Source organism: Pristiophorus japonicus, chromosome 17, assembly GCF_044704955.1.
Source record: "Pristiophorus japonicus isolate sPriJap1 chromosome 17, sPriJap1.hap1, whole genome shotgun sequence".
In the NCBI taxonomy this organism is placed as follows: domain Eukaryota; kingdom Metazoa; phylum Chordata; class Chondrichthyes; family Pristiophoridae; genus Pristiophorus; species Pristiophorus japonicus.
Genome location: NC_091993.1, coordinates 56776313 through 56848401, shown reverse-complemented (window position 1 = coordinate 56848401; position 72089 = coordinate 56776313). Strand labels below are relative to the sequence as shown.

Below are 72089 nucleotides of genomic sequence, written 5' to 3'. Positions count from 1 at the left end.
TTATAGACCGGTCAGCCTGACATCGGTAGTTGGTAAAATGATGGAATCAATTATTAAGGATGTCATAGCAGTGCATTTGGAAAGAGGTAATATGATAGGTCCAAGTCAGCATGGATTTGTGAAAGGGAAATCATGCTTGACAAATCTTCTGGAATTTTTTGAGGATGTTTCCAGTAGAGTGGACAAGGGAGAACCAGTTGATGTGGTATATTTGGACTTTCAGAAGGCTTTCGACAAGGTCCCACACAAGAGATTAATGTGCAAAGTTAAAGCACATGGGATTGGAGGTAGTGTGCTGACATGGATTGAGAACTGGTTGTCAGACAGGAAGCAAAGAGTAGGAGTTAATGGGGACTTTTCAGAATGGCAGGCAGTGACTAGTGGGGTGCCGCAAGGTTCTGTGCTGGGGCCCCAGCTGTTTACACTGTACATTAATGATTTAGACGAGGGGATTAAATGTAGTATCTCCAAATTTGCGGGTGACACTAAGTTGGGTGGCAGTGTGAGCTGCGAGGAGGATGCTATGAGGCTGCAGAGCGACTTGGATAGGTTAGGTGAGTGGGCAAATGCATGGCAGATGAAGTATAATGTGGATAAATGTGAGGTTATCCACTTTGGTGGTAAAAACAGAGAGACAGACTATTATCTGAATAGTGACAGATTAGGAAAAGGGGAGGTGCAAAGAGACCTGGGTGTCATGGTACATCAGTCATTGAAGGTTGGCATGCAGGTACAGCAGGCGGTTAAGAAAGCAAGTGGCATGTTGGCCTTCATAGCGAGGGGATTTGAGTACAGGGGCAGGGAGGTGTTGCTACAATTGTACAGGGCCTTGGTGAGGCCACACCTGGAGTATTGTGTACAGTTTTGGTCTCCTAACCTGAGGAAGGACATTCTTGCTATTGAGGGAGTGCAGTGAAGGTTCACCAGACTGATTCCCGGGATGGCGGGACTGACCTATCAAGAAAGACTGGATCAACTGGGCTTGTATTCACTGGAGTTCAGAAGAATGAGAGGGGACCTCATAGAAACGTTTAAAATTCTGACGGGGTTAGACAGGTTAGATGCAGGAAGAATGTTCCCAATGTTGGGGAAGTCCAGAACCAGGGGACACAGTCTAAGGATAAGGGGGAAGCCATTTAGGACTGAGATGAGGAGGAATTTCTTCACCCAGAGAGTGGTGAACCTGTGGAATTCTCTGCCACAGAAAGTTGTTGAGGCCAATTCACTAAATATATTCAAAAAGGAGTTAGATGAAGTCCTTACTACTCGGGGAATCAAGTGGTATGGTGAGAAAGCAGGAATGGGGTACTGAAGTTGCATGTTCAGCCATGAACTCATTGAATGGCAGTGCAGGCTAGAAGGGCCGAATGGCCTACTCCTGCACCTATTTTCTATGCGGTCTCTAAATGTCTGCCATTGCTCATCCACAGTCAACCCCTTAAGTATCATTCGCCAATCTATCCTAGCCAATTCACGCCTCATACCTTCAAAGTTACCCTTCTTTAAGTTCTGGACCATGGTCTCTGAATTAACTGTTTCATTCTCCATCCTAATGCAGAATTCCACCATATTATGGTCACTCTTCCCCAAGGGGCCTCGCACAACGAGATTGCTAATTAATCCTCTCTCATTACACAACACCCAGTCTAAGATGGCCTCCCCCCCGAGTTGGTTCCTCGACATATTGGTCTAGAAAACCATCCCTTATGCACTCCAGGAAATCCTCCTCCACCGTATTGCTTCCAGTTTGGCTAGCCCAATCTATGTGCATATTAAAGTCACCCATTATAACTACTGCACCTTTATTGCATGCACCCCTAATTTCCTGTTTGATGCCCTCCCCAACATCACTACTACTGTTTGGAGGTCTGTACACGACTCCCACTAATGTTTTTTGCCCTTTGGTGTTCTGCAGCTCTACCCATATAGATTCCACATCATCCAAGCTAATGTCTCTCCTAACTATTGCATTAATCTCCTCTTTAACTAGCAATGCTACCCCACCTCTTTTTCCTTTTATTCTATCCTTCCTGAATATTGAATACCCCTGGATGTTGAGTTCCCAGCCCTGATCATCCTGGAGCCACATCTCCGTAATCCCAATCACATCATATTTGTTAACATCTATTTGCACAGTTAATTCATTCATCTTATTGCGGATACTCCTTGCATTAAGACACAAAGCCTTCAGGCTTGTGTTTTTAACACCCTTTGTCCTTTTAGAATTTTGCTGTACAGTGGCTCTTTTTGTTCTTTGCCTTGGGTTTCTCTGCCCTCCACTTTTCCTCATCTCCTTTCTGTCTTTTTCTTTTGCCTCCTTTTTGTTTCCCTCTGTCTCCCTGCATTGGTTCCCATCCCCCTGCCATATTAGTTTAACTCCTCCCCAACAGCACTAGCAAACACTCCCCCTAGGACATTGGTTCCGGTCCTGCCCAGGTGCAGACCGTCCGGTTTGTACTGGTCCCACCTCCCCCAGAACCGGTTCCAATGCCCCAGGAATTTGAATCCCTCCCTGCTGCACCACTGCTCAAGCCACATATTCATCTGCGCTATCCTGCGATTTCTACTCTGACTATCACGTGGTACTGGTAGCAATCCCGAGATTACTACTTTTGAGGTCCTACTTTTTAATTTAGCTCCTAGCTCCTTAAATTCGTTTCATAGGACCTCATCCCTTTTTTTACCTATGTCGTTGGTACCAATGTGCACCACGACAACTGGCTGTTCTCCCTCCCTTTTTAGAATGTCCTGCACCCGCTCCGAGACATCCTTGACCCTTGCACCAGGGAGGCAACATACCATCCTGGAGTCTTGGTTGCGGCCGCAGAAACGCCTATCTATTCCCCTCACAATTGAATCCCCTCTAACTATCGCTCTCCCACTCTTTTTCCTGCCCTCCTGTGCAACAGAGCCAGCCACGGTGCCATGAACTTGGCTGCTGCTGCCCTCCCCTGATGAGTCATCCCCCACAACAGCACTCAGAGCAGTATATCTGTTTTGCAGGGGGATGACCACAGGGGACCCCTGCACTACCTTCCTTGCACTACTCTTCCTGCTGGTCTTCCATTCCCTATCTGGCTGTGGACCCTTCTGCGGTAAGACCAACTCGCTACATGTGCTACTCACATCATTCTCAGCATCGTGGATGCTCCAGAGTGAATCCACCCTCAGCTCCAATTACGCAACGCGGTCCATCAGGAGCTGGAGGCGGATACACTTCCCGCACATGTAGTCGTCAGGGACACCGGAAGTGTCCCTGAGTTCCCACATGGTACAGGAGGAGCATAACACCCGACCGAGCTCTCCTGCCATGACTTAACCCTTAGATACACTTAAATTGGCAACAACAATGTTAAAAGTTACTGACTGATATAAAAAAGAAAAAGAAAAGCTACTCACCAATCACCAGCCAATCACTTACCCCCTAGGCTGTGACGTCACCTTTCTGTTTCTTTCTACTTCTTTTTTGCCTTCTCCCTGTAGCTGCACCGGCAGGGCCTTTTATAGGCCTCTGCTGATCCCCGGACTCACGCCTCAGCCACCACGAACTCCCACTGCCTCTCCCGGCCTTTTATAGGCCTCTGCTGATCCCCGAACTCACGCCTCAGCGACCATGAACTCCCATTGCCTCTAGCGGCCTTTTATAGGCCTCTGCTGATCCCCGGACTCACGCCTCAGTGACCACGAACTCCCACTGCCTCTCGCGGCCTTTTATAGGCCTCTGCTGATCCCCGGACTCACGCCTCAGCGACCACGAACTCCCGCTGCCTCTCGCGGCCTTTTATAGGCCTCTGCTGATCCCCGGACTCACGCCTCAGCGACCACGAACTCCCGCTGCCTCTCGCGGCCTATTATAGGCCTCTGCTGATCCCCGGACTCACGCCTCAACGACTACAAACTCCCGCTGCCTCTCGCGGCCTTTTATAGGCCTCTGCTGATCCCCGGACTCACGCCTCAGCGACCACATAAGCGTCCCTTTTTTTCTTAATCCTCCCCTGTAAATCCCTAGACATCCAGGGGGCTCTAGAATTATTTTTCTCTGCCTTTTTCTTTAAATAGAGACATCGAGTACAAAAGCCAGGAAGCTATGATGAACCTATATAAAACACTAGTTCGGCCTCAGCTGGACACCACACTTTAGGAAGGATGTGAAGCCTTTGAAAAAAGATACTGAAGAGATTTACGAGAATGGTTCCAGGGATGAGGGATTACAGTTACATGGATAGATTGGAGAAGCTGGGGTTGTTCTGCTTAGAGCAGAGACAGCTAAGAGGAGATTTGATAGAGCTATTTAAAATCATCAAGGGTTTAGATAAAGTAAATAAAGAGAAACCGTTTCCAATGGCTGAAGGATGGATAACGAGAGGGCACAGATTTAAGGTGATTAGCAAAAGAACCAGAGGCGAGATGGGGAAAAGCTTATTTACGCAATGAGTGGTTAGGAATTGGAATGCACGGCCTGATAGGGTGGTGGATACAGATTCATAATAGCCTTCAAAAGGGAATTGGATAAATAGTTGAAGGAGAAAAAATTGAAGGGATATGGGGAAAGAGCAGGTGAGTGGGACTAACTGAATTGCTCTTTGAAAGAGCTGTGTTGACGCGATGGGCCGAATGGCCTCATTCGACATAAGAACATAAGAAATAGGAACAGGAGTAGGCCATATTGCCCCTTGAGCCTGCTCCGAAATTCAATAAGATCATGGCTGATCTGATCATGGACTCAGCTCCATTTCCCTGCCCGCTCCCCATTACTCCTTATCCCCTTATCATTTAATGTCCTAGCTTCCACAACTCTCTGAGGCAGTGAATTCCACAGATCCACAACTCTCTGAGAGAAGAAATTCCTCCTCATCTCAGTTTTAAATGAGTGGCCCCTTATTCTAAGATTATGCCCTCCAGTTCTAGTCTTCCCCATCAGTGGAAACATCCTCTCTGCAGATCACCTTGTCAAGCCCCCTCATAATCATCCACGTTTTGATAAGATCACCTCTCATTCTTCTGAATTCCAATGAGTAGAGGCCCAACCTACTCAACCGTTCCTCATAAGTCAACCTCCTCATCTCCAGAATCAACCTTGTGAACCTTCTCTGAACTGTCTCTGAACTGTCTCCAAAGCAAGTATATCCTTTTGTAAATATGGAAACCAAAACTGCACGCAGTATTCCAGGTGTGGCCTCACCAATACCCTGTACAACTGTAGCAAGAAACTTCCCTGCTTCTATACTCCATCCCCTTTGCAATAAAGGCCAAGATTCCATTGGCCTTCCTGATCACTTGCTGTACCTGCATACTAACCTTTTGTGTTTCATGCACAAATACCCCCAGGTCCCGCTGTACTGCAGCATTTTGCAATCTTTCTCCATTTAAATAATAACTTGCTCTGTGATTTTTTTTTCTGCCAAAATGCATGACCTCACACTTTCCAACATTATACTTCATCTGCCAAATTTTTGCCCACTCACTTAGCCTGTTTATGTCCTTTTGCAGATTTTTTGTGTCCTCCTCACACATTGCTTTTCCTCCCATCTTTGTATCATCAGCAAACTTGGCTACGTTACACTCGGTTCCTTCCTCCAAGTCGTTCATAGAGATTGTAAATAGTTGGGGTCCCAGCACTGATCCCTGCGGCACCCCGCTATTTACTGGTTGCCAACCAGAGAATGAACCATTTATCCCTACTCTCTGTTTTCTGTTCGTTAGCCAATCCTCTATCCATGCTAATATATTACCCCCAACCCCGTGAACTTTTATCTTGTGCAGTAACCTTTAATGTGGCACCTTGTCAAATGCCTTCTAGAAGTCCAAATACACCAAATCCACTGGTTCCCCTTTATCCACCCTGTTCATTACATCCTCAAAGAATTCCAGCAAATTTGTCAAACATGACTTCCCCTTCATAAATCCATGCTGACTCTGCCTGACCAAATTTTGCTTTTCCAAATGTCCTGCTCCTGCTTCTTTAATAATGGCCTCCAACTTTTTCCCAACCACAGATGGCTAGCTGGTCTATAGTTTCCTGCTTTTGTCTGCTTCCTTTTTTAAATAGGGGCGTAACATTTGCAGTTTTCCAATCTGTTGGGACCTCCCCAGAATCCAGGGAATTTTGGTAAATTACAACCAATGCATCCACTATCCCTGCCGCTACTTCTCTTAAGACCCTAGGATGCAAGCCATCAGGTGCAGGGGATTTATCTGCCTTTAGTCCCAGTATCTTACTGAGTACCACCTCCTTAGTGATTGTAATTGTGTTAAGTTCCTCCACCGCTATAGCCCCTTGACTATCCACTGTTGGGATAGTGTTACTGTCCTCTACCATAAAGACTGATACAAAATATTTGTTCAGAGTTTCTGCCAGCTCCATGTTCCCCATTACTAATTCCCCAGTCTCGTCCTCTAAGGGACCAACATTTACTTTAGACAATCTTTTCCTTTTTGTATACTCTGTGAATCACTGTAGTCTCAGTCCTCCTGAAGCAAGAGAGCATCATATGTGAAATGCATTCAAACTGACGTGAACATGTGACATGGGACTATATCCTGGATTATCTTTTGGGATCAGGATGAAATTACAAAGATTTACTTTCTTTTAAGATTTATCTGTAGTTGCTAACTGGATTAGGAGGACATCCATAACATTATGGGCTACAAGTGGTCAGTCTGATGGAAAGAATTATAGAGTGAGTGAGAATCAGAGAAGAGGTAGAGAGAAACATACATTTTTAAATGTCTGTGAGCGATACCAGGGGACTGCCCAAACTCAGTGCACTCAAGCGGCCTGATCTGGACTCGGGTTCCAGAGGTGAAAGGCAAGTGTCTAACCCATTGCACCATCCAGCTGCACTAATTGTAAAGTACTTCTACTTTTTATAATCTTCATTACCATTTAACAGGGGATGGGCTTGGGGATTATACACACAATATTGTTTTTTGTGTAAACTTCAAACTTGCTAAATTTAACACTCATTCTTTCAAAATTAAAAAAACTTTCCCTGTTTTTCTGAAAGCTGTCTGCATTACAGTTTAATGAGACATTGCACAGCTTCTGAAAATAAGGCAACCGGGTTGGGCGTTTCTCAAAGACGCACATTACTGTGAGGAAGCTTCCCTTCCATCACTCTGTAATTATAGAAAATTGTTTATTTTGTCCGTAGTCCAATCTAGGGCAAGTATTCTAACATTTCATTGCCTTGTTCTCTGTCATTAAGGATAAACCAAGAAGTGGTGGCAGAAGGGATGAAGAGGCTGATGGGATGTGAGTGACTTTTAGGGGAATGTAGTTCATGACAGCTGAATTCCTCCTTACCTGTTCATTTCCACGTTGACTGTCCCATTATGTGGTAAGGCTGGAATCCTGCTCTCATCCAGACTTTACTAATGCATGCCATCCTTTGTCTCAGGCAGTTCTTAAGTTGATAACAGATTTAACCAAAGCCGAACACTTGGGAGATATCAGGTCACCATTACTGAGAAGAATATTCAGCCTATCATTTGCAAGACCAACAAGCGTAGGGCTCCTGGACGGGGTGTCAGAGTGGAAATTATCACTGGAACATCGGACACACAATAGAGCTGCAAGGAATCCACATCGTAACATTAATATCCACTTGGCACATCCAGATGGCATCTACAGAATATCTGCCAGTGGCTTGCACCCATCACAAAGCATACACGCAACCGTGCCCTGGGTAGTTTATTCTCCAAAACCCACTGGATCTTACAAGTACATTCTGTTTAAATAGCATCTATTATATATTAAATTTGGATCAAAAAGGTCATGTTGCATTAAAAATACCTGCAATATCTTACTGTGATACTGTGAGAAGCCTTTTCATGCTATCAAACTTGGTTCAGTGGGTAGCACTCTCACCTCTGAGTCAGAAGGTTGTGGGTTCAAGTCCCACTCCAGAGACTTAAGCAGAATTTCCAGGCTGACACTCCAGTGCAGTACTAGGAGAATGCTGCACTGTCGGAGGTGCCATCTTTTGGATGAGACATTAAACCGAGGCCCCGTCTGCAATCGCGGGTGAACGTAAAAGATCCCGTGGCACTATTCGAAGAAGAGCAGGGGAGCTCACCCAGTGTGTGACCAACACTTGTCTCTCAACTGACATCACTAAAACAGATTATCTGGTAATTTATCTCATTGCTCTTTGTGGGAGCTTGCTGTGCGCAAATTGGCTGCTGTGTTTCCCTACATTACAACAGTGACTATACTTCAAAAGCATTTTTTTGGCTGTAAAGTGCTTTGGGACGTCCTGAGGTCATGAAAGGTGCTATAGAAATGCAAGTCTTTTTAGGCAAACCCTTGTAATTGTAATTATTTATAAACAGCTGAGATCAATCAGACACAAGTGTAAGTAGATGTGCAGAACAATGGGAGGCCTTCAAAGAGGAGATAGTTTGGCGAGAGTAGACACATTGAGGAGGAAAGGAAAGGCATCCAAAGCTAGAGATCAAACTGAAACAGAAACAGGAGGCAAATGTAAGATTCCTAATGCAGTAGAGAACCAATGTAAATACAGAAAGTACAGAGGCGATCTCAAAAAAGGAATAAGGGGGCAAAAAGAAACGGATAATAGATTAACAGCTAACATAAAAGAAAACCAAGAGTCTTTTTATAAACATATGAATAGTAAAAAAACGTAATCAAAGGAAGGGTGGGGCTGACTGGGGACCCTAAAGGAGATGTTCTTGTGGAGGCAGAGGGCATGGCTGAGGTAGTAAATAAGCATTTTACATCTGTCTTCACTAGAGAAGAGGATGCTGCCAATATAGCAGTAAAGGAGGAGGATATTGGACAGGATAAAAATAGATAAAGAGGAGGAACTTACAAGGTTGGCTGTACTCAAACTAGATAATTAACCTGGTCTGGATGGGATGCATCCTCAGTTACTGAGGCAAATTGCAGCGTCTCTGGCCACAATCTTCCAATCCTCCTCAGATATGGGGGTGATGCCAGAGGACTGGAGGATTGCAAATGTTACATCTCTTGGCAATTACAGGCCAGTCAGCCTAACATCGGTGGTGGAGGAACCTTTAGAGACAATAATCCGGGATAAAATTCATCGGCACTTCAAAAAGTATGGGCTAATAAATGGAAGCCAGCACAGACTTTTTAAAGGCAAATCATGTTTGACTGACTTGATTGAGTTCTTTGATGAAGTAACGGAGAGAGTTGATGAGGGTAGTGCGGTCGATGTCTATGTGGACCTTCAAAAGGTGTTTGATCAAGTATCACAAAGCAGACTTATTAACAAAAATAAAGTCCATGGGATTCATCATCATAGGCAGTCCCTTGAAGTCAAGGAAGACTTGCTTCCAATCTAAAAGTGAGTTCTCAGGTGGCTGTACAGTCCAATGCAGGAATTACAGTCTCTGTCACAGGTGGGGCAGACAGTGGTTGAAGGAAAGGGTGGGTGGGCAGTCTGGTTTGCCGCACGCTCATTCCGCTTCCTGTGCTTGGTTTCAGCATCCTCTTGGCGACGAGACTCGAAGTGCTCAGCACCTTCCCGGATACTCTTCCTCCACTTTGGGCGGTCTTGGGCCAGGGATTCCCAAGTGCCGGTGGGGATGTTGCATTTTATCAAGAAGGTTTTGAGGGTGTACTTGAAATGTTTCCTCTGCCCACCTGGGGCTTGCTTGCCATGTCAGAACTCCAAGTAGAGCACTTGCTTAGGGAGTCTTGTGTCGGGCATGCGGACGATGTGGCCCGCCTAACGGAGTTGGTCGAGTGTGGTCAGTGCTTCGATGCTCAGGATGTTGGTGTATCTATTCTCCTAGTGGATTTGCAGGATCTTGCGGAGGCAGCGCTGGTGGTACTTCTCCAGCGCTTTGAGATGTCTGCTGTATATGGTCCACGTCTCTGAGCCATAAAGGAGGGCGGTTATCACCACTGCCCTGTAGACCATAAGCTTGGTGCCACATTTGAGGTCCTGGTCTTCAAACACTCTTACTCAGGTGGCCGAAGACTGCGCTGGCGCACTGGAGGTAGTGTTGAACCTCATCATCGATGTCTGCCCTTGCTGATAGTAGGCTCCCGAGGTATGGAATATGGTCCACGTTGTCCAAGACCACAGCATTGATTTTGATGACCGGGGGGCAGTGCTGAATGGTGGGATCAGGTTGGTGGATGTTTGTCTTACGGATGTTTAGTGTCAGGCCCATGCTCTCGTATGCCTCGGTGAAGGTGTTGACGATGGTTTGGAGTTCAGTCTCTGAATGTGCGCAGACACAAGCGTTGTCCTCGTACTGTAGCTCGACAACAGAGGCTGGGACGACCTTGGATCTAGCCTGGAAGCGACGAAGGTTGAGATCAAAGGGACAGTGGCAGCATGGATACGAAATTGGCTCAGTGATTAGAAAACAGAGAGCAATGGTGAACGGTTGTTTTTCAGACCGGAGGGAAGTGTACAGTGGTGTGCCCCAAGGATCAGTATTAGGACCACTGTTGTTTTTGATATGTATTAAAGACCTGGACTTGGGTATTTAGGGCATAATTTCAATGTTTGTAGATGATACAAAACTCAGAAATGTAGCAAAGAGTGAGGAGGACAGAGACAGACCGGGGAAATGGGCAGCACATGGCAGATGAAATTTACTGCAGAGAAGTGTGAAGTGATGTATTTTGGTAGGAAGAGTAAGGAGAGGCAATATGAATAAATGATACAATTTTAAATTGGCTGCAGGAACAGAGAGACCTGGGGGTGTCTGTGTACACATTTTTGAAGGTGGCTAGACACGTGGAGAAGACTGTTAAAAAAGCATATTGGCTTAATAAATAAAGATATAGGGCCCAAAATTCCACATGGACTTTTTTTTTGCACAGATTCTTTAGTGGCCCGACTGTGCCAAAAAAAAAGTTCCAAGTTTCGCTGGCATAACCTTTCTTTTTGGAGTGACACAGATTGTCCTTAATCTCTGTGGGTGGAGCTTAAGGTGTGCGCTGAAAAACTGAGGTTGCCAGGGTAACGAGGGACACATTGAAGGACTGAGGCACAAATAAAGCATTTCCCCCTTTGTAAAATAGATCACTGAGTGAGACTTGGGACAACAGACTGAAATCTCAATATATGAAACAATAATGAAATTCCTTAATTCCTTTTTGGTAATGAGATGAAGCAAACTTTATCAATTCTCCTTCCAGGTGCAACACTCAAAAATGATCATGAATTCAGAACGTCTTCAAGAGTTTTGTAACAGCAGTTAATAGCATTTATGGATTTTTACCACCTCTACAGTGTCAGTGCTGCTGGTAACCCAGGTCGAAATGACGCCCTCCCCCCACCCCCCCCCCCGGCCCCCGCCCCCCCCGGTGCCGTGTCTTCAGCTCCGCTAAAACAATGGCGTCTTCTCTGCGCCGATTTTCTTAAGTTACCGTAAAATTTTTCAGAATGGTGCAGTGCGCCGTTGTTGAAAAAAATCCTAGTTGGCCAAACTCACTTAAATGGCCAGGTTACTGCACAAGATAAAAGTTCACAGGGTTGGGGCTAATATATTATCATGGATAGAGGATTGACTAATGAACAGAAAACAGAGAGTCAGGATAAATGGTTCATTCTCGGCCTGGCAACCAGTAACCAGTGGGGTGCTGCAGGGATCAGTACTGGGACCCCAACTATTTACAATCTATATTAACGATGTGGAAGAAGGAACTGAGTGTAACGTAGCCAAGTTTGCTGATGATATAAAGATGGGAGGAAAAGCAATGTGTGAGGAGGACACAAAAATTCTGCACAAGGATATAGACAGGCTAAGTGAGTGGGCAAAAATTTGGCAGATGGAGTATAATGTTGGAAAGTGTGAGGTCATGCACTTTGACAGAAAAAAATCAAAGAGCAAGTTATGATTTAAAAGCAGAAAGATTGCAAAGTGCCACAGTACAGTGGGACCCCTGGGGGTACTTGTGCATGAAACACAAAAGGATAGTATGCAGGTACAGCAAGTGATCAGGGAGGCCAATGGAGTCTTTGCCTTTATTGCAATGGGGATAGAGTATAAAAGCAGGGAAGTCTTGCTACAGTTATTCAGGGTGTTGTTGAGGCCACACCTGGAATACTGCGTGCAGTTTTGGTTTCCGTATTTACGAAAGGATATACTTGCTTCGGAGGCAGTTCAGAGAAGGTTCACTAGGTTGATTCCAGTGATGAGGGGGTTGACTTATGAGGAAAGGTTGAGTAGGTTGGGCCTCTACTCATTGGAATTCAGAAGAATGAGAGGTGATCTTATCGAGACGTATAAGATTATGACGGGGCTTGACAAGGTGGATGCAGAGAAAATATTTCCACTGATGGGGGAGGCTAGAAGTGGGGGCATAATCTTAGAATAACGGGCCGCCCATTTAAAACTGAGACGAGGAGAAATTTATTTTCTCGGAGGGTTGTAAATCTATGGAATTTGCTGCCTCAGAGAGCTGTGAAAGCTGGGACATTGAATAAATTTAAGACAGAAATAGACAGTTTCTTAACTGATAAGGGGTTATGGGGAGTGGGCAGGGAAGTGGAGCTGAGTCCATGATCAGATCAGCCATGATCATATTGAATGGCAGAACAGGCTCGGGGGGCCATATGGCCTATTCCTGCTCCTATTTTTTATGTTCTTATATAAATGACGCTTCCAGCTGGTTCTGCCCCTGGTGACCTCAAAAAGCGGGAACGAAAAAAATCGGATGTATATACTTTAGGGTGACGCAGAAACTTTGGCGAAACTTGCAGATTTTAGTCTGCTCCAAAAAAACAGCGTAGGCCAAAAAAATGGCGCGGAATGGTGGCGAAAATTCATCCCAAAGAAGCGAGGAAGTTATGCTAAACTTTTATAAATCACTGGTTAGGCCTCAGCTGGAGTATTGTCTTCAGTTCTGGCACTATACTTTAGGAAGGATGTCAAGGGCTTAGAGAGGTTCAGAAGAGGAAAAGAGGGGCTAAAGTAAATGTAGGTCCCCTAGAGGATGAGACTGGGGAATTAATAATGGGTAACAGGGAAATGGCAGAGACGTTGAACAAATATTTTGTATCAGTCTTCACAGTAGAAAACACTAAAAACATCCCAATAGTGGATAATCAAGAGGCTATATGGAGGTAGGAACTTAATACAATCACTATCACTAAAGAAGTAGTACTCGGTAATGGGACTAAAGGCGGACAAGTCCCCTGGACCTGATGGCATACATCCTAGGGTCTTAAAAGAAATGGCTGCAGAGATAGTAGATGCATTGGTTGTACAGTGGTTAAGAAGGCATACAGAATGCTTGCCTTTATTGGCCGAGGCATAGAATACAAGAGTAGGGAGGTTCTGCTTAAATTGTATAATATGCTGGTTAGGCCACAGCTGGAGCACTGTGTGCAGTTCTGGTCGCTGTACTATAGGAAGGATGTGATTACACTAGAGAGGATGCAGAGGAGATTTATTAGGATGCTGCCTGGAATGTTATAAGGAGAGATTGGATAGGCTGGGTTTGTTCTCATTGGAACAGAGGAGGTTGGGAGGCGACCTCATTGAGGTGTACTTAATTTTGAGGGGCCAGGATACACTGGATAGCAAGGGCCTATTTCCATTGGTGGAGGGGTCATCTACGAGGGGGCATAATTTTAAGGTGGTTGGTGGAAGGTTTAGAGGGGATTTGAGGGGAGGCTTCTTTATGCAGAGGGTTGTGGGGGCCTGGAACTCGCTGCCTGGAAGGGTGGTGGATGCAGAAACCCTCATCACATTTAAAAGGTGCTTGGATGGGCACTTGAAGTGCCGTAACCTGCAGGGTTATGGACCTGGAGCTGGTAAGTGGGATTAGACTGGATAACCTCTTGTTAACTGGCGCAAATACAATGGTAAGTACTGCAGTGAATTGAAAACGGCCAGGGTGATCTCCTGGACTAGTTTTGATCACCTGGATGGGTCGGAGTTTTGGTCTCCGTATTTAAGGAAGGATATACTTGCATTGGAGGCTGTTCAGAGAAGGTTCACTAGGTTGATTCCAGAGATGAGGGGGTTGATTTATGAAGTTAGATTGAGTAGGTTGGGCCTATACTCATTGGAGTTCAGAAGAATGAGAAGTGATCGTATCGAAAAATATAAGATAATGAGGGGGCTCGACAAAGTGGATGCAGAGAGGATATTTCCACTCATAAGGGAAACTAAAACTAGGGGGCATGGTCTTAGAATAAGGGGCCGCCCATTTAAAATGGAGATAAGGAGGAATTTCTTTTCTCAGAGGGTTTTAAATCTATGGAATTCTCTGCCCCAGAGAGCTGTGGAGGCTGGGTCACTGAATATATTTAAGGCGGAGATAGACAGATTTTTGAGCGATAAGGCAATAAAAGGTTATGGGGAGCGGGCAGGGAAGTGAAGCTGATTCCGTGATCAGATCAACCATGATCTTATTAAATGGCGGAGCAGGCTCAAGGGGTTAAATGGCTGACTCCCACTCCTATTTCTTATGTAAGAGATTTACTAGAACGGTACCAGGGATGGGGGACTTCAGTGATGTGGAGAGACTGGAGAAGCTGGGGTTATTCTCCTTGGAACGGAGAAGGTTTAAGAGGAGATTTGATAGAGGGGTTCATTTTGATAGCATAAATAAGGAGAAACTTTCCAGTCTCAGAAGGGTCGATAACCAGAGGAAACAGATTTAAGGTGATTGGCAAAAGAACCAGAGACGAGATGAAGACAAAAATATTTATGCAGTGAGTTGTGGTGATCAGGAACACGCTGCCTGAAAGAGCGCTGGAAGCAGATTCAATAGTGACTTTCAAAAGGGAATTGGATAAATACTTGAAGTGGAAAAATATACAGAGCTATGGGGAAAGAACAGGGAGTAGGACTAATTGGATACCAAAGAGCCAGCATAGGCATGACTGGATGAATGGCCTCCTTCTGTGCTGTCTCATTCTATGATTTTATCTTTTGTAAAAAACATTTTAAGTTTAATCTCCTCGCAATTTTCCTGGAGCTCGATTTTAAAGCCTCTTTAGTCCTGCTGTAGCTTTTGGTCACAAGCCCCGGGCCTGGCTTCCAGTGCTGCACTGTTCTACCATCACTGGCACTCTCCATCTGTCTTGCCAGAAATAAATCCTGGGAGATTTGTCTGGGCTGTGACCTTGCATTCCATACAACAGATACACACACTGCAAGCCGAACGTAGTGTAGCAAAGTCAGGAAGATTCCTCTACATTTTATTTCTTGGCTATGTCTGTTTGTTGGCGGAGAGGGCAACATTTAGTGGATGGGAAGGGGCAGGAGAAGGAGCGAAGGGCTGCTGACCACAGACCCAGCGTGTGATGGAATGATGAGGCTGAGGGAGGCAGGGTGGCAGGTGAGCACTGGATTGAGAGTGCTCCTGGCAACGGGACAGGTCAAAAGAAAAAGAAAAGAAAGTCTTGGATTTCTACAGTGTCTTTCACAATCTCAGGACATCCCAAAGAGCTTTACAGCCAAATTAAGCACTTTTGAAAAGTAGTCACTGTTGTAATGTTGGAAACACGACAGCTAATTTGCACACAGCAAGCTCCCACAAACAGCAATGAGATAATGGCCAGATAATCTGTATTTTAGTGATGTTGGTTGAGGGATAATGATTGGTTTGGACACCAGGGAGAACTCCCCTGCTCTTATTTGAATAGTGCCTTGGGATCTTTTACTTCCACCTGTGAGAGGGCAGACAGAACCTCGGTTTAACATCGCATTTGAAAGACAGCACCTCTGACAATGCAGCACTCCCTCAGTACTGCAAAGGAGTGTCAGCCTAGATTATGTGCTCAAGTGTCTGGGGTGGGACTTAAACCCACAACCTTCTGATTCAGAGGTGAGTGTGCTACCCACTGAGCCACAGATAACTTCGAAATTGGATTCCTACTGACTCTGCCAAACCGAAACGTGTGCTCCAGTTGTTCAGTTGCTGTGTTTCTCCCTGTCCCTGTGTTGAGAAATCGAGATACAGGTATACACAAATAACTAATAATTACATTTCTGGAGACCCATCAGGATACCACAGGGGATTCTGAACATTCGCCCAAAGATAGTGTTACCAACTCTGGTGGGACGTATTTCTGGAGGTTTCAGCACAGGACCTCCTGCCTCTAATCGCCGCACCTGCTCAATCAGCCTTCTTTCCCATCCCCAATATTTTTATAACCAATAAATAAAAGTGTTAAACGAAGGTTGTTCTCCCGGGTTGCTGGCAGCAGTGTCCTAGAGATGAATCTTTAGTTGCAGGAAACGTCAGGCCAATCCTGGAGGGTGAGTAGATGTGCATGCGTACAGATGGTGCCTCCATCACAGTCCTGCACGGTGCAGACTGCACCACTTCAATTTGCAAAGGATGCAATTAAATTACAATTGTAAATAGCTAAGACCGTGTTATCAAACTTCCCCTGAACGTTGGGTGGGACAAACAGCTGCTTAATCAGCAATAGAGCAGGGTACAGGTTAGAGGGCCACTGCATGTGGCGGGGGACTGCAATAGTAACTTACATTCAACTTCACAGGCCATACAGACTTAATCCACACCCCTCACTGTAACACTCCAATATACACCACACCCCTCACTGTAACATTCCAATATACCCCACACCCTTCACTGTAACACGCCAATATACACCACACCCCTCACTGTAACACTCTGATATACCCCACACCCCTCACTGTAACACTCTGATATAGCCCACACCCCTCACTGTAACACTCCGATATACCCCACACCCCTCACTGTAACACTCCAATGTACCCCACACCCCTCACTGTAACACTCCGATATACCCCACACCCCTCACTGTAACACTCCAATATATACCACACCCCTCACTGTAACACTTTGATATGCCACGCACCCCTCACTGTGACATTCCGATTTACCCCACACCCCTCACTGTAACACTCTGATATACCCAACACCCATCGATGTATCTGAGAAAGCCCACACTCCCCACTGTTACACGCTGATATACCCCACACCCCTCACTGTAACACTGATATATCCCACACTACTCAATGTAACAGTCTGATAAATTCCACAACCCTCACTGTAATATTCTCTACTCCACACCCCTCACTATAATATTCTCTGATATACCCCACATTCCTCACTGTAACACTGATATACCCCACACCCATCGATGTATCTGATATAGCCCACACTCCCCATTGTTACACGCTGATATACTCCGCACCCTTCACGCTAACAATCTCTTTCAGCCAACTCCACACCCCCTCACACACTGTACCCCATCCAACCCCCCACCCTCTCACACACAGTGTACCCCATCCAATCCCCCCCGCCGCTCACACACACTGTACTCCATCCAACTCCCCATGCCCTCACACACACACTCTACCCCATCCGCCTCACCACCCTCACACACACACACTGTATCCCATCCAACACCTCACCCCCTTCACACACACTGTACCCCATCCAACTCCCCACCCCCTCACACACACTGTACTCCATTCAACCCCCCCACCTCCTCACTCACACGCTTTACCCCATCCAACTCCCCACCCTCACACACACGCTGTACCCCATCCAACTCCCCATCCCCTCACACACACTGTACCCCATCCAACTCCCCACCCTCTCACACACACTGTACCCCATCCAACTCCCCATCCCCTCACACACACACTGTACCCCATCCAACTCCCCACCCTCACACACACTGTACCCCTTCCAACTCCCCACCCCCTCACACACACTGTACCCCATCCAACTCCCCACCCCCTCACACACACTGTATCCCATCCAACTCCCCACCCTCACACACACCCTGTACCCCATCCTACTCCCCACCCCCTCACACACACACTGTACCCCATCCAACTCCCCACCCTCACACACACACACTGTACCCCATCCAACACCTCACCCCCTCACACACACACTGTAAACCATCCAACTCCCCACCCCTCACACACACTGTACCCCATCCAACTCCCCACCCCTCACACACACTGTACCCCGTCCAACTCCCCACCCCTCACACACACACTGTACCCTATCCAACTCCCCACCCCCTCACACACACTGTACCCCATCCAACTCCCCACCCTCACACACACTGTACCCCATCCAACTCCCCACCCCCTTACACACACTGTACCCCATCCAACTCCCCACCCTCACACACACTGTACCCCATCCAACTCCCCACCCTCACACACACTGTACCCTATCCAACTCCCCACCCCCTCACACACACTGTACCCCATCCAACTCCCCACCCCCTCACACACACTTTACCCCATCCAACTCCCCACCCTCACACACACACCGTATCCCAACCAACTCCTCAACCCCTCACACACACTGTACCCCATCCAACTCCCCACCCTCACACACATTGTACCCCATCCAACTCCCCACCCCCTCACACACACACACTGTACCCCATCCAACTCCCCACCCTCACACACACTGTACCCTATCCAACTCCCCACCCCCTCACACACACTGTACCCCATCCAACTCCCCACCCTCACACACACACACTGTACCCCATCCAACTCCCCACCCCCTCACACACACTGTACCCTATCCAACTCCCCACCCCCTCACACACACTGTACCCCATCCAACTCCCCACCCTCACACACACTGTACCCCATCCAACCCCCCACCACTCACACACACACTGTACCCCATCCAACTCCCCACCCCTTCACACGCACACACTATACCCCATCCAACTCCACACCCTCTCACACACACTGTGCCCCATCCAACTCCCCACCTCACACACACACTGTACCCCATCCAACTCCCCACCCTCACACACACTGTACCCCATCCAACTCCCCACCCCCTCACATACATAGTGTACCCCATCCAACTCCCCACCCTCACACACACTGTACCCCATCCAACTCCCCACCCTCACACACACTGTACCCCATCCAACTCCCCACTCCCTCACACACACACTGTACCACATCCAAATCCCCACTCCCTCACACACACTGTGCCCCATCCAACTCCCCACCCCCTCACACACACCCTGTACCCCATCCTACTCCCCACCCCCTCACACACACACTGTACCCCATCCAACTCCCCACCCTCACACACACACACTGTACCCCATCCAACTCCCCACCCACTCACACACACTGTACCCCATCCAACTCCCCACCCTCTCACACACACTGTACCCCATCCAACTCCCCATCCCCTCACACACACACTGTACCCCATCCAACTCCCCACCCTCACACACACTGTAACCCATCCAACTCCCCACCCCCTCACACACACTGTACCCCATCCAACTCCCCACCCCCTCACACACACTGTATCCCATCCAACTCCCCACCCTCACACACACCCTGTACCCCATCCTACTCCCCACCCCCTCACACACACACTGTACCCCATCCAACTCCCCACCCTCACACACACACACTGTACCCCATCCAACTCCCCACCCACTCACACACACTGTACCCCATCCAACACCTCACCCCCTCACACACACACTGTAAACCATCCAACTCCCCACCCCTCACACACACTGTACCCCATCCAACTCCCCACCCCTCACACACACTGTACCCCGTCCAACTCCCCACCCCTCACACACACACTGTACCCTATCCAACTCCCCACCCCCTCACACACACTGTACCCCATCCAACTCCCCACCCTCACACACCCACTGTACCCCATCCAACTCCCCACCCCCTTACACACACTGTACCCCATCCAACTCCCCACCCTCACACACACTGTACCCCATCCAACTCCCCACCCTCACACACACTGTACCCTATCCAACTCCCCACCCCCTCACACACACTGTACCCCATCCAACTCCCCACCCCCTCACACACACTTTACCCCATCCAACTCCCCACCCTCACACACACACCGTATCCCAACCAACTCCTCAACCCCTCACACACACTGTACCCCATCCAACTCCCCACCCTCACACACATTGTACCCCATCCAACTCCCCACCCCCTCACACACACACACTGTACCCCATCCAACTCCCCACCCTCACACACACTGTACCCTATCCAACTCCCCACCCCCTCACACACACTGTACCCCATCCAACTCCCCACCCTCACACACACACACTGTACCCCATCCAACTCCCCACCCCCTCACACACACTGTACCCTATCCAACTCCCCACCCCCTCACACACATTGTACCCCATCCAACTCCCCACCCTCACACACACTGTACCCCATCCAACCCCCCACCCCTCACACACACACTGTACCCCATCCAACTCCCCACCCCTTCACACGCACACACTATACCCCATCCAACTCCACACCCTCTCACACACACTGTGCCCCATCCAACTCCCCACCTCACACACACACTGTACCCCATCCAACTCCCCACCCTCACACACACTGTACCCCATCCAACTCCCCACCCCCTCACATACATAGTGTACCCCATCCAACTCCCCACCCTCACACACACTGTACCCCATCCAACTCCCCACCCTCACACACACTGTACCCCATCCAACTCCCCACTCCCTCACACACACACTGTACCACATCCAAATCCCCACTCCCTCACACACACTGTGCCCCATCCAACTCCCCACCCCCTCACACACACCCTGTACCCCATCCTACTCCCCACCCCCTCACACACACACTGTACCCCATCCAACTCCCCACCCTCACACACACACACTGTACCCCATCCAACTCCCCACCCACTCACACACACTGTACCCCATCCAACACCTCACCCCCTCACACACACACTGTAAACCATCCAACTCCCCACCCCTCACACACACTGTACCCCATCCAACTCCCCACCCCTCACACACACTGTACCCCGTCCAACTCCCCACCCCTCACACACACACTGTACCCTATCCAACTCCCCACCCCCTCACACACACTGTACCCCATCCAACTCCCCACCCTCACACACACACTGTACCCCATCCAACTCCCCACCCCCTTACACACACTGTACCCCATCCAACTCCCCACCCTCACACACACTGTACCCCATCCAACTCCCCACCCTCACACACACTGTACCCTATCCAACTCCCCACCCCCTCACACACACTGTACCCCATCCAACTCCCCACCCCCTCACACACACTTTACCCCATCCAACTCCCCACCCTCACACACACACCGTATCCCAACCAACTCCTCAACCCCTCACACACACTGTACCCCATCCAACTCCCCACCCTCACACACATTGTACCCCATCCAACTCCCCACCCCCTCACACACACTGTACTCCATTCAACCCCCCCACCTCCTCACTCACACGCTTTACCCCATCCAACTCCCCACCCTCACACACACTGTACCCCGTCCAACTCCCCACCCCTCACACACACACTGTACCCTATCCAACTCCCCACCCCCTCACACACACTGTACCCCATCCAACTCCCCACCCTCACACACACACTGTACTCCATCCAACTCCCCATGCCCTCACACACACACTCTACCCCATCCGCCTCACCACCCTCACACACACACACTGTATCCCATCCAACACCTCACCCCCTTCACACACACTGTACCCCATCCAACTCCCCACCCCCTCACACACACTGTACTCCATTCAACCCCCCCACCTCCTCACTCACACGCTTTACCCCATCCAACTCCCCACCCTCACACACACGCTGTACCCCATCCAACTCCCCATCCCCTCACACACACTGTACCCCATCCAACTCCCCACCCTCTCACACACACTGTACCCCATCCAACTCCCCATCCCCTCACACACACACTGTACCCCATCCAACTCCCCACCCTCACACACACTGTACCCCTTCCAACTCCCCACCCCCTCACACACACTGTACCCCATCCAACTCCCCACCCCCTCACACACACTGTATCCCATCCAACTCCCCACCCTCACACACACCCTGTACCCCATCCTACTCCCCACCCCCTCACACACACACTGTACCCCATCCAACTCCCCACCCTCACACACACACACTGTACCCCATCCAACACCTCACCCCCTCACACACACACTGTAAACCATCCAACTCCCCACCCCTCACACACACTGTACCCCATCCAACTCCCCACCCCTCACACACACTGTACCCCGTCCAACTCCCCACCCCTCACACACACACTGTACCCTATCCAACTCCCCACCCCCTCACACACACTGTACCCCATCCAACTCCCCACCCTCACACACACTGTACCCCATCCAACTCCCCACCCCCTTACACACACTGTACCCCATCCAACTCCCCACCCTCACACACACTGTACCCCATCCAACTCCCCACCCTCACACACACTGTACCCTATCCAACTCCCCACCCCCTCACACACACTGTACCCCATCCAACTCCCCACCCCCTCACACACACTTTACCCCATCCAACTCCCCACCCTCACACACACACCGTATCCCAACCAACTCCTCAACCCCTCACACACACTGTACCCCATCCAACTCCCCACCCTCACACACATTGTACCCCATCCAACTCCCCACCCCCTCACACACACACACTGTACCCCATCCAACTCCCCACCCTCACACACACTGTACCCTATCCAACTCCCCACCCCCTCACACACACTGTACCCCATCCAACTCCCCACCCTCACACACACACACTGTACCCCATCCAACTCCCCACCCCCTCACACACACTGTACCCTATCCAACTCCCCACCCCCTCACACACACTGTACCCCATCCAACTCCCCACCCTCACACACACTGTACCCCATCCAACCCCCCACCACTCACACACACACTGTACCCCATCCAACTCCCCACCCCTTCACACGCACACACTATACCCCATCCAACTCCACACCCTCTCACACACACTGTGCCCCATCCAACTCCCCACCTCACACACACACTGTACCCCATCCAACTCCCCACCCTCACACACACTGTACCCCATCCAACTCCCCACCCCCTCACATACATAGTGTACCCCATCCAACTCCCCACCCTCACACACACTGTACCCCATCCAACTCCCCACCCTCACACACACTGTACCCCATCCAACTCCCCACTCCCTCACACACACACTGTACCACATCCAAATCCCCACTCCCTCACACACACTGTGCCCCATCCAACTCCCCACCCCCTCACACACACCCTGTACCCCATCCTACTCCCCACCCCCTCACACACACACTGTACCCCATCCAACTCCCCACCCTCACACACACACACTGTACCCCATCCAACTCCCCACCCACTCACACACACTGTACCCCATCCAACTCCCCACCCTCTCACACACACTGTACCCCATCCAACTCCCCATCCCCTCACACACACACTGTACCCCATCCAACTCCCCACCCTCACACACACTGTAACCCATCCAACTCCCCACCCCCTCACACACACTGTACCCCATCCAACTCCCCACCCCCTCACACACACTGTATCCCATCCAACTCCCCACCCTCACACACACCCTGTACCCCATCCTACTCCCCACCCCCTCACACACACACTGTACCCCATCCAACTCCCCACCCTCACACACACACACACTGTACCCCATCCAACTCCCCACCCACTCACACACACTGTACCCCATCCAACACCTCACCCCCTCACACACACACTGTAAACCATCCAACTCCCCACCCCTCACACACACTGTACCCCATCCAACTCCCCACCCCTCACACACACTGTACCCCGTCCAACTCCCCACCCCTCACACACACACTGTACCCTATCCAACTCCCCACCCCCTCACACACACTGTACCCCATCCAACTCCCCACCCTCACACACCCACTGTACCCCATCCAACTCCCCACCCCCTTACACACACTGTACCCCATCCAACTCCCCACCCTCACACACACTGTACCCCATCCAACTCCCCACCCTCACACACACTGTACCCTATCCAACTCCCCACCCCCTCACACACACTGTACCCCATCCAACTCCCCACCCCCTCACACACACTTTACCCCATCCAACTCCCCACCCTCACACACACACCGTATCCCAACCAACTCCTCAACCCCTCACACACACTGTACCCCATCCAACTCCCCACCCTCACACACATTGTACCCCATCCAACTCCCCACCCCCTCACACACACACACTGTACCCCATCCAACTCCCCACCCTCACACACACTGTACCCTATCCAACTCCCCACCCCCTCACACACACTGTACCCCATCCAACTCCCCACCCTCACACACACACACTGTACCCCATCCAACTCCCCACCCCCTCACACACACTGTACCCTATCCAACTCCCCACCCCCTCACACACATTGTACCCCATCCAACTCCCCACCCTCACACACACTGTACCCCATCCAACCCCCCACCCCTCACACACACACTGTACCCCATCCAACTCCCCACCCCTTCACACACACACACTATACCCCATCCAACTCCACACCCTCTCACACACACTGTGCCCCATCCAACTCCCCACCTCACACACACACTGTACCCCATCCAACTCCCCACCCTCACACACACTGTACCCCATCCAACTCCCCACCCCCTCACATACATAGTGTACCCCATCCAACTCCCCACCCTCACACACACTGTACCCCATCCAACTCCCCACCCTCACACACACTGTACCCCATCCAACTCCCCACTCCCTCACACACACACTGTACCGCATCCAACTCCCCACCCCCTCACACACACCCTGTACCCCATCCTACTCCCCACCCCCTCACACACACACTGTACCCCATCCAACTCCCCACCCTCACACACACACACTGTACCCCATCCAACTCCCCACCCACTCACACACACTGTACCCCATCCAACACCTCACCCCCTCACACACACACTGTAAACCATCCAACTCCCCACCCCTCACACACACTGTACCCCATCCAACTCCCCACCTCTCACACACACTGTACCCCGTCCAACTCCCCACCCCTCACACACACACTGTACCCTATCCAACTCCCCACCCCCTCACACACACTGTACCCCATCCAACTCCCCACCCTCACACACACACTGTACCCCATCCAACTCCCCACCCCCTTACACACACTGTACCCCATCCAACTCCCCACCCTCACACACACTGTACCCCATCCAACTCCCCACCCTCACACACACTGTACCCTATCCACCTCCCCACCCCCTCACACACACTGTACCCCATCCAACTCCCCACCCCCTCACACACACTTTACCCCATCCAACTCCCCACCCTCACACACACACCGTATCCCAACCAACTCCTCAACCCCTCACACACACTGTACCCCATCCAACTCCCCACCCTCACACACATTGTACCCCATCCAACTCCCCACCCCCTCACACACACACACTGTACCCCATCCAACTCCCCACCCTCACACACACTGTACCCTATCCAACTCCCCACCCCCTCACACACACTGTACCCCATCCAACTCCCCACCCCCTCACACACACTGTACCCCATCCAACTCCCCACCCTCACACACACACACTGTACCCCATCCAACTCCCCACCCCCTCACACACACTGTACCCTATCCAACTCCCCACCCCCTCACACACACTGTACCCCATCCAACTCCCCACCCTCACACACACTGTACCCCATCCAACCCCCCACCCCTCACACACACACTGTACCCCATCCAACTCCCCACCCCTTCACACGCACACACTATGCCCCATCCAACTCCACACCCTCTCACACACACTGTGCCCCATCCAACTCCCCACCTCACACACACACTGTACCCCATCCAACTCCCCACCCTCACACACACTGTACCCCATCCAACTCCCCACTCCCTCACACACACACTGTACCACATCCAAATCCCCACTCCCTCACACACACTGTGCCCCATCCAACTCCCCACCCCCTCACACACACACTGTACCCCATCCAACTCCCCACCCCCTCACACACACTGTACCACATCCAAATCCCCACTCCCTCATACACACTGTACCCCATCCAACTCCCCACCCTCACACACACACTGCACCCCATCCAACTCCCCACCCCTCACACACACACTGTATCCCATACAACTCCCCACCCCCTCACACACACACTGTACCACATCCAAATCCCCACTCCCTCACACACACTGTACCCCATCCAACTCCCCACCCCCTCACACACACACTGTACCACATCCAAATCCCCACTCCCTCACACACTAACTGTACCACATCCAAATCCCCACTCCCTCACACACACTGTACCCCATCCAACTCCCCACCCCCTCACACACACACTGTACCACATCCAAATCCCCACTCCCTCACACACACTGCACCCCAACCAACCCCCCACCCCCTCACACACACTGTACCCCATCCAACTCCCCACCCCCTCACACACACACTGTACCACATCCAAATCCCCACTCCCTCACACACACTGCACCCCATCCAACCCCCCACCATTTCACAGACACTGTGCCCCCATCCAACTTCGGATCATTTGAGAGACACTGCACCTCACCCAACTCCCCACACTTTCACAGAGACACTGTATCTTATCCATTCTGCACCCTTTCGTAGAGGCAATGCCATAAGGGGTGTCAGTATTTACAAAGAGTTCACAGTAATGTATCCCCGGGAAGATATCAATATTTACTAGGGGGAGGGTCCCGGGATTGTATCAATATTGACAGGGTCCCTGGTAGTGTGTCACTGTTAGAGGGGTTCCCAAGGTAGTTAGCGATATTTAAGGGTTTCCCAGGCATTTATGAATATTTAAATGGGGTCCCCAGCTGCGTATCAATATCCCCAGCATCAAAGCACTGACCACACTCGAGCAGCTCCATTGGGCGGGCCACATTGTTCGCATGCCTGACACAGACTCCCAAAGCAAGCGCTCTACTTGGAACTCCTGCATGGCAAGCGAGCCCCAGGTGAGTAGAGGAAACGTTTCAAGGACACCTTCAAAGCCTCCTTGATAAAGTGCAACATCCCCACTGACACTTGGGAGTCTGGCCAAAGACCGTCCTAAATGGAGGAAGTGCATCTGGGAGGGCGCTGAGCACCTCGAGTCTCGTCGTCGAGAGCATGCAGAAAACAAGTGCAGGCAGCGGAAGGAGCGTGCGGCAAACCTGTCCCACCCTCCCTTTCCCTCAACCACTGTCTGTCCCACCTGTGACAGAGACTGCGAGAGTTGGGCGTCGGAGGGACTGAAGTGCATCATCACCCCGGCAACCAAAGTTTAATTTGTTTAAGTTTGTCGGTTTAAGTGCCCCCTTTAATCAGGGGGCACTTGATTTATGGTCCTACACAAAATAGTTGTAACAGAGACTGTAATTCCCTCGACTGTTCAGTCACCTGAGGACTCACTTTAAGAGTGAAAGCAAGTCTTCCTCGATTTCGAGGGACTGCCTATGATGATCAATATTTACAGGGGTCCCTTGACGTTGATGAATATTTGCTGCGGGTCCCCGAGTGTGCCGCAGTATTTACTGGGGGTCTCCGGGAGTGTCTCAGTATTTACTGGGGGTCTCCGGGAGTGTCTCAGTATTTACCGGGGGTCTCCGGGACTGTCTCAGTATTTACCGGGGGTCTCCGGGAGTGTCTCAGTATTTACCGGGTGTCTCCGGGACTGTCTCAGTATTTACCGGGGGTCTCCGGGAGTGTCTCAGTATTTACCGGGGGTCTCCGGGAGTGTCTCAGTATTTACCGGGGGTCTCCGGGAGTGTCTCAGTATTTACCGGGGGTCTCCGGGAGTGTCTCAGTATTTACCGGGGGTCTCCGGGAATGTCTCAGTATTTACCGGGGGTCTCCGGGAGTGTCTCAGTATTTACCGGGGGTCTCCGGGAGTGTCTCAGTATTTACCGGGGGTCTCCGGGAGTGTCTCAGTATTTACCGGGGGTCTCCGGGACTGTCTCAGTATTTGCTGGGGGTCTCCGGGAGTGTCTCAGTATTTGCCGGGGGTCTCCGGGAGTGTCTCAGTATTTACCGGGGGTCTCCGGGAGTGTCTCAGTATTTACCGGGGGTCTCCGGGAGTGTCTCAGTATTTACCGGGGGTCTCCGGGAGTGTCTCAGTATTTACCGGGGTTCCCCGGGAATGTCTCAGTATTTACCGGGGGTCTCCGGGAGTGTCTCAGTATTTACCGGGGGTCTCCGGGATTGTCTCAGTATTTACTGGGGGTCTCCGGGAGTGTCTCAGTATTTACCGGGGATCCCCGGGAGTGTCTCAGTATTTACCGGGGTTCCCCGGGAGTGTCTCAGTATTTACCGGGGGTCACCGGGAGTGTCTCAGTATTTACCGGGGTTCCCCGGGAGTGTCTCAGTATTTACCGGGGTTCCCCGGGAGTGTCTCAGTATTTACCGGGGGTCTCCGGGAGTGTCTCAGTATTTACCTGGGGTCTCCGGGAGTGTCTCAGTATTTACCGGGGTTCCCCGGGAGTGTCTCAGTATTTACCGGGGTTCCCCGGGAGTGTCTCAGTATTTACCTGGGGTCTCCGGGAGTGTCTCAGTATTTACCGGGGGTCTCCGGGAGTGTCTCAGTATTTACCGGGGGTCTCCGGGAGTGTCTCAGTATTTGCCGGGGGTCTCCGGGACTGTCTCAGTATTTACCGGGGGTCTCCGGGAGTGTCTCAGTATTTGCCGGGGGTCTCCGGGAGTGTCTCAGTATTTTCCGGGGGTCTCCGGCAGTGTCTCAGTATTTACCGGGGGTCTCCGGGAGTGTCTCAGTATTTGCCGGGGGTCTCCGGGAGTGTCTCAGTATTTACCGGGGGTCTCCGGGAGTGTCTCAGTATTTACCGGGGGTCCCCGGGAGTGTTGACTGTAGTCGAGCTCCTGTGCGCTCAGCCCTTTCACTGTGAGCTTTTGCAGTGTGATAGATGGGCTGTGGGTGTTTGGGTTGAGATGCAGATGGTTTGGCTTCCCGGATGTTGCCCCACTCACACTGACATCTGTGCAGCAACAGTTAATAATGTGCAGACCTTGTTACGCTCACGGCCTTCCACGAGAGGTGGGCACCGGAGGGACTGGAGTGCATTGTCACCCCCCCCCCCCCCCCCCCGGCAACCAAATTTTAATTTGATTTTATATGTTTTAAAGTTTAATTTGTTTTAATTGCCGGGTTTTTAGTGTCCCCCTCCCCTTTTATAGGGGGCACTTGTAAAAATTTATGATTTTATTGCCCCAAAAAAAAAAATCACAAAAAAAAAGTCAAAAAAAACAAAAAAAAAAGGAAAAAAAGAGGTCAGTTAAAAGTGTCTGGAGTGTCCCCTAGATCGGGGGGCAATTGATTTAACGGTTTAATTTTGTTCTCCAATCAAAAGTGTTGTGCAGACCTTGTTTTGTGGCAGAGTTTTTTTCTCTGCTGCACTTGACGCCATGTCCGGTCGGGCTGTGGGGCGGAGCGCCACGTCGGCAGCGCTGAGCCAGGACAGACCGGGAGCGGAGCCGGAGCCGGAGCGGCACAGCGGGAGCAGGTCACCTCCAGTCTGAGAGCAGAGGCGCACAGAATGGTGAAGGTAGGACGGGAAGCCCACCCCGGCCTTTGTGTCTCTCCCATCTTTATTTTCTGTTATCACACACACACACAGAAAACACAACTTTGTTTGTCTAAAGGAAGTTCTCGCATTTGCAAAGTTCGTGCATTTTTAAAATCTGACCAGAACAATTGCAAATGTTTTAATTTAAATAAAATAGACGAGTTCAGGAATGTTGTGTGTCCACAGAGAGGGCGATTGGTGTTGGCCCAAATGAAATGCTGGAGAAGCTGGGGATCTTGAACAACTGTTTACTATTGTTTGGGAAGGAGGAGGAGGGTGTTTGTCCAGGTGCTGACACGAGGTGAAAAGTGGCACGATTGTACATTTCCCTGCACTTTGCACAACTGCGTGGCGTGTTTGCAAACGGGTGGAGTAAGGTTGCCCTAGCACTTTTATTTTGTGACCATTTCAGACGCCGCTTGCCCCTTTCCGTCACTGTCCAGTCACCACTGCCATGTCACCAAGTCAAGCCCGCGGTGCGGCGCCGTTTAAAGGGATTGATTTCCTCCTGCAGGGCCCTGGTGCGCCCGATTGCCTTTGTCTGTTTCGCTGTCTCGGCTCTTTGACTTCTGCATTTCATTGTTTTTGCACCGAGTTTATAGCGGCTGCTCTGTGTTGCCTGTTACCCTGATGCTGTCGGTGGTTTGAAACACTGCATGGCTCAACGTGGGAATCTCAACTATTGATTGGCAGATGCAAGAGGTTTGTGCCCCAGTTGTTGACCCATGCGGCATCGGGAGGAGTCTGTTGTTTGCCAGTTATATTTGGAAACCGTTCTGTGGCACCCTGTAAATGGCCTTTCCTGTCTCTGCAATGACAGCAGGGTCCCAATGCAACTTAAGTTTATTAAATACATGTTCACAGCTCACAGCATCTAGGCATTAAACAGGAAGGTTTCCTTCAAACTACTTGCACGTTTCAAGGCCAAACTGGGCTATGGGCTGGTGAGAAAAGGGGAGGTGGCAGCGACTCCCCATGGTCACTGAGTACCTTGGGAGGGGCATGAGGCTCCTGGCAGGAGAGTTTCTTTGTCAAGACCCATCCTTACACATAGACCCGGACTACGCAGTTGGTCTGTTTATACAGTACTGGACTTGAGTGTCTAGAACATCAAAAATAAACAATTAGCATTGATATAGTACTTCAAATCTAGTAAAACGTCCCCAGGCACATCACAGGAGTGTTATCAGAATCAATAGACACCCAGCCATGTAAAGAGTTATTAGGACAGGTGACCAAAAGCTTTGTGAAAGAGGCAGGTTTTAAGGAGCGTCTTAAGAGATGGAGGGAATTACAGAGCCTGAGGTCTAGATAGCTGAAGGCACAGTCACCAATGGTGGAGCGATGAAAATCAGGAATGAGCAAGCGGTCAGAACTGGAGGAATGCAGAGTTCTCGGAGGGTTGTGGGGCTGGTTGAGCCATTGAGGGATTTGAACACGTGGATAACATTTTTTAATTTGTGACATTGCTGTGTGGCTGGTAGATTGCCCTACATAGGTCCTCCTTCCCTGCTGAGGGCAGATGTCTATCTTGAAGCTTGATTGCATTTGAGTCAAGGAATTGCTCTTGCGACTCTGAACCTCCAGCTGGTGGAACCTTTGCTCAATGGGATAAGGTGTGTGTACAGCTATTTTAAGTTGAAGCAATAAATCACGTGCCCCCTTATTAAATTAATCATGAATTTTTTTACAATAATGGTTCAAATTAAAATTTGGTTGCCGGGGGTGATGATGCACGCCAGTCTCTCCGGCGCCCATCTCTCACGGAAGGCCGCGAGCGTACAGGTGGACACCACGTGCTCCATCTCCAGGGACAGGTGGCAGCACATTCACACCAGGTATAATGAGTCATGGTGCTTCTGGTGAGGACTTCCTGATGCCTGCCCTCTGCCTGCACATTAACATACTGGGGCTGCCTGAGTATATAACGGCTAGAGGCAGCGAGACTAGACCTGAGTGACTGCAGAGCAAGAGACGAAGCAGCGAGAAAGGTAATGGTGAGAGCTGCTTCTCGGGCACACCAACGGTGACCGTAGCGAGAGTGGGGGAGGGTCTGGCAGCTGGGTGAGACACACCATGCAGCTGACGGATATCACAGAGTGCTTGGAGCGGGCGCTCTGCTTAAGGTAGGCATTGTCTCTAACTGTGCATTTCTGTGGTTTGGGATTGAGTGTCGCTGTGGCTCAGTGGGTAGTACGCTCACTTCTGAGTCAAAAGGTTGTGGGTTCAAGTCCCACTCTAGAGACTTAAGCACAAAATCTAGGCTGGCACTCCAGTGCAATGCTGAGGGAGTGCTGCACTGTCAGGTGCCATCTTTTTTGGATGAGACGTTGAAAAAAGGCTCCATCTGCCCTCTCGGGTGGACATAAAATATCCCATGGCACTATTTTCAAGAAAAGCAGTGGAGTTCTCGCTGGTGTCCCGGTCAATATTTATCCCTCAGCCAAAAAAAACAGATTATCTGGTCATTATCACAATGTTGTTTATGGGAGCTTGCTATACGCAACTTGACTACCGCCCTACATAAAAAAAATAAAGACTTGCATTTATATAGCGCCTTTTACGACCACAGGACGTCTCAAAACGCTTTACAGCCAATGAAATACATTTTGGAGTGTAATGTGGGAAACGCGGCAGTCAGTTTGCGCACAGCAAGCTCCCACAAACAGCAATGTGATAATGAGCAGATAATCTGTTTGTTACGACAGTGACTGCACTTCAAAAGCACTTCATTGGCTGTAAAGGACTTTGGGATCCCCTGTGGTGGTGACAGGAACAGCTTCGATTCACAATCCAATGCCCCGAACTTCAGATGACCGACTCGGATGGAGCACATTGAAGTCAGAGGTCACCGGTCTGTCTGAAGTTTTCGGAGCTGTAAGCAGAGATACTGCAATGCTTGCATCTTCACCATTAGCGTGATGCAAGCTCCACTTTCGTCATCCCGAGGATAATCCTGCTCCATTTAGAATACATCACTGAAACTTAAACAATGGTGTTGATTTCCTGAATGTTAAACGACGAATGATGATAACACACTGTGAGGTCAAACACCTCTGTGGATAAGTAGTTAAGTTGGAGATGGATGGAATGTCTGATCGGGGTGTTTAAAATGTTAAAAGGATTTGATGGGGTATATACCGAGAAATTCTTTCCTCCAGTGGGGGAATCCAGAACAAGGAGGCATCGTTGAGATGGCTGCCCAGTGATGAAAGATCCTTTGTGACAGACTCAATAATCCAATTGGGTTTGCAGAGCAGCAGGGCACTGCTGATAATTGGCCAGCCAGCCTGGCTCATTAACTGGACGGGGAGGCGTGCACCGATCACCGCCACTGAGATTCTGACACTCAGCTCCAGAAACGAAGCCTTGCATTTCTATAGCGCCTTTCACCACCTTGGGTACTAAAGCCAGTGAAGTGTTTTTGAAGTGTAGTTACTAATGCCAATTTACGCACAGCAAGCTCCCACATGCAGCAGTGTAATAATAACCAGATAATCTGTTCTAAGTGTTGTTTAAGAAATAAATATTGACCCATCGAAATAATGCCATGGAATCTGCTGCATCCCACCTGAGAGAGCAGGCGGGTCCTTGGTTTAATGTCTCGTCCGAAAGGTGGCACAGGATCTGGTTATGCGCAGATCAGTTTGTGTGGAAGGTGTATTACATGATCAGATGTTATAAATCGGACATCCTATCCCAGCCCCAGCAGAACACCGCACTGTAATCATCGTGAACTGTTTGCTCCTTTGGTGTGTTGCCTCACCAGGTTCGTACAGTGGGGGGTGTATTGGTTGCTGATTATGAACTCTGTCATCCCTGATATTACCAATGGATCTGTTTTTCTCTTCAATCCCCCCTTTTCTCTTCCCTTTTAATGATTTTCGGTGGGGCTCCGTTCCATTATTGGTTCCACGGTGCAGGCAGCTCCCCATACCCCGTGAGCAGAGATCTCAAGCTTCGATCATAGGGTGGGGAGACAGAGATGAGCCTGGCTTGGGCTACGTGTATCTGTCTATTTATCTCGCGCACACAACCCACACTGTGTACACCATACACACCTCACAAATACACACAGACACACAAATGCACACACGTGTATACAGGCATAGATATACACAGGCAACACTATATACACACACAGACACACAGAACACAGACATACACATGCATGCAGACATGTGTACACATACATGCCAATAGGAATACATGGATTGTGATCAGCAGCAGGATCTTTGTGTGACTGATGTTTACCTCTCCTCCCTTGCTCAGTATCATTCTGGCACCTGTGGCCCTGCCCTGGCTAGGATCAGCTGACTCCGGGCAGACAAGGGATCCAATTTTGGCCCTTCCTGCTCTCTCTATATTTATGTGCAGTCACCAACTGAGCCATTGGGCAAGTTAGTCTTGTTATCCTGGTTTTAATTAGATCCACCCACTAGCTGCTTTGCTGTGTCTCCGGATATTTAACCAGGATGTAAGCCAGCTGACTATAATGAAGATGGTCACAGTTTTTGCCGGGCGTGTCCAGTTTTGGAGGATGGCCGGAGTTAGTTCTGCTCTCTGCACCCCTCCATCCCCAGACCCCGTCTGTCACTGGGACAGACAGCAGAGGTCGGTGCTCTCTCACTCAGTTCCCAGACACCACTGTGAACACGTGAATACCTTCACATAGACACCACGGCCGTAGAACTTAAATAGCATTTTTTAAATCATAAAATAACATGCCCTCTTTGGCTCCTGTTTATCTGAAGATGAATGATTCTGAGAGAGCTGTAGGGAACTGTTGCTCTAAAATATAACCAGGGGACCACTTTGCAAAGCTGTGAAGGAGATTTCAGTCCCAGGCCCTGTTCATGCGTGCTCCAGGTGTACGGGAGATCTGAGCTTTAATAGTTACATGGCTGATCGATCCCCTATGGGTTTGGGAATACGCTGTGTGCTCATGCTGGCAAACCCAGTTGGTCCCAACTCTACAGTATTTTTAGTTCCCCTTGTTAGGGGATTTACAGTACAGGTGCCTGCCGCAATTGACGCTGGTGCCATTTTCATTTCCCCCCAGCTCTTACATTTTTGGAAAGACTTACATTTTGATAGGTGCCAGCTGTGGCTCAGTGGCGGCGCCATTGCCTGAGTCTGAAGGTCGCAGGTTCAAGTCCCACTCCAGAGCTTTGAGCCCAAAATCCAGGCTGTCACTCCAGTGCAGTACTAAGGGAGTGCTGCACTGTCTGAGGTGCTGTCTTTCGAATAAGACGTTAAACTGTGGTCTCGTCTGCTCTCTCAGGTGAATGTAAAAGTTCCCATGGCACTATTTCGGAGAAGAGCAAGGGAGTTATCCCTGGTGTTCTGGCCACATTTATTCCTCAACCAACATCACTGGTAAATATCTCTGCTGTGTGTGGGAGCTTGCTGTGTGCAGTTTGATTGCCACATTTCCTACTTTACAACAATGATTGTACTTCAAAAAGTACTTCATTGGCTGTAAAGCTCATTGGGTTGCACTAAAGTAGTGAAAGGCGCTATAGAAATGCAAGTTCTTTCTTTAAAAAGAATTGAGAACCATACTTTAGGCATGCCCAGGTTCATTAAATGGATTCCTTTTTCCCCCCTTCGCCAGTTTTCTTTCCCCCCTCTCCCCTCGTAAAGGCATCTCGTGACAGTCTCCAGGCACCTCTCTCCTCCCCTGAGCGGGTGGCCATCCTTGTGTAAGACTGGACAGTGAGTGTCAGGAACCTGTCCTCAGCCAACCTGTGCACTTGCTGCGGGGGCTCGACCTGCACTGGAAACCCTGTTTGGTTTCTAAACACTAGTGGGCAGGCATAAAAAGTAATCAAAAAGGCGAATGGTATATTTGCCTTTATCTCTCGGGGGCTGGACTCCCCCCTGGAGCACTGCGTTCAGCCCTGGGCACCGCCCCTCAGAGAGGCTATATGGGCCTCAGAGTGGGAGCACCAGAATGATACTGGGCCAAAAGGGTTAAACAATGAGGACAGGTTGCATAAACTGGGCTTGTATTGCTTTGAATTTAGGTGGTTGAGTAGTGGTCTACTCGGTGTGTAAAATGATAGAGATTCGATAGAGTCGATATTTCCTCTGGAGGGAGAATCCAGAACAAGAAGGCGCAATCTTAAAATAGAGATAGGCCGTTCAGATTAGTGGAAGTATGGAACTTTCTCTCCAAAAAGCTATGGATGCTAAAGAACAATTTACATTTTCAAGACTGAAATCAATAGGTTTTTCTTGGGAAAGGGGATCCAGGGCTAGGGAGCAAAGGCAGGTAATGGAGTTGAGGTACAGATCAGCCGTGACCCAGTAGAATGGTGGAACAGATTTGAGGGGCTGAATGGCCCACTCTAGTTCCTATGGTTTTTTCCTCCCTAACCTAAGACCATTGAGCCCAGCTGTCGGATCACTGCTGCACCTCGGATCAATCAGCTAACTCCACGTAGACTGGGGATCACACTTTACTGGTTGATGGCTCAACCGTGGCTATCAAGGGAAATCAGGGATAGTATTAAAGCCAAGGAAGTGGCATACAAATTGGCCAGAAATAGCAGCGAACCCGGGGACTGGGAGATATTTAGAACTCAGCAGAGGAGGACGAAGGGTTTGATTAGGGCAGGGAAAATGGAGTACGAGAGGAAGCTTGCAGGGAACATTAAGACGGATTGCAAAAGTTTCTATAGATAAGTAAAGAGAAAAAGATTAGTAAAGACAAACGTAGGTCCCCTGCAGTCAGAATCAGGGGAAGTCATAACGGGGAACAAAGAAATGGCGGATCAATTGAACAAGTACTTTGGTTCGGTATTCACTGAGGAGGACACAAACAACCTTCCGGATATAAAAGGGGTCGGAGGGTCTAGTAAGGAGGAGGAACTGAGGGAAATCCTTATTAGTCGGGAAATTGTGTTGGGGAAATTGATGGGATTGAAGGCCGATAAATCCCCAGGGCCTGATGGACTGCATCCCAGAGTACTTAAGGAGGTGGTCTTGGAAATAGTGGATGCATTGACCGTCATTTTCCAACATTCCATTGACTCTGGATCAGTTCCTATGGAGTGGAGGGTAGCCAATGTAACCCCACTTTTTAAAAAAAGGAGGGAGAGAGAAAACAGGGAATTATAGACCGGTCAGCCTGATATCGGTAGTGGGTAAAATGATGGAATCAATTATTAAGGATGTCATAGTGCATTTGGAAAGAGGTGATATGATAGGTCCAAGTCAGCATGGATTTGTGAAAGGGAAATCATGCTTGACAAATCTTCTGGAATTTTTTGAGGATGTTTCCAGTAGAGTGGACAAGGGAGAACCAGTTGATGTGGTATATTTGGACTTTCAGAAGGCTTTCGACAAGGTCCCACACGAGAGATTAATGTGCAAAGTTAAAGCACATGGGATTGGGGGTAGTGTGCTGACATGGATTGAGAACTGGTTGTCAGACAGGAAGCAAAGAGTAGGAGTAAATGGGGACTTTTCAGAATGGCAGGCAGTGACTAGTGCGGTACTAATGTAGTATCTTCAAATTTGCGGATCACACTAAGTTGGGTGGTAGTGCGAGCTGCGAGGAGGATGCTATGAGGCTGCAGAGCGACTTGGATAGGTTAGGTGAGTGGGCAAATGCATGGCAGATGAAGTATAATGTGGATTATACCGGGGGGGGTTGTTGGGGGGGGGGGGTTGGGGAAGAGACCGGGGGGTTGGGGGGGAGGGTGTGGAAAGGTTATGGGGGGGAGAGACGGAGGTTATGGGCGGGAGGGGGGTATAGACGGAGGTTATGGGGGGGAGCGGGGCGAGGCGGAAGTTATGGGGGGGAGCGGGGCGAGGCGGAGGTTATGGGGGGGAGCGGGGCGAGGCGGAGGTTATGGGGGGGAGAGGGGGGCCGAGACGGAGGTTATGGGGGGGAGAGGGGGGGCGAGACGGAGGTTATGGGGGGGAGGGGGGCGAGGCGGAGGTTATGGGGGGGGGAGAGGGGGGCGAGACGGAGGTTATGGGGGGGGAGGGGGAAGAGACGGAGGTTATCGTGGGGAGCGGGGCGAGCCGGAGGTTATGGGGGGGGAGAGGGGGGGCGAGACGGAGGTTGGGGGGGAGGGGGCGAGATGGAGGTTGGGCGGGGGAGGGGGGCGAGATGGAGGTTGGGCGGGGGAGGGGGGGCGAGATGGAGGTTGGGCGGGGGAGGGGGGCGAGACGGAGGTTGGGGGGGAGGGGGGCGAGACAGAGGTTGAGGGGGGAGGGGGGCGAGACGGAGGTTATGAGTGTGGAGAGAGGCGAGACGGAGGTTATGAGGGGGGAGAGACGGAGGTTATGGTGGGAGAGGGGAGAGACGGAGGTTATGGGGGGGGGGAGGGGGAGAGATGGTGGTTATGGAGGGGGAGGGGAGACCGAGGACGTTGTGGGGGGCGGGGAGGAGACCGAGGGCATTGGGTGGGGGGGCGGGGAGGAGTCAGAGGTCATGGGGGAGGGGAGAAGACCGAGGGCATTGGGGAGGGGAAGGGCAGCGACCGAGGGCATTGTGGGTGGGGGGGGGGGAGGGGAGGAGACCGAGGGCATGTGGGAGAGTGAGGCTATTGAAATGAACATTGTGACTCTGTTTCCATTTCTGGCTGTGTTTGGGTCACCTTGCTGTTGCAGTGGCCTGCTTTCAATGCTTGTGTAACGTTCTGGCTCTGTCCACAACAGTCCGATGTTTCACATAACCAACATGCTTGGAATAGCCACATTCAAATCCCAGGAGCAAGATTGGAATTTTATTTATTTTCCATTTTCATGCAGCCTCATTAAGCACTGCATCAGCCCCTGCCCCCTGAACCCCCGTCCCCTGGAACCCCCCCCCCCCCTGCCCCAGATTCCCGGATCCCCCCACCTCCCCCGAGGGCCATAGGGTCTATGTTCTGGAATTCTGTCCCTATACCTCTGTCTCGCAACCTCTCTCACCTACTTTAAAACCCTCCTTAAAACTTGCCGCAGTTTTTGTCAGCTGTTCTAATGTTTCCTCCTTTGACTACCCGGTGTCGATCTTTATCTGATTACACTCCTGTGAAGTGCCTTGGGACGTTTTACTGCATTACAGTGTGTTCCTATACAGTGCTGGGGCTGAGGTTTGGGAGAGTGTGTAAAGGTCAGATCTGTAACCTTCAGTTCTGCACCCTAGTTATACAACTGAAAATCCTTCAACGCAAGTGTTGAAGAATAGGATCTTTAATTGCACTGCTTGGTGAATTTCGTGATCATTTGACCCGTGACTGAAATCCCAGTGCTACCTCTGGATGGACACCATGTGCCTTGGCTTTCCGGGTTGAAGAACCAGATGGAGTATGTGTAAAATGTGACCATGCATATTCTAATTTCTGCAGAAGGGTTTTAATCATTCTGCAACATTTAGATGCAGTTATGTGCATTTTAGAGTTCCAAGTTAGGTTGCAACACGCCCTGCTGTATTCTGTTATCATTGGGTGCTAGGCAAGGTTCACGGGTTCCTTGTCTAACAGGTTTGATGGCCAGTGATAAGAGCTGGCCTTTGTCTTCATTTAATGGCGAGACTGCTGATTAAAAGGTAATCGGAGCAGCTTTCTGCTCTGGTATCCCAGAGCTTGTTCAATCACGGGTTCCATTTCACATCTGACTGGCAAAACAGCAGGTCTATCACTCTCTGATAAGACAGGGTTAATGTTTCAACCTTCATCAGCACTGGAACAAGGAGATATTTGGTTCACATGCTCCTGATAGGGGTAATTCAAGCACTGGAGGCAAACCAGCAGGAAACAAAAAAGGCCCCAAATGCTTCCCGGAAGCACAGTCAAGACAAAAATGGGTGCCAAGCCAAAGGATATATTTGGATGGGTGACCAAACATTTGGTCAAAGAGGTAATTTTAATGGAGGGTTTTAAAGGAGGAGAGCACAGAGTTTCTAGCCCAAGATTCCAGAAATCTGAGTTGAACTGCTGCTGTATTACTGTAGAATAGAATCATAACAGCACAGAAGGAGGCCATTCGGCCCATCGAGCCCGTGCCGGCTCTCTGCAAGAGCACCTCAGCCAGTCCCACTCCCCCGCCCTGCAAGTTTTCTTGCTTCAGGTACTTATTCCAATTCCCTTTTGAAAGCCACGATTGAATCTGCCTCCACTGCCCTCTCAGGCCGTGCATTCCAGATCCTAACCACTCGCTGCGCATGTCGCCTTTGGCTCTTTTGCCAATCACCTTAAATCTGTGCCCTCTGGTTCTCGGCCCTTCCACCAATGGGAACAGTCTCTATCTACTCTGCCCAGACCTCTCATGATTTTGAACACCTCGATCAAATCTCCTCTCAATCTTCTCTGCTCCAAGGAGAACAACCCCGGCTTCTCCAGTCTATCCATGTAACTGAAGTCCCTCATCCCTGGAACCATTCTCGTAAACCTTTCCTGCACCCTCTCTAAGGCCTTCACATCCTTCCGAAAGTGCGGTGCCCAGAATTGGACACAACACTCTGTTGTGGCCAAACCAGTGTTTTATACTGGTTCATCTTAACTTCCTTGCTTTTGCACTCTACGTCTCTTGTTTATGAAGCCCAGGATCCCGTAAGCTTTTCAACTGCTTTCTCAACCTGCCCTGCCACCTTCAACGATTTGTACACGCACCCCCAGGTCTCTCTGTTCATGCACCCCCTTTAGTGTTGTACACCTTAGTTTAAATTGCCTCTCCTTGTTCTTCCTACCAAAATGTATCACTTTGCATATTTCTGCATTTACATTTCATCTGCCACATGTCCACCCATTCCACCAGCCTGTCTGTCTTCCTGAAGTCTATCACTGTCCTCTTCACTGTTCACTATACTTTCAAATGTTGAAATTGTGCCCTGTACACCCAAGTCCACATCATTAATATACATCAAGAAAAGCAGTGGTCCCAGTACCGACCCCTGGGGAACACCACTGTATACCTCCCTCCAGTCCGAACAACAACCGTTCACCACTCCTCTCTGTTTCCTGTCACTGAGCCAATTCCGTATCCATGCTGCCACTGTCCCCTTTATTCCACGGGCTCCAACTCTGCTGCAAGCCTATTATTTGGCACTTTATCAAATGCCTTTTAGAAATTCATGTACACCACGTCAACCACTTTGCCCTCATCAACCCTCCGTTACCTCATCAAAAAATTCAATCAAGTTAATTAAACACGATTTGCCTTTAACAAATCCGTGTTGGCTTTCCTTAATTAATCTTGCCAAGTGACGCTTAATTTTGCCCCTGATTATCTTTTCTAAAAGCTTCCGAGGTTATACTGACCGGCCTGCAGTTGCTGGGTTTATCCTTGCACTCTTTTTTTTTTTTTAAACAAGAGTGCAACATTTGTAATTTTCAAGCTCTCTGGCACCAGCCCCATATCTAAGGAGGATTGGAAGATTATGGCCAGTACCTCCGCGATTTCCACCTTTACTTCCCTCAGCATCCCAAGATGCATTCCATCCGGTCCTGGTGACTTAGCTACTTTAAGTACAGCCGGTCTTTCTAGTACCTCATCTTTATCAATTTGTGTCCCATCTCAACTGCCTCCTCTTTCACTATGTCTGTGGCAGCATATTCTGCCTTGGTGAAGACAGATGCAAAATACTCATTTAGTGCCTCAGCCTCCATGTGCAGCTCTCCATTTTGGTCCTTAATCAGCCCCACCCCTCCTCTTACCACCCGTTTACTATTTATGTTTCTATTAGAAGACTTTGAATTCCCTTTTATGTAAGCTGCCAATCTATTCTCTCACTCTCTCTGTGCCCCTTTTATTTCCTTTTTCTCTTTCCCTCTGAACTTTCTATATTCAGCCTGGTTCTCACTTGTATTCTCCTACGCCTCTTTTCTGCTTTATCTTACTCTCTATCTCTTGCATCATCCAGGGAGCTCTGGCTTTAGTTGCCCAACCTTTTCCCTCTCGTAGGAATGTACCTCGACTGTACCCGAACTGTCTCCTCTTTAAAGGCAGCCATTACAGTTTTGCATGTCAATCTTTGATTCCAGTTTACCCAGGCCAGATCCGTTCTCAACCCACTGAAATTGACCGTCATCCAGTTAAGTATTTTGACTCTAGATTGCTCTTTGCCGTTTTCCATAGCTAACCTAAACCTTGTGATCACTGTCGGCACATAATGGCTGTGGTTCTATTACACCGTGATTCGCAGGCATCTCCCTTTCTCCGCAATGTGAATTTCCCTCAGTTTCTCAACTGAGATTGAGATTTGCTCCGATAAAGGCAATATCTCAATGTAAGTTGTTGATGTTATTGTGAATGCAGCTGGAGACACTTCCCACAAGTGTGTTTGCTCCAGGAGCTCCGACATAGAATCATAGAAATTTACAGCACGGTAGGAGGCCATTCGGCCCATCGTGTCCGCGCCGGCCGACAAAGAGCCCTCCAGCCTGATCCTATCAGCTCTCGGTCCGTAGCCCTGCAGATTACGGCACTTCAAGTGCACATCCAAGTACTTTTTAAATGTGGTGAGGGTTTCTGCTTCTACCACCCTTTCAGGCAGTGAGTTCCAGACCCCCACCACCCTCTGGGTGAAGAAATTTCTCCACAAATCCCCTCTAAACCTCCTCCCAATTACTTTAAATCTATGCTCCCTGATTGTTGACCCCTGTGCTAAGGGAAATAGGTCCGTCCTATCCACTCTATCTCGGCCCCACATAATTTTATACACCTCAATAAAATTATGAGGGGCCTAGCTAGAATCACATCCCATGAGATTCTCTCAATTCAGGCCACCGTTGCCCTGACATTATAATCCTTTCAAACTTTTTTTCTTCATTCTCGAGATTAGTGGCCAGCATTTGTTGCCCTTGAGAAGGTGGTGTTAGGCAACGTCCTCTGTAAGCTGCACCGCCTCCTGTACGACCGGCCTCTCCCAATATGCTGCCTATTCAAATGTTTTCGTGTGCGCGGTTGTAGAATGTAAAAGCCATTGAGCAGCCTGCATGGGACCCCTCAGACCACTGTGCAACCGCATGCACATGTTAGCCGGAACTCTGGTGGTGAGCCGCTGCCTTGAACCGCTGCAGTCCGTGTGGTGAAGGTTCTCCTACAGTGCTGTTAGGGAGGGAGTTCCAGGATTTTGATCCAGCGGCGATGAAGGCACAGAGATATATTTCCAGTGTGACTTCAGCTAATGTATGTGGCAATATATACATTTTAAAAAAATATTATGAATAGTATAAAAGTCTAAAGTTCAACTCTGGAGGGGAATGCAGAATTTAACATCGCAATGGTTGAGGCTGTGCCAAGGCTCGTGCGGGCTTGCTGGGTCTTTGAGTGGAATTCACTGAGTATAGAGGGAAAGTGGAGCGATTACACTTCACTTTATGCCTCATGATGGTTGAATAAGTCATATTCTATTTATATAGCGCCTTTAATGTAGTAAAATGTCCCAAGACGCTTCACAGGAGTGTTATCGAACAAAATTGGCACCGAGCCACGTGGGATATTGGGACAGATGACCAAAAGTTTGGTCACAGAAGTAGGTTTGAAGGTGTGTCTTAAAGGAGGCTAGAGAGGCGGAGAGGTTTAGGGAGGGAATTCCAGAGCTTAGGACCTTGGCAACAGAAGGCATGGCTATCAATGGCGGGGCGATGGAAATTGGGGCTGTACAACATGTCAGAATTGAAGGAATGCAGAGTTCTCAAAAGATTATAGGAGGTTACAGGTATAAGGAGAGGTCAAAGATACAGAAATATCACGGCTGACCTTGGTTAGGGGCATGTAGAATTTGCGTGAGATGGGAGAGAAACTTTGCGTGACCTTATCTTGGGAGATGGGTAGAGTTGGTGACCAGATAAATCGCACCCAGTCTGTCGCAGCGATGGCTGGATAGGTCATGGAACCTTCTCTCGTGCCGTGTATCCTACTGTTCCCTATGAAGCTCCCGGTGGAATTCACCCCCTTTCTGTCTTTGTCATTTCAGGTTGTGAACGGCTCAGAAATGAACCGATCACCATCCCAAAGCAAGAATGAACAGGAAGTTCCCGACAGTGAACCGGCAGAAGGTAAGAGAGTCTGTTAACTGAAAATGGGAGTCAAGAATTTTCACCACCATTCTGCGCCGTTTTTTGGGCCAACGCTGTTTTATTTGGAGGAGACTAAAATTTGCAAGTTTCACCAAAGTTCCTGCGTCCGATTTTTAAATTTTTTTTATTTCCCGATTTTTTGATGTCACTGGGGACGGAACCTGCCGGGTGCGCCATTTCTGGCCATTTGAGCGAGTTTGGCCAAGTAGGATTTTTTCAAAAATAGTGCAGTGCACTGTTCTGAAAAATCTGACATGAAGTTAAGAAAATCAGCTCAGAGAAAATGCCATTGTTTCAGTGGAGCTGAAGTCACGGCAACGGGGGTCGTGGGGGCGGGGGGGGGGGGGGGGGGAAGCGGCATTCGGCGCGGGGGTGGGGGGTGGGGGAGCGGCATTCGGCCCGGTATAGCAGTGGCACCGGGGTTGGAGGCTTTTCGGCCCGGAAACACTTGCATGTTGTGCAACATCTCTCTACATATTGTTCATAGGCTCCTGGTTTCACATATTGAGATTTCAGTCTGTTATCCCAAGTCTCACTCAGTGGTCTATTTTACAAAGGGGGAATTGCTTTATTTGTGCCTCAGCCCTTCAGTGTGTCCTTCGTTACCCTGGCAACCTCAGTTTTTCAGTGCAGTCCTTAAGCTCCACCCACAGAGCTTAAGAACAATCTGCGGTGCTCCAAAAGGAAAGGTTATGCCGGCAAAACTTGGAACTTTTTTTTGGTGCAGTCGGGCCACTAAAAAATCGGACGTACCTCTACAACTGCGAGAAAAATCGCCTATGTGGAATTTTGGGCCCCTGATTTCTCCTCCTTGGTTAGGTTGCCTTGTGCCATGCGGCATTCCCCAGGCGAGGAAACCAGTTATCGGGCAGTCCGTGCCTTTCCTGTAACGGGCCCCAGTGGGTATCATGGGTCCTTCCTCCTGCCCGAGTAAAGCAACTTTCCCATCACTTGCCCCAGTCACTAGAAGCAGCTGAGATGGGGAGTCACTGCACTGGAAGCGCATATTCATGAATCGACATTGGTCACCTGTCAAAGGAGGTGGGACATTATTTAACACAGAGGAACAGGAGTCGGCCATTTAACCTTCAATGGGAGCATTTTTGATCTGTATCTGAACTTCATTCACCTGCCTTGGTTCCGTAACACTCGATGCCCTCACCCAACAAATTTATCAATCTCCGTTTTGAAATTTTCATTTGACCCCAACCACCACCCTTTCTGTGAAGAAGTGCTTCCTGACATCATCCCCGAACTGACAAGCTATCCGTTTAAGGTTATGCCCCTTTGTTCCCCCACCAGAGGAAATAGAATCAGAGAACGGTTACAGCACAGAAGGAGGCCATTTGGTCCATCGAGCCCGTGCCGGCTCTCTGCAAGAGCCCCTCAGCCAGTCCCACTCCCCCGCCCTTTCCCCGTAGCCTGCAAGTTTTTTTACTTCAGGGACTTATCCAATTCCCTTTTGAAAGCCACAATTGAATCTGCCTCCACCGCCCTCTCAGGCCGTGCATTCCAGATCCTAACCACTCGCTGCGTAAAAAGCTTTTTCTTATGTCGTCTTTGGTTCTTCTGACAATCGCCTTAAATCTCTGCCCTCTGGTTCTCGGCCCTTCCATCAATGGGAACAGTTTTTCTCTATCTACTCTGTCCAGACCCCTCATGATTTTGAACACCTCGATCAAATCTCCTCAACCTTCTCTGCTCCAAGAAGAACAACCCCGGCTTCTCCAGTCTATGCACGTAACTGAAGTCCCTCATCCCTGGAACCATTCTCGTAAATCTTTTCTGCACCCTCTCTAAGGCCTTCACATCCTTCCTAAAGTGCAGTGCCCAGAATTGGACACAGTACCCCAGTTGGGGCCAAACCAGTGTTTTACACAGGTTCATCATAATTTCCACACTTTAATACTCTGTGCCTCTATTTATGAAGCCCAGGATCCTGTATGCTTTTTTTTTACCACATAGAACATAAGAACATAAGAATTAGGAACAGGAGTAGGCCATCTAGCCCCTCGAGCCTGCTCCGCCATTCAATAAGATCATGGTTGATCTGGCCGTGGCCTCAGCTCCACTTACCCGCCCTCTCCCTGTAACCCTTAATTCCCTTATTGGTTAAAAATCTATCTATCTGTGATTTGAAGACATTCAATGAGCTAGCCTCAACTGCTTCCTTGGGCAGAGAATTCCACAGATTCACAACCCTCTGGGAGAAGAAATTCCTTCTCAACTCGGTTTTAAATTGGCTCCCCCGTATTTTGAGGCTGTGCCCCCTAGTTCTAGTCTCCCCGACTAGTGGAAACAACCTCTCTGCATCTATCTTGTCTATCCCTTTCATTATTTTAAATGTTTCGATAAGATCACCCCTCATCCTTATAAACTCCAACGAGTAAAGACCCAATGTACGCAATCTATCATCATAAGGTAACCCTCTCATCTCCGGAATCATCCTAGTGAATCGTCTCTGTACCCCCTCCGAAGCTAGTATATCCTTCCTTAAGTAAGGTGACCAAAACTGCACGCAGTACTCCAGGTGCGGCCTCACCAATACCCTGTACAGTTGCAGCAGGACCTCCCTGCTTTTGTACTCCATCCCTCTCGCAATGAAGGCCAACATTTCATTCACCTTCCTGATTACCTGCTGCACCTGCAAACTAACTTTTTACGATTCATGCACAAGGACCCCCAGGTCCCTCTGCACCGCAGCATGTTGTAATTTCTCCCCATTCAAATAATATTCCCTTTTGCTGTTTTTTTTTCCAAGGTGGATGACCTCACATTTTCCGACATTGTATTCCATCTGCCAAACCTTAGCCCATTCGCTTAACCTATCTAAATCTCTTTGCAGCCTCTCCGTGTCCTCTACACAACCCGCTTTCCCACTAATCTTTGTGTCATCTGCAAATTTTGTTACACTACACTCTGTCCCCTCTTCCAGGTCATCTATGTATATTGTAAACAGTTGTGGTCCCAGCACCGATCCCTGTGGCACACCACTCACCACCGATTTCCAACCCGAAAAGGACCCATTTGTCCCGACTCTCTGCTTTCTGTTCGCCAGCCAATTCTCTATCCATGCTAATACATTTCCTCTGACTCCGCGTACCTTTATCTTCTGCAGTAACCTTTTGTGTGGCACCTTATCGAATTCCTTTTGGAAATCTAAATACACCACATCCATCGGTACACCTCTATCCACCATTCTCGTTATATCCTCAAAGAATTCCAGTAAATTAGTTAAACATGATTTCCCCTTCATGAATCCATGTTGCGTCTGCTTGATTGCACTATTCCTATCTAGATGTCCCGCTATTTCTTCCTTAATGATAGTTTCAAGCATTTTCCCCACTACAGATGTTAAACTAACCGGCCTATAGTTACCTGCCTTTTGTTTGACCCCTTTTTTAAACAGAGGCGTTACATTAGCTGCTTTCCAATCCGCTGGTACCTCCCCAGAGTCCAGAGAATTTTGGTAGATTATAACAAATGCATCTGCTATAACTTCTGCCATCTCTTTTAATACCCTAGGATGCATTTCATCTGGACCAGGGGACTTGTCTACCTTGAGTCCCATTAGCCTGTCCAGCACTGCCCCTTTAGTGATAGTGATTATCTCAAGGTCCTCCCTTCCCACATTCCCGTGACCAGCAATTTTTGGCATGGTTTTTGTGTCTTCCACTGTGAAGACCGAAGCAAAATAATTGTTTAAGGTCTCAGCCATTTCCACATTTCCCATTATTAAATCCCCCTTCTCATCTTCTAAGGGACCAACATTTACTTTAGTCACTCTTTTCCGTTTCAACCTGCCCTGCCACCTTCAACGATTTGTGCCCATATACCCCCAGGTCTCTCTTCCTGCACCCCTTTTAGTTTATATTGCCTCTCCTCATTCTTCCTACCAAAATGTATCACTTCACACTTCTCTGTGTCCATTTTCACCAGCCTGTCTGTCTGGCTTGAAGTGTATCACTACCCTCCTCACTGTTCAGTACACTTCCAAGTTTTGTATCATCTGAAAATTTTGAAACTGTGCCCTGTACATCCAAGTCCAAGTCATTAATATATTTCAAGAAAAGCAATGGCCCTAGTATCGATCCCTGGGGAACACGTTAGTTAAACAGGATTTGCCTTTAACGAGGCTTTCCTTAATTAATCCACACTTGTCCCAATCACTGTTTATTTTGTCCCTGATTACTGTTTCTAAAAGCAGCCCCACTACTGAGGTTAAACTGACCGGCATATACCGGTAGTTGATGGGTTTATCTTTATACCCTTTTTTGAACAATTTTCAATTCTCCAGTCCTCTGGCACCAGCCCCGTATTCAAGGAGGATGGAAGATTATGGCCAGTACCTCCGCAATTTCCACTTTTACTTCCCTCAACATCCTCGAATGCATCCTATCCGGTCCTGGTGACTTATCTACTTTAAGTACAGCAATCACTTTTTATCCTATCCAGTATCTCAGCTACCTCCTCTTTCACTATGACTTTGGCAGCATCTTGTTCCTTGGCGAAGACAGATGCAAAGTACTCATTTAGTAGCTCAGCCATACCCTCTGCCTGCATTTTGGTCCCTAATCGGCCCCACCCCTCTTACTACCCGATTACTATTTATATGGCTATGAAAGACTTTTGGATTCCCTTTTATATTAGCTGCCATTCTAATCTCATACTGCCTCCTTGCCCCTCATCCTCTGAACTTTCTATATTCAGTCTGATTCACACTTGTATTCGCAACCTGACATCTGTCATATGCCTCTTTTTCTGCTTCATATTACTTTGTATCTTTTTCTTCATCCAGGGAGCTCTGACTTTGGTTGCCCTACCTTTTACCCCTCGTGGGAATGTATCTCGACTGTACCCGAACTGTCTCCTCTTTAAAGGCAGTCCATTGTTCCATTACAGTTTTGCCTGTCGATCTTTGATTCCAGTTTACCCGGGCCAGATCTGTTCTCAACCCACTGAAATTCACCTTCCTCCAATTAAGTATTTTTACTCTCGATTGCTCTCTGTCCTTGTCCATAGCTAATCTAAACCTTATGATACTATGATCACTGTTCCCTAAATGATCCCCTCCTGACACTTGCTCCAGTTGACCCACCTCATTCCCCAGAGCCAGACCCACAATGCCTCCTCCCTCGTTGGGCCAGAAACGTACTGATCGAGAAGGTTCTCCTGAACACACTTCAGAAATTCTCCCCCCCTCTCTGTCCTGTACACTATGACTATTCCAGTCTATATTAGGATAGTTGAAGTCCCCCATTATCACTATCTATAGTTCTTGCACCCCTCTGTAATTTCCCAGAAAATTTGCTCCTCTTTCTCCATCCCACGAGTTGGCGGCCTGTAGAATACACCGAGTAGTGTAATGTCACCTCTATTGTTTCTCAACTCTAACCAAATATTCTGTCCTTGACCCCTCCAGATCATCCTCTCTCTCCAGCATGGTGACATTCTCCTTAATCGATACTGCCATCCCACCTCCTGTCTTTCCTTCCCTACCTTTCCTGAACACCCAATATCCAGGAATATTTGGTACACAATCTGTCTCTATTTTGAGCCAGGTCTCCGTTATAACCACAACATCATATTCCCATGTGGTTCTTTGACCCTGCAGTTCACCCACCTTATTTACCACGCTTTGTGCGTTTACACATGCACTGTAAACCCGTCTTAGACCACCTTGTATTCTCTCTTAGTCTGACCCCACCTAATACCGCACTATTTCTTACTCGAGTGCTATCTGTCTCTGCTATAGTTCTTCTCCATCTACCCTATCAAATACTTTAATCATCTTAAAAACTTCATTTAGATCACCCCTTAATCTTCTATACTCAAGGGAATATGAGCCTAGTCTAGGTGTTTGAAACCTTGTTACAATGCAGGGTGATGTATTGGTGGCCGCACCCAGCCATTAGCAAACACTGCTGAGTAACAGAGTTCTCAGACAGACGACCCGGGTGCGCTATTGAACCTTGGCACTGTCAAAATACAGGTCACAGCAGTGTCTCCACAATGTGAGATCTGAGTTTCGTGGTGTCAGGAACACACTGGCTGTTCTTGTGGCTGTGACTGATGTGAACCTGCTCTCAAGGTGGTGAGTGACACCAGCTGGATTATTTCAAAACGTTCAACTTCATGGTAAAACGGAATGCAAATCAATCCCCGGTCCCTGAGTTAGCTGGCCACAGCTGAGGCAGCTTTTGGTGTGGTTCAGCTGTGCCTCAGTGGGTAGCACTCTCGCATCTGAGTCTGAAGGTTGTGGGTTGACTTGAGCTCAAATACTAGATACTTGAGCACGAAATTCAGGCTGACGCTTCAGGGCTGTTGGAGGTGCCGTCTTTCAGATGAGATTTTAAAGCGAGGCTCCGTCTGCTCCCTTGGATGGACGCAAAATATCCCATGACACTATTCGAAGAGCAGAGCAGTCCTGGGGCCAATATTTATCCCTCAATCAACATCACAAAAACAGATGATCTGGTCATTATCACATTGCTGTTTGTGGGAGCTTGTTGTGCGCAAATTACCTGCCGTGTTTCCTCCATTGCTACAGTGACTGCACTTCAATAGTACTTCATTGGCCGTAAAGCACTTTAGGATGTGAAAGGCACCATATAAGTCCAGGTTGTCTCTTTCCTTTCAATTGGCCTCAGTACCCTAGTGTTGGGGAGAGGTTAACAGCCGGGGTTGTTGCTGCTGGTTGCTTTCCAGTGGGTGGAAAAGCTTTGTTTTAACTTGGCCAATGACTCCTCTTCTTCCTTCCCAGTTCCAGACTCCGCAAAGGACCACCCCAACACAGAAGTCGGAATGATCTGGAGAGTGACCGGCGGCCTCTACAACATCACCAAGGGAGCCGTGGGCGCCACAGTTGGTGGCGTTGTGTGGCTTGGTGGCAAAGGGCTGGCAGTGACCAAGACCGCGGTGACTTCGGTGCCAGCAGTTGGCGTGGGACTGGTGAAGGGCGGAGTATCGGCTGTGGCAGGAGGTGTTTCGACTGTGGGCTCCACCGTGGCCAGTAAAGTACCTTTCACCAGCAAGAAGAAGGACAAATCCGACTAAAGAGTCACCGGCAGGGGGCCTGAAATGGACACACATGACTTGGACTGTGCCAGACCTGTTGGGTTGGGGGAGGGGGGGGAGGTTTGGGGGTCGGGGGGGAGGGAGGGAGGGAGGGGAGTAATCGCTGTATTCAGCCTTTTGTTTGAGGAGCTGTGTTTTGGACCTTTGAGAGGATCAGCCTCTCGCACACTGGGCCTTGTTGTTTGCTGCTCTCTCTGCGCAGAGCTACGCCGAGAGGCATCAGTCCAGGTCACCTGGGGAGCTGATAACTCCATGGAACCAACATCAATTGCACAAGGGAAGCTTCAACCTTTGAAAACACCCTAGAGGGAGATGGGAGATGAAGTCTCTGAACATTACTGACACCTTGAGAAATGTTAGCTCCCCTCAGTTTCTGGCCTCGTACCTTTGCTGATCTTCACTGAGGAGATCCCGTTAATCAGAACCGGCACCCCCCTCAATCATTGGGACTGAACTGTCAATATTTCAGTCTCGTCTCCACAGGCAACGCTGTAGGAACATGTTTTTGCTTCCGCCTGTGCCTTTGGTGACGGTTGTGGGTGAGGGGTGTTGGTTCCTGGGGAATGGGACACTCTCCATTTCACACACTAATCTTCATTCCCGAGTACTGCTTGCTTGAACACAAAGTAGAGCTCCCTCTGCTCCATACAAACAGTGGATTGAACAGGATATGCCCCCTCGCCCACCCCAGCTAGAAACGTTCTGGGTTCTGTATATGAAGATGTAAACTCGCCGAAATACGCCCTCTAATGGTGGAGGTGTTGTTTCCCACTGCATGCACCATAAACAGCCACATCAGGCAAAAGGTGGCAGTCTGCACCTAACCTTTCAGGGTCAGCCTGGTGGGACTGGCCCACGTCTCCGTTGGTTCATGCACTGTCCTGACTGGTACCGAGCTGCTCTGACAGGCAACAGCCTATAAGCTCAGGTTGGTTGTGTGAGAAACATGTTCTAATGAACATGTCCTAACTCTAAATACAGTCAGTGCCTATTAGACAATGGTGGGGAGGGTTAGAAATGGCAGTGGAGACTGGATCATTGGGTTGAGAACTGACATTTCCTTTTCTGCCTCTGAAGTTGGTAATGATTTTAACAAACTGGGTCATTCAGCCCCTCGAGCCATATCACAAGTGTGAATTTTTTAAAATACTAGACTGTTGCATTGAATGCCAAAGCAAATGACAATCCAAAAAAACGCTCCTCTCTTTGGAGCTGCCACACAGTGTGTTTATATCCGATGCGGTAGAGTAATGTAAGAAGGGGTAGGTTACCCAGTGGTGACTATGCATTGTTTCTGAGCTCGAGTGTGTGTGTCATGGTTGCCAGCTGTGGTTGAACCGTATTCCGGAAGGTCTCATCGCATGACCTCCTTCTTCCAACTGTCTCCCTGCACATTCCTGTTGTACGTCAATCGATCAATAATGGCGGCAACAATCCCCAAATCCTCAGTACTCTTTAAAAACTGCTGAAACCCAGCATGTGCTTTTCCTGGTTCGAGCGCACATGTGCCAGGGCCCCATTGCATCTTGGGTCCAGCTGTTTGTTGGGAGCCTGACTGTGACGGACGGGAGGAGTGGAACTCCCTGTGACTTTTCTCCCGGATGGTACAGGAGATTCATTGTTAATTCCTGGATACTCCAGGGCCATCCGGGAGTGTTGGTGACCCTGGTGTTTGTTATAGTGAGTGATCCGCACTTGACAATCTCACTCTTGCCTTGACACGCTGATATTCCCACTCCCATCTCTGACGGCAATGAGTGGGTCCTGTGTTAACGGGGAGCTTGAGAGGTGCCGTTCTCAGCTAGAGTCACTGTCCCTTCAGATTGTGGCATACATTTCTGGTGGTGAACTAGCTTGTAATCTAAGATGAGCTGTGACTGAATAAAATTAAGTTGTGTTTTTATTGCATGTGATCTGGGATTTTTGATGCTGTTTAGGGATTGCAAGACTGAGTTCAGTCTATTTTTTCTGTGAAAATCTAGGTGACATTAAAGATTAACGGCCATTTTCCTGGAATTTTAGCTATTTAGAGTGCACCAAGTACATCACTCAATCTCTACAAACCTTGTACTGGAGCATGTCTGATGTATCCTGACTTTGTAGTTTTATACTAGTGCCCCTGGGGCCCAACTTTATTGGGACTCCCTTACTCTCAGGCCTGACTTTATTGGGACTCCCTTACTCTCAAGCCTGACTTTATTGGGACTCCCTTACTCTACAGGCCTGACTTTATTGGGACTCCCCTACTCTACAGGCCTGACTTTATTGGGACTCCCCTACAGGCCTGACTTTATTGGGACTCCCCTACAGGTCTGACTTTATTGGGACTCCCCTACAGGCCTGACTTTATTGGGACTCTCCTACAGGCCTGACTTTATTTGGGCTCCCTTACTCTACAGGCCTGACTTTATTGGGGCTCCCTTACTCTACAGGCCTGACTTTATTGGGGCTCCCTTCCTCTCCAGGCCTGACTTTATTGAGACTCCCCTTTCGGCCTGACTTAGTGGGACTCCCCTACTCTACAGGCCTGACTTTATTGGGACTCCCCTACAGGCCTGACTTTATTGGGACTCCTCTATAGGCCTGACTTAGTGGGCTTGCCACCTGATGCTGAGCCCAAAATATGACACAATTAAGCCGAAAAATGGGCTTTTGAAAAAAAGATCAGACTTTTCTTGTTCGGTTTACATTTTAAAGATTTCTGGACACCCTGCCCAAAAGCCAGCCAACCTATCCCAACGCCAGTTGGGTTTTGGTCCGAGTTCCCAGTGAAGTGGGTGCGTAGGCTTGATGTAGCTGAGGTTTGTGTCTCCCCATCTCGCATGGAGCTGTTCTTGCATGGCAGTGTGGGTGGCCTGCTGTGTATTGTGTCAAGCTGATGTACGTTTGATGGATGATGTGTAACCAGACCCAGAGTAGACTCGGCCGGGGAATGTCCAATCTCTGCCTGTGCTTTGATATTCTTGCACTTCAGCTGATGGGCTGAGGTTGTATGTTGATGGTCGGCAGGGTTTGTATGTGTCAGAACACAAACACTTTTTATCAGTATTGTATTTTACACCTTTCATTGAATAAATCTGTTTTACAGAGCGTGTTGCCTGGTGTCCTTTTTACAATTGATCGTGCAGCTCCAGAACCTCCAGACACAACTGCACAACTTTGCTCAGTCCCACAGGTGTGAGTATGCATTAGAGAGTGAACGTGTCTGTTAGAGTGTGTGTGTGTGTGTGTGTTAGAAACTGATGTATGTGTGCTAGGGTGTGTATATGCTAGTGAGTGAGTGTGTGTACGTGCGTGCCAGAGAGAGAGAGAGAGAGCGCGCAGCACAGAAAGAGGCCATTCGGCCCATCATGCCTTTGCCAGCTCATTGAAAGAGCGATGCAATTAATCCCACTCCCTCGCTCTTTACTCATAGCTCTGCAAATTTTTCCTTTTCAAGTATTTATCCAATTCCTTTTTAAAGTTATAATGAATCTGTTTCCACTGTCCTATCAGGCAGTACATTCCAGAGAATCATAACTCGCATTTAAAAACATTTCCCCCCCCCACCCCCTGCCGCCGGTTCTGTTGGCAATGACCTTAACTCTCTGGCCTCTGGTTGCTGACCCTGCTGCTACTGGAAACAGTCTCTCCCTGTCTACTCCTCAGTATTTTGGACACCTGTAATAAAACTGCCCTTAACCTGCTCTGGTCTAAGGAGAACTCTGTCTAACTAACTGAAGCCCTTCATCCCTGGTGCCTGATCATAGCTGAGGCAGCGTTTGGTGGGCTCGAACCTTGGCTCAGTGGTAACTATCTCACCTCTGTTCGAAGGTTCAAGCCCCACGCCAGCACATAATCCAGGCTGACACTTAAGTTCAGGACTGAGGGAATGCTGCATGTCTTTCAAATAAGACGTTAAACCAAGGCCCTGTCTGCTCCCTTGGGTGGATGTAAAATTTCAAACAGAACTATTTTGAAGAAGAGTAGTTCACCGTGGGGCCAATGTTTATTCCTCATTCAACATCACTAAAACACATGATCTGGTCATTTATCACATTACTGTCTGAGGGACATTACAACAGTGCCAGACACGAGTCTCCCAAATCAAGCGCTCCACTCTGAACTCCTTCACGGTAAACGAGCCAACGGTGGACAGAGGAAATATTACAAGGACACCCTCAAAGCCTCCCTGCTAAAGTCCAACATCCCCACTGACACCTGGGAGTCCCTGGCCAAAGACCGCCCTAAGTGGAGGAAATGCATCTGGGAGGGCACTGAACGCCCGAGTCTCATTGCCGAGAGTATGCAGAAATCAAGCGCAGGCAGCGGAAGGAGCGTGTGGCAAACCAATCCCACCCACTCTTTCCTTCAACCACTGTCTGTCCCACCTTTGACGGAGTCTGTGGCTCTCGTATTGGACTGTTCAGCCACCTAAAAACTCACTTCAGGAGTGGAAACAAGTTTTCATCGATTCCGAGGGACTGCCCATGATGATGTGATGACAACAGTGACTATACTTCAAAAGTATTTTGGGATGTCCTGTGATGAAAGGCGCTATATAAATGCAAGTACTTTTTTTTACATGCGCAGTACCTACGTGAAGTATAATGTTTCCACTAGACACCTCATTATTTTGTGGATCTTGGATTATTGAATAAGTTGTGCATAGCTTAGTCCAGTTAGTACACGGCTGGAGGATCTGGGAGACTGCTTCAAGTCCCAACACCTAACATTCACTCGACCGACTGCAGCTCCCAATCACACTGGCTGGAGTCCCAGATCACCCTAGCCTACAGCTTCCCCCCTGACTCTTGGCTCAGTGCTGCTGCATTGCCTGCCATCCCCTTCAGTAACAGTCACTTGCATCGGCAGAGTGGGACTGAAGCCTTTAGCAAATTGAAAAAACAAATGAACTGCATTGATACAGCTCCTTTCACAACCTCGGGACGTCCCAAAGTGAAATACTTTTGAAATGTAGTCACCGTTGTAATGTAGGACACGCAGCAACCTCTCACATAGAGCCGTGTGATAATGACCACATCATCTATTTTAGTGATGTTCGTTGAGGGATGAATGTTGGCCAGGACATATTCCCTCGGTGCTGTGCTGGGAGTGTTAGCCAGATTAACTCTGACGTGGGTACTTGAACCTACAACCTTCTGACTTGGAGACAAGCGTGGTATCACTGCGCCACAGCTGGTAGCAACGGGCTGCAATGTACAATGCAGAGGGAGCAGGGAGTGGGGGGACTGTCTGGAATCTCCCTCCATCACTCTGACATTGTATCTCCCCTTCCTCCCCGTCTCTCTCAGGGTGATTAATCCATTCTCCCTCCACATGGAGGTTTGAGAGACGTGGGATGACGGGGAGCAGAGCAATGGATGTTGACGTTCTCATCCACACAGCTAGCAGTGAAGTTGAACATCTGTTTCTGGTCTGTGGTTGGAGCTTCAGTTGGTGCCCGCAAAGAACTAACGACAATGCTGGCTCACCCTCCTGTGTCCCAACCATCATTCAGCCAACTAATAAGTGCTGCACTTCCTCACTGCGACGGTAGCGGGGTGCACGGCTTAGCAACGCTACACACTGGGCCACTTAGTGCAGCCACTTTGGGGGGCCCTTTCCTGAAGTAACGGGAAACTGCACACTGCATTAATGAGATCTCGAGGAGTGGGGGTGCCCTGTGATCAGAATGACTGACGGACCCTGCGTCCAAAGCGGCAAGGGGATGTGCACTAACAATATTCCAACAGTGGATAGTCAAGAGGCTATAGGGGGGGGGGAGAAACTTATCACAATCACTAAGGAGGTGGTACTCAGGAAGATAATGGGACTAAAGGCAGATAAATCCCCTGGACCTGATGGCTTGCATCCTTAAGAGAAGTAGCGGCAGGGATTGTGGATGCATTGGTTGTAATTTACCAAAATTTTCTGGATTCTGGGGAGGTCCCAGCAGATTGGAAAACTGCAAATGTTACGCTCCTATTTTTTTTTTAAAAAAAAGGAGGCAGACAAAAACCAGGAAACTATAGACCAGTTAGCCTAACACCTGTGGTTGGAAAAATGTTGGGAGCCCATTATTAAAGAAGCAGTAGCAAGACATTTGGAAAAGCAAAATTTGGTCAGGCAGAGTCAATATGGATTTATGAAAGGGAAGTCACGTTTGACAAATTTGCTGGAGTTCTTTGAAGATGTAACGACTTCCAGAAGACATTTGACAAGGTGCCACATAAAAGGTTACTGCACAAGATAAAAGTTCACGGGGTTGGGGGTAATATATTAGCATGGATAGAGGATTGGCTAACTAATAGAAAACAGAGAGTCGGGATAAATGGGTCATTCTCGGGTTGGCAATCAGTAACCAGTGGAGTGCCGCTGGGAGCAGTGCTGGGATCCCAACTATTTACTGTTACGTATGTAATAACTCGATAGACTGAATACTGTAAACTCAGGTGCAAACCTGGCTCAACTTTATTCGGGCCCAAAGTGCCCACATTACATGGTGGCTTGCTTTATGTACCTGGCCTGCACACACGTGTGTACAGCCCAACGACCTCTGACAGTAGCACCCTCTGGTGGCTGGTAAACCCAAGAATACATACATGACATTTACAATCTATATTAATGACTTGGAAGAAGGGACTGAGTGTAACGTAGCCAAGTTTTTGATGATTCAAAGATGGGAGGAAAAGCAATGTGTGAGAAGGACATAGGCTAAGTGAGTGGGCAAAAATTTGGCAGATGGAGTATAATGTTGGAAAGTGAGGTCATGCACTTTGGCAGAAACTCCTATCTATTCCCCTTACAATTGAATCCCCTATCACTATCGCTCTCCCACACTTTTTCCTGCCCTCCTGTGCAGCAGAGGCACCCACGGTGCCATGAACTTGGCTGCTGCTGCCCTCCCGTGATGAGTCATCCCCCTCAACAGTACTCAAAGCGATGTATCTGTTTTGCAGGGGGATGACCGCAGGGGACCTCTGCCCTACCTTCCTTGCACTGCTCTTCCTGTTGGTCTTCCATTCCCTATCTGGCTGTGGACTCTTTACCTGCGGTAAGACCAACTCACTTAACGTGCAATTTACGTCATTCTCAGCATCGTGGATGCTCCAGAGTGAATCCATCTTCAGCTCCAATTCCACAACGCGGTCCGTCAGGAACTGGAGGCGGATACACTTCCCGCACACGTAGTCGACAGGGACACCAGAGGCGTCCCTGATTTCCCACATAGTACAGGAGGAGCATAACAGGTGTCCGAACTCTCCTGCCATGACTTAACCCTTAGATTAACTTAAATTGGCAACAACAGTGCTACAAGTTACTCACTGATATGGAAGAGAAAAAAGAAAAACTACTCACCAGTCACCAGCCTATCACTTACCCCCTTGGCTGTGACGTCACCTTTCTATTTCTTTCTACTTTTTTGCCTTCTCCCTGTAGCTGCACAAGCCACGCCTCTCCACGCACCTCCCTACTCTCTCCACGCACCTGGAACTCCCGAGCCTCTCCGAAGCGTTGGACCTTTTTATAGGCCTCAGCGACGCACCGCCCAACTCTCTCCACGCACCTGGAACTCCCGAGCCTCGTCCGACGCATTGGGCCTTTTTATAGGCCTCAGCGATGCACCTCCCAACTCTCTCCATGCACCTGGAACTCCCGATAGAGAACTGGTTGGCAGACAGGAAGCAGAGTCGGGATAAACAGGTCCTTTTCAGAATGGCAGGCAGTGTCTAGTGGGGTGCGGCAGGGCTCAGTGCTGGGACCCCAGCTCTTTACAATATACATCAACGATTTAAATGAAGGAATTGAGTTTAATATCTCCAAATTTGCAGATGACACTAAGCTGGGTGGCAGTGTGAGCTGTGAGGAGGATGCTAAGAGGCTGCAGGGTGTCTTGGACAGGTTAGGTGAGTGGGCAAATGCATGGCAGATGCAGTATAATGTGGATAAATGTAGGTTATCCACTTTGGTGGCAAAAACACGAAGGCAGAATATTATCTGAATGGCGGCAGATTAGGAAACGGTGAGGTGCAACGAGACCTGGGTGTCATGGTATATCAGTCATTGAAGGTTGGCATGCAGGTACAGCAGGCGGTGAAGAAGGCAAATGGTATGTTGGCCTTCATAGCTAGGGGATTTGAGTATAGGAGTAGGGAAGTCTTACTGCTGTTGTACAGGGCCTTGGTGAGGCCTCGCATGGAATATTGTGTTCAGTTTTGGTCTCCTAATCTGATGAAGGACGTTCTTGCTATTGAGGGAGTACAGCAAAGGTGCACCAGACTGATTCCCGGGATGGCAGGACTGACATATGAGGAGAGACTGGATCGACTGGGCCTGTATTTACTGGAGTTTAGCAGGATGAGAGGGGATCTCATAGAAACACATAACATTCTGACGGGACTGGACAGGTTAGATGCAGGAAGAATGTTCCCGATGTTGGTGAAGTCCAGAACCAGGGGACACACTCCAAAGATAAGGGGTAAGCCATTTAGGACTGAGATGAGGAGAAACTTCTTCACTCAGAGAGTTGTTAACCTATGGAATTCTCTACCGCAGAGAGTTGTTGATGCCAGTTCATTGGATATATTCAAGAGGGAGTTAGATATGGCCCTTACGGCTAAAGGGATCAAGGGGTATGGTGAGAAAGCAGGAAAGGGTTACTGATATGAATGATCAGCCATGATCTTATTGAATGGTGGTGCAAGCTTGAAGGGCTGAATGGCCTACTGCATCTATTTTCTATGTTTCTATGAACCATTTATTCCAACTCTCTGTTTTCTGTTAGTTAGCCAATCCTCTATCCATGCGAATATCTTACCCCAACCACGTGAACTTTTATCTTGTGCAGTAATCTTTTATGTGGCACCTTGTCAAATGCCTTCTGGAAGTCAAAAACACCACATCCACTGGTTCCCCTTTATCCACCCTGTTCGTTACATCCTCAAAGAACTCCAACAAATTTGTCAAACATGACTTTCCCTTCATAAATCCATGCTGACTCTGCCTGACTGAATTTTGCTTTTCCAAATGTCCTGCTACTGCTTCTTTAATAATGGACTCCAACATTTTCCCAACCACAGATGTCAGGCTAACTGGTCTATAGTTTCCTGCTTTTGGTCTGCCTCCTTTTTTAAATAGGGTTGTTACATTTGCAGTTTTCAAATCTGCTGAGACCTCCCCAGAATCCAGGGAATCTTGGTAAATTACAACCAATGAATCCACAATCCCAGCCGCTACTTCTCTTAATATCCTAGGATGCAAGCCATCAGGTCCAGGGGATTTATCTGCCTTTAGTCCCACTATGTTACTGAGTACCACCTCCTTAGTGATTGTGATTGTGTTAAGTTCCTCCCCCCCTATAGCCCCCTGACTATCCACTGTTGGGATATTGTTAGTGTCCTCTACCATAAAGACTGATATAAAATATTTGTTCAGAGTTTCTGCCATCTCCATGTTTCCCATTACTAATTCCCCGGTCTCGTCCTCTAAGGGACCAACATTTCCTTTCGCCACTCTTTTCCCTTTTATATACCTATATAAATTCTTGCTATCAGTTTTTATATTTTGCGCTAGTTTACTTTCATAATCTATCTTCCCTTTCTTCATCATTTTTTTAATCATTCTTTGTTGGCTTTTAAAAGCTTCCCAATCTTCTGTCCTCCCACTAGTTTTGGCCACATTGTATGCCCTTGTTTTTAATTGGATACCATCCTTTATTTCTTTAGCTAGCCACGGATGGGTATCTTTTCTCTTATGCCCTTTCTTCCTCACTGGAATATATTTTTCTTGAGAGTTGTGAAATATCTCCTTAAATGTACACCACAGTTCATCAACCGTCCTACACTTTAATCTATTTTCCCAATCCACTTTATCCAACTCTGCCCTCATACTTTCATGGTCTCCTTTATTTAAGCTTAGTACACTGGTTAGAGATCCAACTTTCTCGCCCTCCATCTGAATTTGAAATTCAATCATGCTATGGTCACTCATTCCAAGGGGATCCTTTACTAGGAGATTGTTTATTAATTCTGTCTCATTACACAGGATAGCCTGCACCCTGGTTGGTTCCATTACATACTGCTCAAGGAACTCATCCCTTATGCACTCTATGAACTCCTCCTCAAGGCTACCCTGACCAATTTGATTTGTCCAATCAATATGAAGGTTAAAATCACCCGTGATTATTGCTGTTCCCTTTTTACAAGCCCCCACTATTTCCTGGTTTATGCTCCGACCAACAGAGTTGCTACTGTTAGGGGGCTTATCGACTACGCCCACCAGTGACTTTTTCCCCTTATTATTCCTTATCTCCACCCAAACTGTTTCAACATCCTGATTATTTGAGCCAATATCGTTTCTCACTATTGCAGTGATTCCATCCTTTATCAACAGAGCTACCCCACCTCCTTTTCCGGATTGTGAAATACCCCTGAATATTTAGTTCCCAGTCCTAGTCACCTTGCAACCACGTCTCTGTAATGGCTATCAGATCATACCCATTTGTCTCAATTTGTGCCGTCAATCCATCTATTTTGTTACAAATGCTACGTGCATTTAGACAAAGAGTTCTTAAATTTGTTTATTTACCCATTTTTCCTGCTTGTTTCCTTTCTCCTTCAAACTTACTTTCTTTATTTTTGCTTTCTAATTCCAGCTTTACTCCCCTCTCTACTGAATCTATTCTCAGGTTCCCATCCCCCTGACAAGCTAGTTTAAACCCTCCCCAACAGCACTAGCACCCACCCGCGAGGATATTGGTCCCAGTTCTGTTGAGGTGCAACCCGTCCGGCTTGTACAGGTCCCACCTCCCCCAGAAGCGGTCCCAGTGTCTCAGGAATCTAAACCCTCCCCCCTGCACCATCTCTCCAGCCACGCATTCATCTTCTCTATCCTCCTGTTTCTGTACTCACTAGCTTGTGGCACTTGGAGTAATCCGGAGATTACTACTTTTGAGGTCCTGCTTTTTAATCTCTCTCCTAGATCCCTAAACTCTGCCTGCAGGACCTCATCCCTCTTCCTACCTATATCATTGGTACCTTGGCCTTTATTGCAAAGAGGATGGCGTATAAAAGCAGCGAAGTCTTGATACAGCTATGTAAGGTATTGGTGAGGCCACACCTGGAATACTGCGTGCAGTTTTGGTTTCCATATTTACGAAAGGATATGCTTGCTTTGGAGGCAGTTCAGAGAAGGTTCACTAGGTTGATTCCGGGGATGAGGGGGTTGACTTATGAAGTAAAGGTTGAGTAGGTTGGGCCTCTACTCGTTGGAATTCAGAAGAATAAGAGGTGATCTTATCGAATTGCATAAGATTGAGGGGGCTTGACAAGGTGGATGCAGAGAGGATGTTTCCACTGATGGGGGAGACTAGAACTAGAGGGCATGATCTTAGAATAAGGGGTCGCCCATTTAAAACAAAGATGAGGAGAAATGTCTTCTCTCAGACGGTTGTAAATCTGTGGAATTTGCTGCCTCAGAGAGCTGTGGAAGCTGGGACATTGACTAAATTCAAGACAGAAATAGACAGTTTCTTAAACGATAAGGGGATAAGGGGGTGGGCAGGGAAATGGAGCTGAGTCCATAATCGGATCCTACTCCTGTTTCTATTTCTTATGTTCTTATGTTCTTAAAACCAGCCATTTTTTTACGATCAGCAAGCCACCTCCCGTTTACGTTTTGCCCTGCTTAGTGGCCCATCATCACCGCAGGTCCAGGGGCAATACCAAATTTCATCATCATCGGCAGTCCCTCAAAATCGAAGAAGACTTGCTTCCACTCTAAGAGTCAGTTCTCAGGTGACTGTACAGTCCAATACGGGAATTACAGTCTCTGTCACAGGTGGGACAGACAGTGCTTGAGGGAAAGGGTGGGTGGGGAGTCTAGTTTGCCGCGCGCTCCTTCCGCTGCCTACGCTTGATTTCTGCATGCTCTCGGCGAAGAGACTCGAGGTGCTCAGCACCCTCCTGGATGCTCTTCTTCCACTTAGGGCGGTCTTTGGCCAGAGATTCAGTGGGGATGTTGCACTTTATCAGGGAGGCTTTGAGGGTGTCCTTGAAACGTTTCCTTTGCCCACCTTCGACTCGTTTGCCGTGAAGGAGTTCCGAGTAGAGCACTTGCTTTAGGAGTCTTGTGTCAGGCATACGGACAATGTGGCCTGCCCAGCGGAGCTGGTCGAGTGTGGTCAGTGCTTCGATGCTGGGGATGTTGGCCTGATCGAGGACACTGATGTTGGTGTGTCTGTCCTCCCAGGGGATTTGCAGGATCTTGCAGAGACATCATTAGTGGTATTTCTCCAGCGATTTGAGCTATCTACTGTATATGGTCCACGTCTCGGAGCCATACACGAGGGCGGGTATCACTACAGCCCTATAGACCACAAGCTTGGTTGGCCTGGTCTTCGAACACTCTCTTCCTCAGGCACCGAAAGCTGTGCTGGCGCTCTGGAGGCGGTGTTGGACCTCGTCGTCGATGTCTGCCCTTGTTGATAAGAGGCTCCCGAGGTATGGAAAGTGTTCCACGTTATCCAAGGCCGCACCGTTGATTTTGATAACCGGGGGGCAGTGTTGTGTGGCGAGGACAGGTTGGTGGAGGTCTTACGGATGTTTAGTCTAAGGTCAATGCTTTCATATGCCTCGGTGAAGGTGTTGATGATGGCTTGGAGTTCAGCCTCTAAATGTGCGCAGATGCAAGTGTTGTCCGCGTACTGTAGCTCGATGACAGAGGATGGGACAGTCTTGGACCTGGCCTGGAGGCAACAAAGGTTGAACAGGTTCCCACTGGTTCTGTAGTTTAGTTCCACTTCAGCGGGGAGCTTGTTGACTGTGAGGTGGAGCATTGCAGCGAGGAAGATCGAGAAGAGGGTTGGTGCGATGACGCAGCCCTGCTTGACCCTGGTCTGGAGGTTGATTGGGTCTGTGGTGGATCCGTTGGTCAGAATCACAGCCCACATGTTGTCATGGAGCAGGTGGAGGATGGCGCCAACTTTTGGGGGCAGCCGAAATGGAGGAGGAAGCTCCATAGTCCCTCACGTCCGGGGCGTTAACATGGCGATGCGCATGGCGATGATGTCACAATCTCCGGGTGCAGGAGATTGGGGCGCAACGCCGTAATGCCCCCAGGGTGGAGGTGCAAATGACCCGAATTTCTCCCCCATGATGTTGATCTAGGGTTTGAAAGCTACAGTTGATCCCCAGCTTCCACAGCATTGTGGGGGAGAGATTTGCAGATTCCACTACATTTTGTGTGAAGAAATGCTCCCTGATTTCACTCCCATACGGCCTAGCTCCAATGTTAAGGTTATGCCCCTTATTGTTGAGCTCCACCACAGGAAATGGTTTCTCTCTATCTACCTTACCAATCCTTTTATCATTTTAAACATCTTGATTGGATCACCCCTCAACCATGTAAATTTGAGATAATACATCCCAAGTTAATGCAGGGCAAAGCAGGGCAGAGGGTCAGAGTTTGAGCTCTGATATTTGTTTTGTTAGTGATGAAAGCTCATCATAAATCTAATTGAGATCTGGATATCCTGCGACACTGAGGGAATTGGAGGCACCGACTGGTATCTTTCAAAATTAAATATTTTGGTGTCCAGCTTACATTTTGAGAACTTGCTGGACAGGCCACTGGTCCCCATGGTAACCTCGCCAGAGTCCTCACCATTAATAGCGACTGTGTTGGTGGCAGGCTGAACGTACATTCACGCCATCACAGTGGACAATGCAGCCCAGGATGGGGCCATTGACACCCACTGATAGGGTACTTAAGAGCAGTCAAAGGGACAGTCAGCGCGGAATGCCTGGCCATAGTCCCTTTGTTCCCAACAATGGAAACTTTAACTCATGCTGGAGGTGTGGGAGAAAACACTCAGCTCGATCTTGCAGATTTCAACAGTTTGTCTGCAGGATCTGCAATGTCAGTGCCCACTTAGCTCGAATGTGCAGCAAGTCTGCAACCAGATTAATATATGAGGCGGATGGACCAGAAGAGGGCAGGATGACTTTTGGGGCAAATCGATGGACGCCGAGGTTCAGCGGGTCCATGTGACGAATATTCACAGTTCATACACCAAAACGCCACCAATGATGATGAGGGTTTTATTAAACGGTATCCCTATACGCATGGAGCTGGACACTGGGGCCAGCCAGTCACTCATGGGCGTTCAGTAATTTGAGAAGCTATGGCCACTTAAAGCCAGTAGACCCAAATTAGCACGTATTGAGACATAATTACGGACTTACACTAAAGAAATCATTCCGGTGCTAGGCAGTGCATTGTTGGCTGTCACACACAATGGGTTAGTGAATCGGCTGCCGCTCTGGATTGTCCCGGGCAATGGTCCCGCACTGTTGGGGAGGAGCTGGTTAGCCGAGATGAACTGAAAATGGGGGGATGTTCACGCAATGTCATCTGTGGAGCGAAGTTCGTGCTCACAAGTCCTACAACAATTCGATTCACTATTCCAACCTGGCGTCGGGACTTTCAAAGGTACTAAAGTAGTGATACACATCACCTCGGACGCCAGGCCAGTGCACCACAAAGCTAGAGCAGTGCCGTATGTGACGCGGGAAAAGATCGAGAGTGAATTGGACCGGCTGTTGAGAGAGGGCATCATCTCGCCTGTTGAATTCAGCGACTGGGCGAGCCCCATCGTTCCCGTCCTAAAAGCGGATGGCTCTGTCAGAATCTGTAGCGACTACAAGGCCACCATCAATCGGATGTCCCTACAAGATCAATACCCGATCCCGAGAGCGGAGGACCTCTTCGCCACGCTGGCAGGCGGCATGCTGTTCACCAAGTTGGAACTCACTTCAGCCTACATGACCCATGAACTGGCCGACGAATCTAAACTACTGACCACCATCACCACGCACAAGGGTACTGTTCGTTTATAACAGGTGCCCGTTTGGCATTCGATCAACGGCCGCGATTTTTCAAAGAAACATGGAAAGCCTGCATAAATCCATTCCTGGAACGATCGTATTCCAGGACAACATCCTCATCACGGGTCGAGACACCGAGGAACACCTCCACAACCTGGAGGAGGTGCTACGCTGACTAGACCGGGTAGGCCTGCGACTCAAGAAGTCTAAATGTGTGTTCTTAGCTCCTGAGGTTGAGTTTCTGGGCAGGAGGGTTGCTGCAGATGGGATTTGAAACTTTCTGTCGAACTTGAACACGTTGTTGGAGCTGCTACATGTGCTCCTGTGTAAGGGTTGTGATTGGTTTTGGGGGGACTGTCAGGAACGGGCTTTTGATCGGGCGCGAAACCTACTTTGTTCAAACAAGTTGATGACCCTGCATGGGACCTCCCTTTTTATACCTGTGTGATCAGGTAAGGAGTGTCTCCCACAAGTTCACTTCTTGTGGTCAAGGTGTGCATCTAGGTTGAGTGTTTACAGTATATCAGTGGTGTTACATTGTGGTTACATACATGACAGTGCCGACACGATTTGCCCACTATACATGGTGACTGATGTAACCAAAGTATTTTGAAAGAGTTCTTTACAGACCTGGGGCAAGAAAATACATGAAGAAATTAGAGAGAGATACTGACACAGTGTGAAGGGCAAGCTGCCCAATGGTGATGGGAGTGACCCATCCAGCCCCACCAAGAGGCTGGAGCTGGGGGGGCCATGCGGGGCACGAGACTCTCATCATCCTTCACCACCTCCGCCATCCGTAGTGGCAGAAGGCTGGCCAGGTCCCGGGCAGGGGGAGACTGCCTGATCCTGATATCCAGCAATGACCGGCACATCACTGGGGTTAATCACAGGTTAATTAGCTGTCCAGAGCTGCTTGAACAGCCCATAATAGTTGCCGCGTTTAATTCTGTTTCAGCCGCGGTTTTGTAATTGACACCATTGGCCCGGCCTAGGAGGCTGTCAATAAAATATACTTTACACAATGTGGGAGTATGAGGGATTAGATGGGAAAGAGTAACAAAGAAAAGTTATCAATGATGTCAATCAGTGTGTCCTGAGGGGCAGCATTCAACAGTTCCAGGCAAACAGAATCAGGCACGACCCCGGCACCAATGTCTGACCTGTTCTGCATCGGGAACATTGTCCTGTCACCAAGGTTTATACAACACATCAGCTGGTTCATGGAGGGGAGGGAATGGGGAATGGGAGGGGGAGAATGTGAGGGGAGGGGAGGGATTGGAGGGGGTAGAATGGGAGGGGATGGAATGGGATGGGGAGAGAATGGGAGGGGAGGGAGAGAATAGGGAGTGGAGGGAATGGGAGGGGAGGAAATGGGGAATGGGAGGGGAGAGAATGGGAGGGGGGGAGTTTGGGAGGGGAGGGATTGGAGGGGAAGAATGGGAGGGGAGAGAATGGAAGGGAATGGAATGGGAGGGGAGAGAATGGGGGGGAATGGGAGGGGAAGAATGGGGAATGGGAGGGAGAAAATGGGGGGGAGAGAATGGAGGGAGAGAATGGGAGGGGAAAGAATGGGGAATGGGAGGGAGAGAATTGGAGGGGAGGGAATGGGAAATGGGAGGGGGAGAATGGGAGGGGAGAGAAGGGGGGAAAGAATGGGAGGGGGAAGAATGGGGAATGGGAGGAAGAGAATGCAGGGAGAGAATGGGAGGGGAGAGAATGGGAGGGGAGAGAATGGAGGGAGAGAATGGGAGGGGAGAGAATGGGGAAGGGGAGGGAATAGAGGGAGGGAGAATTGGAGGGGATGGAATGGATGGAGGGAGAATGGGAGGGGAGAGAATAGAGAATGGGAGGGCAGAGAATGGGAGGGGAGGGGATAGAGGGAGGGAGAATGGGAGGGGAGAAAATGGAAGGGAAGGGAATTGGAGGGGAGAGAATGGAAGGGGAGGGAATGGGGGGAAAGAATGGGAGGGGGAAGAATGGGGAATGGGAGGGAGAGAATGGGAGGGAGAGAATGGGAGTGAAGAGAATGGGAGGGGAGAGAATGGGAGTGGAGAGAATGGGAGGGGAGAGAATGGAAGGGGAGAGAATGGGAGGACAGAGAATGGGAGGGGAGGGAATAGAGGGAGGGAGAATTGGAGGGGAGAAAATGGGGAATGGGAGGGAGAGAATGGGAGGGCAGAGAATGGGAGGGGGGATAGAGGGAGGGAGAATGGGAGGGGAGAAAATGGAAGGGAAGGGAATTGGAGGGGAGAGAATGGAAGGAGAGGGAATGGGAGGAGAGAATGGGAGGGGAAAGAAGTGGGAATGGGAGGGAGAGAATGTGAATGCAGAGAATGGGAGGGGGAAAATGGGGAGGGAGAGAATGGGATGGCAGAGAATGGGAGGGCAGAGAATGGAGGGAGAGAATGGGAGGGGAGGGAATAGAGGGAGGGAGAATGGGAGGGGAGGGAATGATGGGAGGGAGAGAATGGGGAGGGGAGGGAATGGGAGGGGAGGAAATGGGGAATGGGAGGGAGATAGAATGGGAGGGGAGGGAATGGAGGGGGGAGTTTGGGAAGGGAGAATGGGAGGGGAGAGAATGGAAGGGAAGGGAATGGGAGGGAAGAGAATGGGGGGGAGGATGGGAGGGAATGGGAGGGGCAGAATGGGGAATGGGAATGAGAAAATGGGGGGGAGAGAATGGAGGGAGAGAATGGGAGGGGAAAGAATGGGGAATGGAGGGGAGGGAATGGGGCATAGGAGGGGGAGAATGGGAGGGGAAGAGAAAGGGGAAGAGAATGGGAGGGGGAAGAATGGGGAATGGGAGGGAGAGAATGGGAGGGAAGAGAATGCAGGGAGAGAATGGGAGGGGAGAGAATGGAAGGGAAGGGAATGGGAGGGGAGAGAAGGGAAGGGAAGGGAATGGGAGGGGAGAGAATGGGAGGGGAGAGAATGGGGAATGGGAGGGCAGAGAATGGGAGGGGAGAGAATGGAGGGGGAGAGAATGGGAAATGGGAGAGAGAGAATGGGAGGGGAGGGAATAGAGGGAGGGAGGAGGGGAGGGAATGGAGGGAGGGAAAATGGGAGGGGAGAGAATGGAAGGGGAGGGAATGGGGGGAGAGAATGGGAGGGGAAAGAATTGGGAATGGGAGGGAGAGAATGGAGGGAGAGAATGTGAGTGCAGAGAATGGGAGGGGAGAGAATGGGGAATATGAGGGAGAGAATGGGAGGGGAGAGAATGGAGGGAGAGAATGGGAGGGGAGAGAATAGAGGGAGGGAGAATTGGAGGGGAGGGAATGGAGGGAGGGAGAATGGGAGGGGAGAGAATGGGGAATGGGAGGGAGAGAATGGGAGGGGAGAGAATGGAGGGAGAGAATGGGAGGGGAGGGAATAGAGGGAGGGAGAATGGGAGGGGAGGGAATGGAGGGAGGGAGAATGGGAGGGCAGAGAATGGGAGGGAGAGAATGGGGAGGGGAGGGTAGGAAATGGGGAATGGGAGAAGAGAGAATGGGAGGGGAGGGAATGGAGGGGGGAGTTTGGGAAGGGAGAATGGGAGGGGAGAGAATGGAAGGGAAGGGAATTGGAGGGAAGAGAATGGGTGGGGGATGGGAGGGAATGGGAGGCGCAGAATGAGGAATGGGAATGAGAAAATGGAGGGGAGAGAATGGAGGGAGAGAATGGGAGGGGAAAGAATGGGGAATGGGAGGGAGAGAATAGGAGGGGAGGGAATGGGGAATAGGAGGGGGAGAATGGGAGGGGAGAGTAAGGGGGAAGAGAATGGGAGGGGGAAGAATGGGAAATGGGAGGGAAGAGAATGGGAGGGAAGAGAATGCAGGGAGAGAATGGGAGGGGAGAGAATGGAAGGGAAGGGAATGGGAGGGGAGAGAATGGAAGGGAAGGGAATGGGAGGGGAGAGAATGGAAGGGAAGGGAATGGGAGGGGAGAGAATGGGAGGGGAGGGAATGGGGGGAGAGAATGGGAGGGGAAAGAATGGGGATTGGGAGGGGAGAGAATGGGAGGGGAGAGAATGGGGAATGGGAGGGGAGAGAATGGGGAATGGGAGGGGAGAGAATGGGGAATGGGAGGGAGAGAATGGGAGGGGAGAGAATGGAGGGAGGAGGGGAGGGAATGGAGGGAGGGAGAATGGGAGGGGAGAGAATGGAAGGGGAGGGAATGGGGGAAGAGAATGGGAGGGGAAAGAATTGGGAATGGGAGGGAGAGAATGGAGGGAGAGAATGTGAGTGCAGAGAATGGGAGGGGAGAGAATGGAGGGGGGAGAATGGAGGGGGAGAGAATGGGGAATATGAGGGAGAGAATGGGAGGGCAGAGAATGGAGGGAGAGAATGGGAGGGGAGAGAATGGGAGGGGAGAGAATGGGAGGGGAGAGAATTGGAGAATGGAGAATGGGGATGGTGGGGGGGGGGGGGTGTGGTAGGTGGAGAGAATGGGAGGACATTGGGCCAAATGTCCAAAGGAAATGAAAGTAATACCATTTTTTGTAATGTTTCTCTGGAGTTGTTCAAAGCCATGTCGTGGAGTTTAGTTTGATTGTCGAGAGTCTGCAGGAGGGTTGGCCCACCCTAGCCCTCAATACTGTAACAAAGTCTGAGTTTTTTTTCAGCAATCTTAATTTTGCAACTTTCCGTAAAGTTTGTATGCTGGCGCTGACTGACAGCGCTGGATTTTTCGTACGCCAGATTTTTTGGCGCAGGTCTGGTTGAAAACTGATTTCCGCACCGTTTGTGGCCCTTTTTGGTCATTTTACCAATTTTCACCAACACTGATTTCTTTCAGGGTGGAGACAGTGACCGATCAGAAAAACCCCACGTTAAGTTCACGGAATGCAGCACTGAGTATATTTCTGAGTTTTTGGAGCGAGGGAAGAAGACAATTTAAAACACAAATTCATGATGATTTTTGCAGAGGGAACTCGGAAAATAACTCGGAAAGTTAATTTTTCCCACAGAATGTTTTTGAGAATGGGAAAATTGCAACTCCTCCAGGGGCACTAACTGGAGGTGCAAATGACCCGAATTTCTCCCCCATGATGTGGATCTAGGGTTTGAAAGCTACAAATGATCCCCAGCTTCCACGGCATTTTGGGGGAGAGAGTTCCAGATTGCACTTCTCTTCCCGCCCCCGCATCGTTATCTCTGGTGTTCCCCAAGGATCGATCCTTGGCCCCTCCTATTTACCATCTACATGCTGCCCCTCGGTGACATCATCCAAAAACAGTTTCCACACGTACACTGATGACACCCAGTTCTACCTCACCTCTCTTGACCCCTCCACTGTCTCCAAATTGTCTGACTTCTTGTCTGACATCCAGCACTGGATGAGTAAAAATGTCCTCCAACTAAATATTGGAAAGACCGAAGCCACAAACTCCGTTTCCTAGCCACCAACTCCATCCCACTCCCCAGCAACTGTCTGAAGCTGAACCAGACTGTTCACAACCTTAGCGTCATATCTGATCCCGAGATGAGCTTCTGACCACATATCTGCGGCATTTCTAAAACTGTCGATTTCCACCTCCCTAACATCTCCCGCTTCTGCTAATGCCTCAACTCATCCGCTGCTGAAACCTTCATCCATACCATTGTTATTGCTCGACTTTACTATGCCAATGCACTCCTGGCCGGTCTCCCACGTTCTACTCTCTGCAAACTTTAGGTCATTCAGAACTCTGCGGCTTACCCTAACCCTAACCCTAACTCGCACTAAGTGCTCCATGCTTTGCGCCCCTATACTCACTGACGTACACTGGCTCCCAGTTAATTTTAAGATTCTCATCCTTGTTTTCAAATCCCTCCATGGCCTTGCCCCTCCCTATCTTTGTAATCTCCTCCAGCCCCACAATCTCCCGAGATCTCTGTGCTCCTCCAATTCTGGCCACTTGAGCATCCCAATTTTAATCAGTTCACCATTGGCGGCCATGTCTTCAGCTGCCAAGGCCCTAAACTCTGGAATCCCCTCCCTAAACCTCTCTGCCTCTCTTTCCTCCTTTAAGACACTCCTTAACAATGAGAGGTGATTTTATCGAAACATATAAGATAATGAGAGGATTGGACAAGATGAATGCAGAGAGGATATTTCCACTGATAGGAGAAACTAAAACTAAAACTAGGGACATAGTCTCAGAATAAGGGGCCACCCGTTTAAAACTGAGATGAGGGGGAATTTCTTCTCTCAGAGGGTCATGAATCTTTGGAATTCTCTGCCCCAGAGAGCTGTGGAGGCTGGGTCATTGAATACATTTAAGGTGGAGATAGATTTTTGAGCGATAAGGGAGTGAAGGGTTACGGGGAGCCGGGCAGGGAAATGGAGTTGAGTTTATGATCAGATCAGCCATGATCGTATTGAATGGCGAAGCACACTCGAGGGGACCAAAGGTCTACTTCTGCTCCTATTTTTTGTGTTCACGTGTTAGGCCCTATCTCTGTTCCTGTCCGAATATCTCCTTACATGGCTCGGTGTCAAATAGTGCTCTGTGAAGCCCCTTGCGACGTTTTACTACGTTAAAGGTGCAAAATAAATAAAAGTTGTTGTTTTTCAAAAGACAGGGCCTGCAGCAATGAGCAAAGTTAAGGAAGAATGGGTGCAACTTAAGGACATTTCACTGCTGTCTGGTTCTGTTTTAGGTGTTTCAACTGATTTAACTGCCTTGC

The 72089-nt window shown here is 49.2% G+C and overlaps 1 protein-coding gene across 1 annotated transcript; it reads left to right on the top strand.

The window, feature by feature from the left end:
- Positions 1-29299: 29299 nt before the first annotated feature.
- LOC139227749 (transmembrane protein 263) lies at positions 29300-50619 on the top strand. The gene is made up of 3 exons (XM_070858743.1): positions 29300-29450; positions 43393-43474; positions 50259-50619. Exons 1-3 carry the CDS (start codon positions 29442-29444, stop codon positions 50549-50551), a joined length of 384 nt encoding a protein of 127 aa, XP_070714844.1. The 5' UTR covers positions 29300-29441; the 3' UTR covers positions 50552-50619.
- The last annotated feature ends 21470 nt before the right edge of the window (positions 50620-72089 follow it).

Bases quoted from the DNA above. Each gene is read 5' to 3' on its own strand.
- LOC139227749 (XM_070858743.1), top strand. The intron at 43,475-50,258 runs GTAAGAGAGTCT...CTTCCTTCCCAG, and splicing joins CGACAGTGAACCGGCAGAAG to TTCCAGACTCCGCAAAGGAC.